Source organism: Benincasa hispida, chromosome 4 (assembly GCF_009727055.1).
Source record: "Benincasa hispida cultivar B227 chromosome 4, ASM972705v1, whole genome shotgun sequence".
Classification (NCBI taxonomy): Eukaryota; Viridiplantae; Streptophyta; class Magnoliopsida; order Cucurbitales; family Cucurbitaceae; genus Benincasa; species Benincasa hispida.
In genome coordinates this window covers 33,880,807-33,952,895 of record NC_052352.1, presented here as the reverse complement: position 1 = coordinate 33,952,895, position 72,089 = coordinate 33,880,807, and the positions used below count along the sequence as shown (strand labels likewise).

The window sequence follows — 72,089 nt, the reverse complement described above, 5'->3', positions numbered from 1 at the left end:
ACTATGGGCTTTAGTGGAATCACCCATTAGTTAACGAATGAGGGTTAGTTCGGTCTAATGAGTTTAGTCGATTAATCTCGGATCGTTGGAGCCCATGATCTATAGGTCCGCAAGGTCCCTCTACTAGCGAGTAAATGGATAAGCTCTAGAGTAGCTGATAAGTTAATTTGAAACGTTCAAATTAGAATTAAATGGAATTGGAGAAATAATATTTAAATATGATTTAAATATTTGAAGATGGAATTATATAGAAAGTAATTTAATATTTGGTATTAAATTAATTAGAATTTTTTAAATTATTGAAATAATTATTTATTAATTTTATTAAGAAAATTAATTTTGTAAAATTAATAATATTTTAAATTTTATTAAAAGAATTGATTTATGAAATCAATATTTGAAAATTTTAAAAAGAATGAAAAATCACAAAAATGGAAAATTGACATTTTCCATTACTTCTTCTAGTAGCTCACTAACAACCCACCATCTTCAAGCTTCATTAACTCCAAGCATGAGCTGTATTTCATGTAGTTAATCTCTTTGCATGAGTGTCTACAATATATTGAAGAGATTGGAGTATTTTGAAGCAATGCAACCGATCAAATTTTTCTGAAAAATTTGAGAGAAGAAGGGTGTTCTTCACGTTGGGTTGCTGTTGTGAGCTTGTCTCTGAATTGCCTTAATTCAGGCTTATTTTGAGTCCCGCAACTCAATCCAGAGCACCAAGAGGATAGTAGGAAAGATCTTAGGGTGGTCTACAATAAGATTCTAAGGAGATTTGCGGTTGAATTCAAGCTTTAAGGAAGTTCTACAATGGTATGTCATGAAACCCATTTATTTTTGCTGAAGCATGCTTTTATTTCTGCCAAAATTAATGATTTAGAGTGCTTATGAATCCTAGTCACTTCCGCTGCACGATGGTATGTTCCAATAGGTAGATAATCAAAATGGATTTTATTAAACTTCTCAGATAATTCCACTATTAACTTCTTATACGAGAGAAGTTTAGTGTCTCTTGTCTCCCATTCTTCTCTTGACTAGTGGATCACCAACATGGAATCTCTTAAAACTTGAAGCTTCTTGACTTTCATATCTAGTGCTGCCTGAATACCCATAGAGCGTGCTTCGTATTAGTCATATTATGAGTATAATCAAGATTTAGCTTGGTTGTAAAAGGGAATAACTTTCCTTCCATTGACATTAAAATGGCACCCATTCCATCTCCTAATTCGTTGGAGGCTCAATCGAATAACATGGTCCATGTTTCTGGATTCGATATTTCTTTCCCTTTTGCTATGGTAGAGACCAATTCATCTAAAAACTCAAATTTCATAGGTTCATAATTGTTTATGGGTTGCTCAGCTAAGCAATCAACTATTAGACTTTCTTTAATTGACTTTCGAGTAACATAGACTATATCATATCCAGATAAAAGAACCTGCCACTTTGCAATTCTGCCTGAAAGCGATAATTTTTCAAAATTTTACTTTATGGGGTCCATCTTTGAAATGAGCCATGTTGTGTAGTACAACATATATGGTCTTAAGTTGTGAGCAGCCCATGCCAATGCACAACACGTTTTTTCAAGTCAAGTGTATCTCATCTCACAACTGGTGAACTTTTTGCTTAAATAATATATGGCATGCTTCTTATGCCCATGCCATGCTTCTTAAATAATATATGGCATGCTTCTTACTGCCTGAAGCATCATGCTGTCCTAATATACATCCCATTGAATTCTATGTCATAGTAAGATATGAAATAAGTGAACGACCTAGAGTCAGGGGAACTAACACAGAGGACTCTGTAAATATTGCTTGCTCTTCTTGAATGCCTTTTAACAATCTTGATTCCAAACCCCGACCTCATTTTTACGAAGTAGCTTGAAGATGGGCTTACATGTTGCTATTAAATGTGATATAAATCTCGCGATGTAGTTTAGCCTCCCCAAGAATCCTCTAACTTCTTTTTGAGTGCATGGTGGCGGCATTTCTAGGATAGTTTTTACTTTATCAGGGTCAACCTTAATCCCCTCCTAGCTTATAACAAAGCCCAACAACTTCCTTGATGTTACTTCGAATGTACACTTATTTGGATTCAGCGTAAGTTTGAACTTTCTCAATCGATCGAATAATTTTTATAGAATAGTTGTATAATCCCCCCTTGTTTAGATTTAGCGATCATATCGTCCACATATACTTTAATTTCCTTATGCATTAAGTCATGGAATAAGGTAAGCATCGCACATTGGTAGGTTGCCCCAACATTTTTCAATCCAAAAGGCATAACTTTATAGTAGAAAGTTCCCCCACAATGTTATAAATGTTGTTTTTTCTCAATCTTCTTCTGCCATTCTGATTTGGTTATAGCCTGAGAATCCATCCATAAAGGAATAGGTGGAAAAACCAGCAGTATTGTCTTCCAACACATCAATATGAGGCAATGGAAAATTATCTTTAGGACTTGCTCGATTCAAATCTCTATAATCAACACACATTGTTACTTGCCCGTTCTTTTTAGGAACAGGAACAACATTCGCCACCCATTTAGGATATTTAGCTACTGCTAGAAATCCTGCATCGATTTCTTTTCTCACTTCTTTTATTTTCACCTACATGTCAGGCTTCATTGTGCACAACTTCTACTACCTCACCGATTTACACTCAGGCTTGAGTGGTAAATGATGCACTACGATATCCGTATCTAGACCTGGTGTCTTGATAAGACCAAGTGAAGACATCAACATACTCATGAAGTAAATCTATCAACTTTTGACGACTTTCAAATGACATATTAGCACCAATTTTAACTTCTTTTTTCTCCGCTTGGGACCCTAAATTAACTGTCTTTGTTGGTTCTTCATAAGGTCCTAAGATTTTTTCAACTTTTTCAATCATTCTCAATAACTCAGAGGAAAGGTCAAGATCTTCTTCATCATTACTTATTCCTTCATTGAATTCAACATTGTGTGAAAAAGAATCCACTTCATATCTAAGATCATTTGCACTTTCAATTTCAATATCATTATTCAAAATGGTGATTATTTGGTGTGATGAACAGGAAAATAAAGAAATAAATATAACTAAAAAGAAGATGAGAAAGAAACAACGACTTTTATTGATAGGAGAAATGAATAATAAAGAACATAAAATATTCAAATAATAACAAAAGAAAATAATTAATTTGATAAATCATTAATAATTGATGGTAGCTCTAATATAGTCCAATTATTTAGTTCAAAGTGTTAGAGTTAGATAACATGCAGCGGAAGTATCAAGGATCCATAAGCATTCAAATTCACTAAATTTGGTAGAAACTAAAGCATGCTCATCTAAATAAGAGGGTTTTAGATCATACCTTTGAAGAGCTCTTCAAGAACTTGATCAATCAGCAGCAGTCTTCACCAAAGATGACCGTGAACCACCTCAAGATCTTCCCCACTATCCTCTTGGAGCTTTAGACCGAGTCGTGGGACTCAAGAACAGCTTGAAACGATGAAGAACAGAGAAATACTCGCAGCAGCTCGCTACGAAGAACCCTTTCTTCCCATTGAAATTCTCTCTCAAACTTTCTGTGTTTTGCATACCTTTAATTCACTCCAATCTTCTTTATTTATTGTAGATGAACATGCAAAGAAGAGATATGCATGGTGTGCAGCTCATGCTTGGAGCTTTAATGAAGAGGAGGACGTGGGCTTTGTGTGAGCATGAAGAAGATGATATTGGAAAATCAAGATTTTCCATTTTGTTCATACAAAACGATTTTTCCAATTTTTCTTTAAAAACCAAAATTTGATTTCAAAATTCAATTTTGATTTTAATAACTGAAAAATCAATTTCTAAAATTAATTTAATATCAAATATTAAATTAATTTTTACACAATAATCATCTTCATATATTTAAATATATATTCTTCTATTCCATTTAATTTGAATGTTTCAAATTAATTTCTCAAGCTACTCTAAATCTTAACCATTTACGAGCTAGTAGGGGGACCTCGCGGACCTACAGATCATGGGCTCCAACAATTCAAGATTAATCGACTAAACTCATTAGTCTGATCTAACCCCCATTCATTAACTAATGGAACACTCCACTATAGCCCATAGTTGAACTCCCCTCATTATAGATATATTATGTCCAGTTTATAACATAATCAGTAAGTCGATCCTTTACAGGTTGTTCGTAATCACAGCTAGGTCAAAATTATTGTTTTACCCCTGTGAATACATCTCGTTCCTTAAGTTCCTACTGACCCTTTAATGACCAATTCTGATTCATAATCTCTATGAATCAAATCCTTTCTCTATCATGAGAAGGTAGGGCCCCGATTTTTCAAGACCTGAAATCAATACTTAAGAGAACAACCTATCTGCTAACCCTAAATAGGGTAGGAGTGAATTCCATCTTGCAAGGCTATGTCCCCAGCTAATCCGATCTTATCCCCAAAATGAGAAGCTTATTGAGCAGTACTGTTGGACTACTTTCACTGTTTACAAATCAAAGGATAATCCCGAACAAACAGGAGTTCATAGCTAGCTCAGGATTAAGATCGAGTTAACCTAGGTTATTTGATTAATAAAATAATCAGTTTTAATAGTAAACGGTCGTTATAAAGGAAAGTGACTATTTTCGTGGTCCAGTCTATATGCAAACTCATTGCATAGGATGCCCCCACTCACATGTCTCAAATGAACAATTTGTGGATCACATCGTTTGTAGCACTTTACAGATTCTTGTAACAACTACAAAGTGGGTCGCATCCAATAGTGTTACCAGGATGAGATACCCAATTTCATCCATATACTTATTAGACCATTTAGGTTATATACTATTAACTTGATCCTGTTTATGTCACTACATAAAGTTACAGTATTCAAACTGTAGCCAAGGATATGTTTATTGGATTTTCATAATAAGATGCAAAATCAACAAGTCATTATTATTGATAAATAGAATGTTTAACACGAACTGCGAGTTCTAGGACATTCCCAACACAAAGTTCTTCAGGCATAAGTAGACTAGAGGATCTTCTTCATTTTTATCTTCTATTACTACCATCACTTCAAAACTTTGACTTTCCAAATGAATTGTGTCAGCAAACTTGAAGGATTCATAATGGTGGGGAATGCTGCTTAGCCTTCAAGCTCGTGATGCTCGAATTTTGCCTTTCAACCCTTTCTCATTTTCGTGCTCTAATCATCTCTTCCTTGCTTGGTTATATCCCAGACCAAACCTTTTCATGTTTTTCGACATCTTCAATCAGTCTGCCATTTCCCTCTAAATGTAACTTTGCAAACCACGACTTTTTTTCCCTGCCCTTCCATATAAAGTGCTGGTATTTGCAACCTCGAAGGATTGAAACAAGGATTCAAAAGCCTTTTCTGCTGCTTTTATGTATAGTATTAAGGATGACCTTGACATAAATATGTCTTCTTGTCCAGATACAATTACCAGCTTGCGATTGATTACAAATTTAAGTCGTTGGTGCAATGATGAAGGGACTACTCCAACTGAATGAATCCATGGACACCCTAATAGAAAGCTGTAACCTGAGTTGATATTCATGACTTGAAAAGTTATGTCAAAGGTATATGGGCCTATTTGAATAGGGATTTCTATGTCCCCAACCACTTCACTACGTGCTCCACCAAAAGCTCTTACTATCATGGTGCTTGGTTTGGGGTGTGACATATTGACAGGTAACTTTTCCAATGTGGACATAGGCATTATGTTCAAAGAAGAGCCATTATCAACCAGAACTTTTGCTATGGCAAATTTCCTACAGTTTACTATGATGTGCAAAGCCTTCGTGTGACCTGTGCCTTCAGGAGGTATCTCATCATCACTGAAAGTTATGGAGCTTGATGTTGTTATACTTCTGACAATGTTGTCTAGATGGCATGTTGTAAAATCTAGTGGAACATAAGTTTGGTTCAAGTTATCCATTAGAGTTTTTAGGGATAATAATAAGGCCAAGATGGAAATTCTAGCAGGCATTTTACCCAACTGCTCAACCACTTAATAATCGCTCTACTTTACAAGTCTTAAAAACTCTTACCACCATGGGTTCCTCTACCTTGTAATCAATAGCATTGTTGATCTTGGTTTTTCCCTTATCCTTGTGCTTCAATAGTGTTTCTGGTGTATAACTTAAGGAACTCTTATCAAAAAGAACCTATGAGCGGAAGCACGATCGACCCAAATTCATTGTGATAGAAATACAAGCATTCATATCCATACAAACTAGTTATGCATCTACTAAAAAATTACAATATGCTTTCATAAATAAATACAAAGGAAATGAGAGACTTACCTTTGAAGAACTTTTCTTCTGAATTTCTCTCGCTCTCGTGGAGTCTGGAACAATAACCTCTCGCTGTCTCTACGATCGTCTACTCAAGCATCTGATCAATCACGAACAATCTTCTCCACGAACAAGTAACCTCTCGAACACCACCACTCAGTAACATTGGTATTCTCAAAATGATAATCCAGGAGGTGTGGGCTCTGTTAGATTTGGTAGAGGTTTGGAGAAAACAACAGTCGCACTCAACGACCAAGTAAGTGGGAGAGTATAGTGTCTATCGTATATACTTTGTGCTTGATCGTATAGTAAAATTTCAGCAGGTACACGATTGTTTAGGTAATCAGGTGTGATCGTTTACACGATCGTTTAGTGAAGCTTGCTTGCCATGCGATCGCTTAGTAAAAAGCTACACAACTGTTTAGAGAATGGCGCGTTTATACGATCGTTTAGACAAACACTTGAAGCTGTTGTGTAGTCTCTCGTGAGCTAAACGATTAGCAATGTACTTAATGAAGTGATTCCTTTACAAAATGAAAACATTTTTCATTTTATTCTTCAATTATGAAAACTGAATATAACCTCCCACTTTCACGCATGGTTAAGGAGAAACTACCAACAATTATCTCATAATTGTTTTATATATAAATAAATATAATAACTAACTTATCATATTATATTTATAACCTATAGTTTTAATAACACATCATATGTAACATTTAAACTATAATCATTTTCTCTTTTACTTGATATAAATCATATTTATATCATATTCTTCCAATTAATGTATCTCATACATCATATTAATTATATCATATATAGCTGAACCAGTTTAATCATATCATATATAATCGAACTCCCTCTTGTCAATTTGAACACATCAAACTGACCCAAAAACTGATTCTCAACTTGATCCATTGAGCTACCAAGGGGACTGTATAGACCTGTAGCTTGAAGCTCCAACGGTACGTGAATAGCTGACTAAACTCTTTAGTCATGAGATCCACCATCTGTTAACTGTCGGGCACTCCACTAAAGGCCGATAGCTTCACTATTCTCACTATAGATATATTTCTGTGTTCATCAGATATAACCAATTAATAGTACGATAACCCTTCATAGATGCTCGTAAGTATAGTTGGGTCAATTTACCATTTTGCCCCTATAGTTACATCTAACTCCTTAAGTACCACCGATCCCCCTAATGAACAATACATCATAGTCCTACTATGAGTGAACACCTCTTGGTCCATGAAAAGGTGTGTGACGCCACATCGTTCAAGCCCCGTAATCAGGCTTAAGGGAGTAATCTAACTATTTACCCTTACTTCAGGGAAGAAGTGAATTCCATCTTATGTAGCTAAGTTCTCAGCTCCCCAATCAAATGAATTCCTAATGTGGTGGGTTTGAGTCGACAATTTGGCCACTCGCACCCATGTAAATCAAAGGACCGCCCTCAAAGGTAGGAGTTCCCAACTCATTTAAGATTAAGATCATGTTACCTATGGTCATCCTAGTGAAGTGAAGTATTTGTCATGAATAGTATTATATAACGAGACTAAACACTTCATGATCTGGTTCTATACAAACTTCTTTGTATAGGACACCCCCGCTCGCATGTCTCCACATGAATGATCAGGATTAGACCATCTGTAGCACGTCATAACACTTGTAACTATCTACAAAGCAGGCTACATCTGTAGTGTCACCAGGATAAGGTTTCCCTCATATATCCATATACTACAGACCACTTTAGTTATCACTTAAGGCATGATCCACTTGTATGTCTCCACATATATGCTTAAGTTACAAAGATATTATTACATCACAAGCATTTGTTCATACAAGTGTTTATAAACAACAGGACCCTTCGACCACATGTTATATCTCCACAACATTGTCAACAGGGATTGGTTCAGATTCATAATTCCATGGTACTCCTCTTGAGATTTTATACTCGAAGGGAGACAAAACCTGTATGGTAATTGGTTTTGGATTGGAATTGGTGGTATTAGGCTTCTCTCAGTAGAAGATTGTTAATGGTTTTCGCTTCAGAGAAATCTTCAAGCATTCACCTACTGAGATCTCTTCTACGACATCTATTTTATACTCACCTTCTTGTTGTTTGACTGTCTTTTGGGATACTGATACGAAACGAGAATCTAATAACTCTTTCACCTTTAGGAAAAAATGAGGGCAGTGACCAACAGAGTGGCCTTTTGCCCCAGCATGTTACAAACATATCAAACTATCATCATATTCATTACCAAGGATCAACGTGCAAATTCTCTTGTTTGATCAATCCATTGCTAAAAAATATTTGTGAATGTAATCATGATCCCGAAATCCTTCGAACCAACCTCCTGCACATCTACAACATTTACTTGCGGATTCTAGTGGTTTAGAAGAGAGTTACTACTTACGTCAGGCTCGTTGTCTTTTTAAAATTCAACCATCTCGCCTTGATCAATGCTTGTACCCTATACTTAAGTGCGGTACAATTCTCAGTTGAATACCCAATTGCTCCTACATGGTAATCACAACGAGCATATGTATCATACCACTTTGGGTAAAGAGGTTGCAACAGATCAATTAGTATAGGTTATAGTTGATAATTCTGAAATAGTTGTGGCACAAGCTTGGTGTAAGTCACTGGGATCGGATCAAACTGTGTTTGCTTCTTACCTCTTTTATTATTCTCCTGTTCTCAAGCATAAGAATTTTGTTGACTTCGAGGTTGGTGTCCCTAATTCACATAAGGACGTGGGTTTTGAGCAGTTGAAGGATAACATTATACTGTCGCATGAATAACATACGTTTGATAGTATGGGTTAGGTGGTGCATAACAGCTATAAGGGTAATAGGGAATTTCGAGATTGAAGGATCTCTTACCGAAGAGTTCCATGAGCGTGTTTGGATCGCTCTGATCTCACAGTGACCGAAATACAACAATATATATTCAAACGCACAGTTATGCAAATAAATCTTAAATAACGGCATGCTATGAACCACAAAATAACAAGGGAATGAGTTCCCATACCAGTTGAAGACAATCTTCAATCATCAAAACTCAATGCACTGGAACCCTCCACTCGATCAACCAACGCCCAGTAGTAGCGTTGACTATAGCAACACAAACAACCATATGAACACGAACATCGCGGGGACACCACAAGAAAAGAACCCTGAGTATTCTCGGAGTGAGAACCCAAAGCGTGGTCTTTGGTGAATTTAGTAGAGGAAGAAGGAAACACAGATCGTGTCAGCGATAAGCAAGTGGGAGGGAAAAAGACGCTATCGCAAGCAAAATGCTTATCGTTTAGAAGAAGCTATACGATCGTGTAGGTTTTACTGAACGATCGTTTAGAAAATGGTATACGATCGTTTAACAAAATCGGCACACTATACGATCGTTTAGGCGTGAGGTGGACAATCGTCTAAGTGAAGAGCGACTATCGTATAGGCTCTCGAAAAAACTTAAGCGATCGTTTATAATTCTACCAGCGCGCGCCTATGATTTCTTTTGAACCATCTGAATGAACGATTCAAAATGAAATAATTTCATTTTTATTTCATCAATTACAATAATTGATGCTGCCCCACTAATCCAGTCTTATACAAACTCATTACATAGGATGCCCCTACTCACATATCTCTATATGAACCACACAGGATCACATTGTTTGTACTAACTACAAAGTAGGTCGCATCCATAGTGTCCCCAGAACAAGGCGCCCAACCTTATCCCTATACTATAGACCATTTTAGGCCATATACTCGAACTTGATCCATATGTCATCAAATTAAGTTCAAGTCTACATTAAATAGGGGACCTTAGTTTATTGGATTCAAGATTACAATTTCAATAACAATTTTATTGAAAAACAAAATAGAATATATTTATCAATTTACAAACTACGAGTTTTAGGACATATGTTTATTGTACTCATATGTTTCTCACTTAAATTCAACATCAAGATCGTAAGAACAAAGTGCTAGCACTGTCTCAGGCATCGTACATTGACAAGATATTGCTCAAGTACTCAATGCAGGACTCCAGGAGAGGCCTACTGTTGTTCAGGCATGGAGTCACTTTGTCTAAGGACATGTGTCCTAAGATGCCTCAAGAGGTTGAGGAGATAAGATGGATCAGTCTAACCCAGGCCATTTTAATATTGCTGACCAGTTTACGAAGGCTCTTATGGCTGCAGTATTTGAAGGTCACCTACGGAGTATGAGTCTACAGGATCGCCTGCGGCTGGACTGGGGCAAGTGGGAGATTTTATTGTACTAGGCTTTTATGCCCTAGTTTATTCTTTTGTACTAATTTTTTGTACACCCCACTTCGCTTTAGGACAAGTGGGAGATTATTAGGGTTGATGCTCTAAAATCTCGTGTCTTGTAGTTTGTAAATAGTTTATACGAACGCTTGTGTTGTTAATATATGATATTTTCTTCACATCTTGTATTTTTGCTCATTTGTTTGTTTTATTTGCTTTACCAGAAACTAATAAACAAGGGCATAAAAGCCCAGTACAATAAAATAACCTGGCTCTGATACCAATTGAAGGATCTCTTACCGAAGAGTTTTATGAGCGCGTTCTGATCGTTCCAATCTCACAATGACCGAAATACAACAATATACATTCAAACCCACAGTTATGCAAAAAATTCTAAATTAACAGCATGCTATGAACCACAAAATAACAAAGGAATGAATTGCCATACTAGTTGAAGACAATCTTCAATCTTTGGAACTCAACGCATCAGAACCCTCCACCCGATCAACCAACACCCAGCAACAGCGTCGACTACAACAGCACGAACAACTGCACGAACATGAACGCCACGAAGACGACACCACCAGAAAAGAGCCCCAAGTATTCTCGGAGTGAGAACCTAAAGCGTGGTCTTTGGTGAATTTGGTAGAGGATGGAGGAAACACGGATCGTGTCGGCGATAAGCAAGTGGGAGGGAAAAAGATGCTATTGCATAGCAAAATGCTTATCGTTTAGGAGAAGTTACACGATCGTGTAGGTTTTACTGAACGATCGTTTAGGAAATGGTATACGATCGTTTAACAAAATCGGCAAACTATATGATCGTTTAGAAAAGCTATGCGATCGTGTAGGAACTAGTGTGCGATCGTTTAGGCGCGAGGTGGATGATCGTCTAAACGAAGAGTGACTATCTTATAGGCTCTGGAAAAAACTTAAGCGATCGTTTATAATTCTACCAGCACGCGCCTATGATTTCTTTTGGACCATCTGAACGTATGATTCAAAATGAAACAATTTCATTTTTATTTCATCGGTTACAATAACCAACACTGCCCACTAACCCACGTCCAAACATGATCTTTTGGCTTAATTATCATATAATTAACCAATTAAAATATTAATAAATATAATCATATTATATTTTTACCCTATAGTTTGATATCACATATCTACCATAGTATTTTCTCCTCTTCTTGATATAAGTCATATTTATATCTAATTTCCTCCAAAATAATGTATCTCATACATTTAGCCAATTATATCATATATAATTAACCAGTCCAATTATATAATATATAATCGAACTTCCTCTTGTTAATTTGAACATTTCAAATTAACCTAAACACTGGTTCTCAACTTTATCTAAGCTACCCAAGGGACCTAATGGACTTGTGGCTCGAAGCTCTAACGGTCCGTCAATAGTTGGCTAAACTCTTTAGCCACGAGATCCACCATTTGTTAATTGTCAGACATTCAACTAAAGACCAACAGTTGAACTCTTCTTATCACAGGTATATTTTTGTGTCCATCGGATATAACCAATCATGAGTACGATGACCCTTCACAGATGCTCGTAAGTACAGCGGGCCAAATTACTATTTTGCCCCTATAGTTACATTTCACTCCTTAAGTACCACTAATTCCTCTAATGAACAATATAACATAGTCTAACTATGTGTGAACATCTCTCAGGCCAAGAAAAGGTGTGTGGCGCCACATTGTTCGAGCCCCGGAATCAGCCCTTAAGCAGCTATCTATCTACTTACCCCTGCCTTGGTGAAGGAGTGAATTCCATCTTGTGTAACTGAGTTCCCAGCTCCCAAATCAGACGAATCCCCAAAATGGTAGGTTTGAATCGGCGACCTCAGTGGCAGGAGTTCCCAACTCACTCAGGACTGACAAATTTTGAAAGCAATGTAGGAAAATATTCAATTAAATGGATAAATAAGATGAATTACAAAATGAAAGAGAAAAAAAAGTCAATTAAAGAAAAAAATCAATAAAATCACCCCCAATATTCTAATTTAGTATGCAACTTTCCCAAGAATTTGAGCATGTTTTTGCCATTTGGTTGTGTGGGTGCAATGATCAATGTCATGACACGTGCTTCTTCTGCCAAGTCATCTGATTTTTTTGTAACTTTCCTGAGATTCCCTCAAGGTTATGTTTTCCTTGTTAATTTCACATAGTTGTCTTTCTCTTATATCAACTGTTTGGTGCAATGTCGTTCTATTCTTCTAAATCTAAAATTTCTTTGTTTCTTAGATCAACTCCTTTCTCCAATTCTTTTACTAATTCATGAAGCAAGGATATATCGGAATGTAATTGTGAAAATTGATTATCTTGATACTTTAGAGTTGTTTGTGTGGCTTCCTCATTCTTTCTTAATTAGTGCATTTTTCTATTCAAATCACGAGCTTCTGTATCCAATGTCGACTGTTCTCTTTATAAATTTCTCTGCTTTTTGACACTATCCTTTGACGTTCTTTTTCAAGTGTAGTGTTACATAACAAGCATTGATTCACTTCAACTTTTTATCATTCGTTTTCCTGAACTAATAATGCATTCATCCTCTTAAATTCCTCCTCGCGAAATTCATATTTTGTCGCTTGATTATGAATCATTACTGCTTCTTGGGGACGTATTTTAATGCTGGTAGATGGAGATGCATCCATAATCTTCACTTTATTCAAATGCCACGTCTTGTAATCTTTTGTGGTGTCATTATGGAATTTACTGCTTTGAATTTTACAAATTTTCTTCCAAGCCTTTACAATCTTCTGAATCTTGTCTTCGCAAAATTCTTTATTGTAAGCAAATTCCAAATTATTGAGCTCATGTGTTGCATGGATGAATTTTCGTATCCACATTTGACGTAACACCATCAAAGGAGTGTAGGATATACATCCCCATGGGCCTAAGAGAGGTAAATTCTAGAACTCGCCACATTTGTACATCATTGGCCTAATGGACATCCACAGAGCCTTCCATACCACATCCTCTATTTTCAACTCAACAAAGAAAGCTTTCTAAACATTTTCTTTCAAAAATGTTCTGCTCAAACCTATATATACAAACTTCAAAATAGGATTTTGGATTTTGTTCCATGATTTTGAAAATCTAACTTGAGGACACTTAAATTCCGATAGACACTTCACATGACTTAGAATCCAAACATACAGCAATAGGGTGCAACTGATAAAATTTTTAGCCTTTTTTGTCCTGTAATGATCCAATGACCAAAATGTCTCAGCCAATATTTGTATGATAGGATCTACTCCTTCCTCTATCTTCAAAAACAACTTGACCACCGTTCTTCGACATATCCTTTTATCTTCGGGAATAAGATTGCGTTGAAGATACCTAAAGCCAACAATGATAATTTTGTAGGTAAAACGGTCCCCGAGGCATTTTGGAGTCATTACAAGAAAATTGTGCCAAAAAGATTAAAAAAATGACCAAGAAAATCAACAAATTAAAGAGAATCGAGTAAACACCCAGCATGTCGTCGAGTAAGGCTGTTGGATCATTAACCATCGAGCATTTAGCAGAATACTATCGTGTATAATCGAATAAGTGTTGAGATTTGCATCCTATTTCTCTTGGTGGTCTCGTAGTTCATAAACATTTTGTGAACATATTGTTATTAATAAAATAAATGTTATTTTATAAGCATTTACTCAAATCCAATAAACTAAGATCCGTGGTTATTTTATGTAACTTAAGCATGTGTGTGAGACATATAAGTAGATCATGTCTTAAGTAATAACCTAAATGGTCTGTAGTATAAGGATAAAGGAGGGATACCTCATCCTGGTGACACTACGGATACAACCCACTTTATAGATATTACAAGTGTGGTAAAGTGCTATAAATAGTCTGATCCTGACCATTCATGTGGATACATACGAGTGGAGGTATCCAATACAAAGAGTTTTTATAAGACCGAACCACGAGATGATTAGTCTCCTTATATAACGCCGTTGATAATTGAGACTTACATCTCACTAAGATGACTATAGGTGACATGACCTTAATCTAAGTGAGTTGGGAACTCCTGCTCATGAGGGCTGTCCTTTGATTTGCATGGGTGAGAGTGGCTAGATTGCCAACTCAACAAGCCTACCATGGGGATTTGTCTGATTGGGAGCTAGGAACTCAGTTACACAAGACGGAATTCACTCCTTCCCCGAAGCAGGGGTAAGTAGATAAATTGCTCCCTTAAGGGTGATTCTGGGTCTTGAACATAGTGGCCACACCCTTTCTTTGGAAGAAAAGACTCAGTCATAATGGGACTATGACTTATTGTTCATTAGAGGAATCAGTGGTAGGAGTTAGATGTAACTACAAGGGAAACGGTAAATTGATCCAAGTGTACTTACGAGCGATTTGTGAAGGGTCATCGCACTATTGATCGGTTATATCTAATGGACACAGAAATATATTAGTAGTACAAAGAGTGCAGTTGTCGGTCTTTAGTGGAGTGACCAACAGTTAACCTATGGTGGATCTCATGATTAAAGAGTTTAGTCAGTTATTCACATACCGTTGAAGCTTCAAACTACAAGTCCATAAGGTCCTCTTGATAGCTCAATGGGTTCAAGTTGAGAATTAGATTTTAGGTTAGTTTGAAATGTTCAAATTAACAAGAGAGAGTTTAATTATATGTGATATAATTTAATTAATTCAATTATATGTGATATAATTGATATGATGTATTAGATACATTAATTGGAGGAATTAATATAAATACGATTTATATTAAATACCATAAAATAGAAAAAGAACTATGGTTTATATGTTTCATATGATGAAATATTAAAACTATAGGTTATAAATATAATATGATAACTTGGTTATTATAGTTATTTATAACATATTAATTATATGATAATTAATTATTCTTTTTCTCTAATAACCAAATTGAATGGGAGGTTATTGGAAGTTTTATGGTAACTGTGAGATAAAAAGGAAAATGGTTTTCTAAAATTAAGTTGATGAGTCACTCGGAATATCTAACAAAAAAAAGGCTATCAAGTAAAAAGGTTTTACTAAGCGATAGCATAGAGAGCATACACGATCGAGCTACGAGTTTATTATACAATAGTTACTTGCTTAATTGTTGCTAAACGGTCAACTAGTAAAGTCTATATGATAGGCTTTCATTTACTAAACGATCGAGTATTTCATCTATAAATAGACAACCTTCATCTCCCACTTACTCGATCGTCTACCTCCTGCTTTCCTCAATCCATGATCATACAGAGCCCACAACTCTTGGATTCTCACATCGAGAATACTAAGGTAACAATTATGGTGGTGTTCTAATTCTGTTTGAGGATCGAGTTGGACTTGATCGGGATCGAGATTCATTTAAACGTTCATTGAGATCGTGTTCTGTTGTTTCGTTCAAGTGCTTCTTTGGATGCATTGGAAATTGATCGAGGGATACTTGAAGAAGAGTTCTTCAAAGGTATGCATACTCTATCCCTTGTTAGTTCTTTAAAGTAGCATGCTTGTAATTTTCTTATTATGCATAGTCGTTTTTTAGGGGACTATAATTGTTGTGTTCTTTCTCAATGGGATTTGGAATGATCTACTTCCGCTACTCAAAGGATGTCTATTTAGATTTCCTTTAATTGGTATCAGAGCCAGGTTATTCTTATATTCCAAATTCCATTGCTATATTGAACTTTTTTTTTTTTAACAGTCGTTGTGGGTTTTAAGTTTGTTCTACAATGCATTTAAGAGTTAAATGTGTTTGTGGATATGTTGATGGATGTTTGCGGGATGATTGCCTCTATTTAAAGTCTTTAAGTTTACAAAATGTTAATTTGTAAGGGCCCCTACATTTTTAGGCATAATTAACAAGCAATCGAGACTGTATTCAAATTTTTTGAAGTTTTTTAGTCGTTCGTGATGAAGTTTCGAAGCATGGAGATTTATTCTCAATGAGAAAGATGACCAATGGTTGGTTGCATCGTATAGCCTAGGCTAAACGATCGTTCTATTTGGCTAAATGATAATGGGTAGAAATACGCGTTATTACAATACTAAGTTATTAAGCAATGTAGGTTTGCGTTGATAAAATATATAAGATTGCGTCCAAAAAGCATTAAGTTCATGACATTGCGGTCGCATGCGTTCGTCGCACGAAAACAGTTAACTTTTGTATTTCTATACAGAATATGCATTGACGCAAAGCGTAAAATGCAATCACAAGAAAGCAACGGACGAGCGCAGCGTTACCACAAGTTTTTGCGATGATTTGTGCTGGCAAACATCTGCTCAAGAAGGATTGCCGCATAGAGCCACCACAACTTGGTGGGCGCATTTGGGTGAAAAGCATAATAAATCACGATAGGATAGAAAGCTGATGACGGTCAAGTCTGAATTAAGTTGACAAGCCGCTAACGAACTACTGCAGCAACTACACTCAACTTTTCGGTAACAAATATTCGACGCATCAGACAGAGAATTAATGTCATCCCATTAGTAAAATCATAAGAGAGAAGACGCCTTTCACCCCGAAGCTCTATAAATACCGAGGGCAACCTTCAATAAAGAAGTTCGGATAGTTAGAGAATTTTTCCCTTAGATAGAATAGCCTTGTTCTTAGTTTTTCCTTTTATTTAAGGCGGAAGCGAGAGAAGCGAGATTGTGCTGAGAGATCGTTTCGGTGAACTTGGAAGAGTGCCGGAAGCATCGAGATCAGAGAGAGGGCCAGCTCCGATGTCGGTTCATCTAGTCAACCATCTCAAGAGTTGAGACTACCTCGATGTAGTGGGAGGGTTCCGAACCCACCAGAATGTTACATGGGTTTGACTGAAGCCCAAAACATCATATTTGATGATGGAGTTGAGGATCCATTGTCTTATAAGCAAGCAATGGAGGATGTTGACAAGGATGAGTGGATTAAAGCCAAGAATCGGGAAATTGAGTCTATATACCTCAATTTCATCTGGGAACTTGTGGATCAGCCTGATGGGGTAAAATCTATAAGTTCTAAGTGGATCTACAAAAGAAAACGAGGTGTATATGGAAAGGTGCAGACCTTTAAGGCTAGACTCGTGGCAAAATGTTATACCTAGGTCGAGGGAGTAGACTATGAGGAAACTTTTTCACCTGTTGTCATATTGAAGTATATAAGGATTCTCCTATCCATAGCCACATTTTATGATTATGAGATATGGAAAATGGATGTCAAGAGTGCCTTTCTGAATGGTAATCTTGAGGAGACCATCAATATGACTCAACCAGAGGGATTCGTTGATCTAGATCAAGAGCAAAAGGTTTGCAACCTTAATAGGTCAATTTATGGGCTGAAAGAAGCATCTAGATCTTGAAACATTAGATTTGATAGTGCGACCAAATGATTTGGCTTTGATCAAAATGTTGATGAGCCTTGTGTTTACAAGAAAATCATCAACTCAGTAACTTTCCTGATGTTGTATGTGGATGATATTCTACTCATTGGGAATGATGTAGATTTTTTTACTGACATTAAGAAGTGGCTAGCGGCCCAATTCCAAATGAATGATTTGAGAAAGGCACAATTTTTTCCTAGGGATCCAAATCATAAGGGATTGTAAGAACAAAAGATTGGCCTTATCTCAGACACCGTACATTGATAAGATGTTGATCAAGTACTTGGTGTAGAATTCCAAAAGGGGTTTATTATCTTTCAAGCATGGAATTGTTTTGTCTAAGGAACAATGTCCTAAGACACCTCAAGAGGTTGAGGAAATGAGACGGATTCCCTATGTATCGGCCGTTGGTAGCCTCATGTATGCAATGTTATGTACTAGACCTGACATTTGCTATGCAGTAGGGATTTTCGATATCAGTCCAATCCAGGATTAGATCACTTGATGACAGTCAAAACGATTCTCAGGTATCTTCGAAGAACGAGAGAATATATGCTTGTGTATGGAGATAAGGATTTGATCCTCACAGGATACACAGACTCTGACTTTCAGACTGATAGAGATTCTCAAAAATTGAAATCAGGGTCAGTGTTCACTCTGAATGAGGAGGCTGTAGTTTGGCGAACCATCAAGCAAGGATGCATCGTGAACTCCACTGTGGAAGCCGAATAAGTAGCCGCTTATGTAACTGCTAAAGAAGTTTTTTCGCTTAGGAAGTTTCTTACCGATTTGGAAGTTGTTCCAAATATGTCTTTGCCGATCACATTCTATTGTGATAACAGCAGGGCTATGGAAAATTCTAAGGAACCTCGGAGTCACTGAAGAGGGAAGTATATCGAAGAAGTATCATTTGATCAGGGAAATTGTGCATCGCGTTGATGTGATAGTCACGAAGATCGCATCGAAGCACAACATTGTTGATTCATTTACAAAGGTTCTCACGGCTAAAGTGTTCGAGGGTCATCTGAAGAGTCTGGGTCTAGGAGACATGTGGCACCTTGTCTAGGGCAACTGGGATGATACTGGGGTATAAAGTATGCTCTAGTTTATTATATATTGCCCTGTTTTTTGTATTGTACATTAGTCTCCCGAGGCATTAGGACAAATGGGAGATGTTGGGATTGGTTTCCTAATTCTTTCGGTGGTCTCGTAGTTTCTAAACATTTTGTGAACATATTGTTATTAATAAAATAAATGTTATTTTATAAGCATTTACTCAAATCCAATAAACTAAGATTCGTGGTTATTTTATGTAACTTAAGCATGTATGTGAGACATACAACTGGATCATGCCTTAAGTAATAACCTAAATGGTCTGTAGTATAAGGATAAAGAAGTGATACCTTATTCTAGTGACACTACGGATACGACCCGTTTTGTAGATGTTACAAGTGTTGTAAAGTGCTACAAGTGGTCTGATCCTGACCATTCATGTGGAGACATGTGAACGGGGGTATCCTATACAAAGAGTTTGTATAAGACCAGACCACGAGATCATTAGTCTCTTTATATAACATCATTGATAATTGAGACTTACATCTCACTAGGATGACCATAGGTGACATGACCTTAATCTCGAGTGAGTTGGGAACTCCCGCTCATGAGGGCGGTCCTTTGATTTGTATGGGTTAGAGTGGCCAGATTGCTAACTCAACAAGCCTACCATTTTGGGAATTCGTCTGATTGGGGAGCTGAAAACTCAGTTACACAAGACGAAATTCACTCCTTCTCTGAAGCAGGGATAAGTAGATAAATTGCTCTCTTAAGGGCTGATTCCGAGGCTTGAACATAGTGGTCACACCCTCTCTTTGGAAGAGAGGACTCAGTTATAGTGGAACTATGACTTATTGTTCATTAGAGGAATTGGTAGTACTTAAGGAGTTAGATGTAACTACAGGAGCAAAACGGTAAATTGGCCTAGTTATACTTACGAGCGATTTGTGAAGGGTCATCGCACTATTGATTGGTTATATCCAATGGACACATAAATATATTTGTAGTGTAAAGAAGTCGGTTGCCAGTTTTTAGTGGAGTGACCAACAGTTAACAGATGATGGATCTCGTGATTAAAGAGTTTAGTTAGTTATTCACGTACCATTGGAGCTTCAAGCTACATGTCTATAAGATCCCCTTGGTAGCTCAATGGGTTCAAGTTGAGAATCAGATTTTGGGTTAGTTGAAAATGTTCAAATTAACAAGAGGAAGTTTAATTATATGTGATATAGTTAAATTAATTCAATTATACGTGATATAATTGATATGATGTATTAAATACATTAATTGGAGGGATTAATATAAATACGATTTAATACCATAAAATAGAAAAAGAACTATGGTTTATATGGTTCATATGATGAAATATTAAAACTATAGGTTATAAATATAATATGATAAGTTGATTATTATATTTATTTATAACATATTAATTATATGATAATTAATTATTTTTTTCTCTAATAACCTAATTTAGTGGAAGGTTATTGAAAGTTTTATGGTAACTGTGAGATAAAAAGGAAAACGGTTTTCCAAAATTAAGTTGATGATTCACTCGGAATATCTCACAAAAAAAGGTTATCAAGTAAAAAGGTTTTACTAAGCGATAGCATAGAGAGCATACACGATCGAGCTATGAGTTTACTATACGATAGTTACTCACTTAATCGTTGCTAAACGATCGAGTAGTAAAGTCTATACGATTGGCTTCCGTTTACTAAACGACCGAGTATTTCATCTATACAATAGACAGCCTTCATCTCCCACTTACTCGATCGTCTACCTCCTACTTTCCTCAATCCAAGATCATATAGAGCCCACAACTCCTGGATTCTCAACCGAGAATGCCAAGGTAACCATCGTTGTGGTGTTCTAATGTTGTTCAAGGATCGATTTGGGCTCGATTGGGATCGAGTTCATTCAGACGTTCGTTGAGATCGTGTTTTGTTTGTTGCTTTCGAGTGCTTCTTTGGATGCATTGGAAATTGATAGAGGGATACTTTAAGAAGAGTTCTTCAAAGGTATGCATATTTTATCCTTGTCAGTTCTTTCTCAATGGAATTTGGAACGATCCACTTCCGCTACTCAATAGGGACTATCAAGTATTCTACCATCGAGCCATCGAGTACCAAAAAATATCGTCGAGTATTCAATCATCGATTCATCGAGTTTCTTCTTATTCATTTTCCATCGAGTATGAGCTATCAAGTAAAGGACATCCAGCATCGAGCATCGAGTATTGCATCATCGTGCATCAAGGATCGAGTATGAAATAGAAAACTCGATGCGTTCATTCTTTTTTTTTCTTGGGGGGGGGGGGGGGATTTTGACGTAATCATCTCCGCGCCTCACAACGCTTTGATGCTGGTATAAATGAGTTCAGTTCGTCAACAAAACATATGAGATATCCTTTTTGAAGAGAAAATCCATCATTCTCCTAGAGAGAAACTTCGAAGAAGATAAACCCATATTTTTAGATATAGACTTCGATTTTCAAGAGCGATTCTTATAATTTTCTGTGAGATTCGATCGATTTGTATTCAAACTTTGTATCAATATGCAACTATCAATGGATTACTTGAAGAATTTCATCATTCATGAGTAGGAAATTATGTAATTTGGCATTTCTTGAGGATATTTCTTAAATTTTCTTTCATGTAATTACTTTCTTTTGAATTTCTTGCTGATATTTAGAATAAAATTTATTACGATTGAATTGACAACTCAAGATTAATCAAATTTGTTTGCAAAAATTACATGGTTCTATAATAAAATTGTAATTATAGTTGCAATAATATATAGTCTTGAATAAAAATGTGGACATCTTTTCCTCTTTTCTTTAAAAAATCTATTAATTCATAACATTCATGCAATCAATCTTGAATTTTCAGTTTTTTGGTTTCAAGATTGGAATAGTTAAGAAAACCCATGAGTTTAATGCAATTTAGGTAATTGTGAAATGTCTTTAGAAAGCAATTAAGACCTAGATTAGGGATAATTGTGAAATTAGCTAATTAGGGCATTAGGAATTTATTCTTAATGAACTATTGAATAATCTAATTGCATGATTTCTTATTAAGTCAATGATAGAATTGCCTAATTTACATAAAATCGCCAAGATTTCATTTCAATTTAATATTATCTCACAATCTCTCTTATCAATAAATTTCCTATATCAATTCTTTGCTTTTTATTTAGATAGTACACCCCCCCTTCCCACAACAACCCCCCCCGCCCCCGCATTTTGGAATTCAAGTAGTCTATTTTTAGGCCAATTAATTGTGATTCTCTTGGGATCGACCTCTTACTCCACTATTACTACGTGTTAGTTTTAGTTGTAGTAAAAGTTTTATAAATTTCATTTGTTTTAGGTAAGATAGAATTAACGACACCTATTTTACACCGAATAATTTCCATGTCGCATAGTTTTCACCGATTAGTTTTTCATTCTTAAGCAAAGAAATTATTGTGGAAGACATGCTGAAACAAATAATGAACAATTGATCGTATTAGTTATTTTTATTTTAACCCATGACAAAAATAAGTATCCAATTAATTTAACAAAAACAAGTAATCAAAGAACCCTAATTAAACTTTTGATTTAGTATTTGCAACGATACCTTAAAGGTTTAGAACAACAACCACCGAATGGTGTCAATTATCCCTCCCCTGAATTGAGACAATCTTAGCTAATTACTAATACCAAAATAACTCTTATTCATATAGCTCTTAGCTATCATTTTTCGGTCCAAGATTCATTACCTAGCTTAATTCATCTCGTAAGTATGACCCTACCCTTTTTGGATCCCAGAGGTTCACTTCAACAAGTCACCGTAAGGAAAGACAATTATTGAAGATTAATCTAAGAAATCCTATCCATTACTAGAGTTTGTGGTATTCCAAACCCTATGATCAGGCCCTCTGAAGGGATAATCGCTCTAGGACAACACGCAGGCAAACCATAGAAATCTCATGATGCAACCTAATAAAGGAGACCGTAGGGTACGTTGATACGCGTCCTTCTCCCACTTTCTATAAACACTTTCTCTATTCACCTTGATATTGACTTATGCAAACACTTTCCAAAGGGAGGCCACGCCCAGGGCGACATGCAGTCGAGCATGGATCTCATGGTGTGAACTCTTAGGGACGTGAGAGCTAAAAATTGATATATCCCATATACCAATTTTCTCCCATTAAAGTATTCTATTATTTTAGGATTTTATTATACTTAGTTAAATTCCAGCTAGTGAATCTATCTAGGTTCTTCTTAATTTGCTCAATCTAACATTTATATTGAATGTTTTAACCATACTTGATTTCATTCATTAAACTCTTTAATAAAATCAATCATCTATTGCATGCTTAAAAAATATTTGCCCAATTCACCTTCCAGGTCGATTCCTAGGTGGAGTTGTTTCGTTTTCGTCAACTTAAATACCCCGCCTAGATAGAACATTCCTTAGACAAAGGTCCCTTATGGACAATTATTTTATAGATTTAATCTTTTAATGGAATTCATTTTAATCCTATTAAAACAAATTAAAAGATTAGCCTATTTTTAATCTCATTAGAAATATTTCCAACTTAAGTCTAAATGAATTAATTTTAAACCATTTAAAAATAATTCGGACCTATATTCGCATGCAACTCTTGATTATATATTTTAATTTATCCCATTAAACATATAACACTTATATTTTAATGTTATATTAAAACCTAGAATTTGCATCTGATGACGTTGATCAAATATAACAATTATATTTACCTAAGTAGTGTCATGCTCAATGCAAGGTTCATTTTCATTGAAAAAACATTAATATTTGTCATCCATGAAAATTAAACATACATATTCATCCCACCATACATTATAACATTTATAACATTGTATGATTCATGAACATGCTTAATTAATCATATATCAAAATAATATAATACTTATATTATGATGTATGAGCATGCTAATAAAATCATGTAATTATAAATAATATAACACTTACATTAAATATGATGCATGGAAATGTTTATCCTCAGATGGGATTTTAAATCTATATGACATACATTACATAATATAAATTCATCCACTGATTTATACATACATCAAATGCATTATAAATTAAACAACAAATTTTGGACCAAATTTTGGCACCCTAAAAAATTAACTAAATCAATATAACTAATTCATATTAATTCAATTAATAAAAATATATAATTATATAAAACAAGAAAATATGATACAAACACCGGAGAAGAGGCTCAAACTCACGATCGTCGGACTCCTCGCACGTGCCTGTGGAGTTCGGAGCGTTGCAATGCTGAGGGCTAGCACTGCAATGCTACGAATATTATCCATCTCACTTGGCCTCCCGGCATTGCAACGCTTCGATAGTAGCATCGTGATGTTGCAGTCTAAAAACCTCCATGTTACTACGATTTGCTTCAAAGTTGGACCAAAAACCTCCGCTTTCACCGATCTCCTCAATAACTATTGCTCATCGATCGACACGAACTTACAGACTCAATAGCAAAACTTAAATGCTTAAAAAACAACGGATACTTATATTTTAATCGGATTAAAATGTAAAGCTAAGTGCCAAAAAATGTAAACATCCAATATTGTAAACCTCACATTCAAAATGTAGATTAAAACCCACCTTTCTATGCTGTTTTTTGTTTCCAAAATGTAGAAAATAGAAATGCAAACATCGGTTCTGATACCAATTGAAGGGATCAAATCCAGCGTAAGCGTGAGAACGCCTTACATTCAATTTTTTCATTTTAAAGAAATAAAATATAGCAAACTAAAACATAATAGAATAGGATTCATCATAGTAAACATGTATTATTAAGGATAAACAAAAGGGATGAATGATTCTTACTTTCGTAGATGCCCAAACTTCTCAAAATTCTTCTTGTTCTTCACATGAACATCTTCTCAACGATCACCGACACCACCACAAGAATAACCTTGTTATTCTATAGGATTTCAAGAGTTGGATGAGTGATCTCCAAGACTTGGAAGAGGAAGAGATAGAGAGATTGTAGAGAGAGTATAGAGAGGAATAATTTTGGAGGCTAGAGTATCTTTTTTGTACAAAATGAATTCTTGCCCTAAATGGGCTAATAGGATGAATTTATATGGAGAAGGGTAAACCCTTCTCTAAGTATTTTCTTTTTCACCCTTGATGCTAATTAATTAAATAACCCCTTATTTAATTAGTTGACACATTAATTAATTAATCACATATTAAATATAATTTAATATATAATTAATTAATTAACTAATATATAAACGTTACATGTTTATATGTTTCCACCTCTTAACATTATAATTAATTAATTCTTCATGAATCTAATTCACGTGAATTAAATATTGGAATCTCATCCAAATATTTCTCTCTATTATAATTTGAATTATATACCACATCTATAATTAATTATATATTAATCACATTAATATACAATTTCCTCAATTGATTTGAATAATTCAAATCATTCCATATTACCTTTAGTGAGCTAATTAGGGGACCTGGTGGACCTACAGATCAAAAGCTCCAACAATATGAGATTAATTAACTAAACTCATTAACCAAATTAATCAATATTCGTTAACTGTGGGTACACTTCACTAAAAACCTACAACTGCACTCTTTTCACTACAGATATATTTCTATATTTATGGATATAGACCAATAACATCAAGTTAGTCCTTCACGAGTGTGTAACACCAACTGGGTTAAATTTCCATTTTACCCTTGGGTTACCTCTGTATCCTTAAGTACCAGTGCTCCTCTAATGAACAACCTGTTTATGGTCCAACCATTAAACAGAAACCCTTTCGAACCAATGAAAGTGTAAGACCCTTTATTAAAGTCCCGGAGACACCACTTAAGGGAACACTTATCTACTTACCTTAAAGTCAGGAATGAGTGAAATCCATCTTATATTATTATGTCCCTAGCTCCTTACTCGATCTTGTCCCCAAAATGGTAGGTTTATTAAGTTGGCAAATTAGTCACTCTCACCCATAGAAATCAAAGAACAATCTCTCGTGAACAATAGTTCATAATACGCTCAGGATTAAGACTAAGTTGCCTAGGTCATCCTATTGAGATAGAAACCTAACTAGTCAACGGTGTTACATCTAATGGTTACTATTTCGCGATTCGATCTTATGAAAAATCATTGCCAAGAATACACTCACTCGCATGTCATCTACATGAACGCATCAGATCATTGCATTTATATCAAATACAAAGTGTGTTGTATCCATAATGTCACCAAGATAAGGTACCCATAGACCCTTTAAGTTGTATCTTAAACATTGATCTTTATATGTCTCCACATATAGTTCAAGACTCATAAGACAACCTAGAATGTTAATTTATTGGATTTAGGGTTATTAAGATAAAATAGAATACAACACAATCAATTATTGATGACGGTCAATTAATTACATTTACCATTTACGAGTTTTAGGGCATAAAACCCAACATCACCGTCAGAGTGTATTTTTCAAAATTGTAATTTGGATGGAACCGCATTGGCTCCCTCTCATCTAGTCGCCGCTTCCTCATCTCCTCCTTTTCTATCCTTCTATCCAGATTATCATGCGGGCATGGCATTCTTCTCCTTAAATCTCCCTAAACTCCTTTTGACTATAGCAATTATTCTACATTCATATACTTCTGATCTCTTTCATAGCTCAACGTAAGATGTCGCTTTCTTCCTTTACCTTAATTTTTTTTTTTTTTTTTTTTTGTCATTTAACCCATTTACTATGGCTATTAAAGCTCCTTCATCCATATAGCCTTCTACATGAAAGGCTTCATTATTGAATCAAGTTATGCACTCCGATAATGTCTCCCTCGACTTTTGCTTTATTGTCGATAGTTGTTTGTTTTCTTTGATCCCTCCCCCCAATAATTTGGATTATGAATGCTCTTGCTAACTCCTTAAATGAGACTATCGACTTTCTCTTTAGTTTTCGAAACCATTCCTTGGCTGCCCTAGTTAAAGTGAAAGAAAAATCTCAGTATCATATTGCATCCCAAATTCTATGAAGCTCCATCCAAGGTTGGTACGTATCAAAGTGCTCCATTGGATATCTCTATCCATCATATGTGTTTATCATAGGTTCTTTGAATTTTGGTGGGAGTTCCACATCCATAATCTCATTGGTGAATGAGGGGTCCATTTGCTCAACCAGTGCTTCCAAATCAAGTCCTTCATCAAGCTTGACTATTTGCATATTCCCTATCTTATCTTGTATCTTCAAGAGATTTGCCTTCCATGGCTCTTCTCGACATTCAATTGTTTGATCCTCTTATTCTTTCCTCCTTCTCTTCTCTTCCAAATAATTTCTCAAGTTTGTCTCTGGAAGGCCCTTCACTCGACTTCCCTCCTTTGCTGAACCTGAGGTCGGCCTTGACTACACCCTTGGCCTCGACTTTGGGCTTCATCCCTCTCTCCTCTTTCTCTGCATACTTCTGACTTCAACACACAGTTTGTTATTGTCCTAGCTATTTCATTCTTCTTTGGGTTCCTGTTCTAAAAGGTTTAGGGACCATCTTCTCCCACCTCTTTATGCCTTTGTTGTTTGTTCCTACCACAGGATTGCTTCTCTCTTAACTTTAAGCTACATGAATGCATTATCCCATGCTCTCGATCAAAAGAGCTTTTTCCTTTGGCTAGATCACGAAAAAGCTCATCTTTCGGTCCTCGACTCTGTTGATCAAAGGCCTCGATCAGTAACATGATGTTTTTGTCTATCCCACTAACCTTCTATTCTAGGGCTTCGAGTTTCTTTTTCACCTATTCGCCTTTTAGCCGAGGCCGATGAGGTGTTTTCTCTCAAAATCATCGTGGGTGTCTATTTTGGTCTGACTCTTCGTCATGCAGAGTCATACCTTGGTACCTCATACTCATCTTTTGCACCAAACCTTTCTACTTACTAATTTCTTTTAGTTAATTCTTCTCTATAGACGGTGCCAACTATTGATGCCAAATTTTGATCAGGGTTAGGATCCCTGATCTCCACATGACAACAATGGTGAGTGTAATTTGGGAAAGAATCTATTATGCAAAATAGAGAAAATATAAACAGTGGTGTGGTGTTAGCCACACAGGCTCTGATGCTTAAGTTAGCAAGGAGTACAACGAAACGAGAAGGAGATTTTAGTATCTAAATGAATTTACTTCATCTCGCGCTCTGACCTTCTATTTATTGAATTTTACCCCTACCCTCGAGCCTTTTTTTTTTTTTTTTTAAGTTTTCGAGTTGTTTTTCAAGCCCTAATCTTCTTTTCTAGACATATCTCCACGTACGACCCACCATTGGGCTGTTCTCATTAGGTCGACTTCAGCTGAGGTCGAGCCTCATAATTTGGGTTTTGGCTCGTTCTCGTGTCTGCTTTCTTGCCCCTTGTGGCCTTATGTTTGTATGCCTCGACCTATTAGCTGATTTGCGCTCTGATCTTTTATAATTTTGCCCTTGGGTCTAAAATTATCTATAACAACAATAAAGAAAGATAAAAACATTTAGAAGTACACTATGTCATGTTATCGACTCAATTCATTTTTTAAAAAACAAAAATTAAAATATGTAACGTGTAATGAATTATAAATTGTATAATATTTCAAAATAGTAAATATATAATTTTTTAGCATAAAACATGTATAAAAATAAACTAATAATAGTTTATTGTCAACTAAAATATTTAGTGGTATAACTAGTTTTATTATTTATAAATACGATATCAAACACATTTTAAAAAATTGTTTAAATTATAATCCAATTTCTTAATATGCTGACAAACACATATCTAAAAACATGAAACACAACTCTGTTTTCATTAATTTTTTTTTCAAATTTATGTTTTCAGATTTACTACTAAACAAGCCCTAAAAAACTAAGGGGTGTTTGGACCCCAACTTGAAGTTGGTGAATTATTATAATCTGCTCCATGTTTAGGGGCTCCAACTATAATAGTTGTGTTTACAATTAGTAAGTACTCTTTCAAAACCCTTTTTGTTATACTCATTTTCTCTCTTTGTATTTGCTACGGTGTTTACTTTTACTACCTAGACCAAAATAGTTTGCACCCTAAAAATATATTATAATTATCTAGAGACTACAACAATCGTTTATTATAATAACCAGCTCAACGCTTCAAATGTCTTGTAAGTGATTGTTTTTTAAAAAATATCAAAAAAAAAAAAAAATAGCTCAACCAATATAAAGTATATACGATTGACTAAAAATTTATAAATTTTAATCATTCCAAATAATTGTTGAACTAAAGGATATCTACAGAAAACCAAGTGAATTTAATTTTGAATTCACAAGATCTTCCAGATCACGTAACATAAGGGTGACTATTTATATTTTTTCATAAGTTTTTAGTTCGAACAAAATATATTATTTAAATCAATGACACATGTAATTTTAAAATGGTACATGATAATGATTTAGAAGTTACTAACACGAGCAATATATATATATATATATAAATTGAAAATTGAAAATCGAGATACACTAATAAAACGAAATATTGTCCAAATTTGTACTATTTGAATTACATTATTTGAAAATATTTTTCAAAAACAAAATTTATATTACCTACCCAACTCATTTTTATGGGGTGTAACCGTGTAAGATTGAATATCTACTTTTAATTATAATTAGTATTTCATATATTGCCTTATATTCAAATGAGAGTGTAAGTCAATCATTGTGGAGCTAAGTTTACTTTAGCTATGTTGGAGTACTTATGCACTTATCTAGAAAAATTTTCTATATTACGAGGGTATGAAAAAAAAGTTCATACACCAACCCCTTATTGTGTGCCACATCCACATGTTTTTTTAGAAGGGGTAGGTGCAAATATTAAAGTATGCACGAGTTGAGTTGAATCTAGTTAAAGAGATTTTTTGGACCAACGCGAAAATTTAAATTAGTCAAATTTCCAACTCTGGTAATTTTGTACAAGGGGTCAACCCAACCCAAAAATTGAGTTGGGTCATCAGTTATGTAGAAAGGCATGGAATGCATGATGGAGAACATTGAACGTTAGAGTTGGACGTAACCTAGGATATGGGAGACATGATCTTGAAATGAGAATGAGACCGTGAGAATTTGGAATCATCAAAGTGGATGTTGGAATTTGTGATGAAGTTGAACTCGTGATGAATCCAACTTTGACAAAGTTGTGACCTAGGTTAAATATTTAGGGAAGATGTGACTATGAGCATCTAAAATGAACTTGTGAATCGTGATGAGGATGAAATTGAAGACCAAAGTGTGAAAATGGAGGACTAAAGGCTAGATTCATCAATGTCAATCGTGAATGAAACGAAGTCGTGGGTGAGAATTGAGATGAGAGATTGTGTGAGGTAAGAGTCCAAGAGATTCTAATAGGTAGCGACTGAAGAAACAAAAACCAAGGTTAAATGGTTTATATATTATATAGAATTTCTGGGTCGGGTCGGGTCAAGTCGGTCAAGAAAAAACTAAACCAAAAAATAGACCTGAAAATCTATTTTTAAAATATTCAAATTCAACCCAACTCAAAAAAATTCTAACTCTACCCAATCTTAGGTAGTTCAAGTTAGTTGGGTTATCAAGCTTTTTGAACACCCCAAGCATATATAGCAATTAGGATCAAAATATTAGCAAATAAAATACAATGCAAAAGAATTTATAGATAATCTAAAATTTAGATTCAGCTCTCAGAGTCTATCAATAATATAATATACCATTGATAAGAGTCTATCAGTAATAGAATCTATCTCAATCTATTTCTATCACGGATAGATTTCACTAAATTTGCAATTATTAAAAATGTTGTTATACATTCAATTATTATTGGTCGCAATAATCTTTTTTAAATATTGGGTGGGATTCACCGACATTTGTGTAATATCAACGAGAGAGTATGGTACATGGGAGTGCTAAAACATTTCCCCACTTATGCTCGTGTTTAAATGGAAAGTAGTTAGTACTTTAATCCCATACTCCATATATAAATAAATACAGCGAAGCATATGTGACACAAAACATGTTGTAACTTAGCAGTTCAGTCTTATATATTGCTATCATGCGCAGAATAAATAGGTCACTCGTGAGATTAGTCTTCGTTGGTTCTTTCTAATTGCTTTGGGGTTGTTTAGATGGTCAAATTTATCCATTATCTTTCAATGTTACAGGTGCTGTTTCTTGTTTATTGTCTTCAATTCCCAAGATATTTTCCTTCTCTGTTCAAGTTTCATGGTCCTTTGTACGTGGTAATTTCATCACAGATACATTACAAAACCGTTTTCTGTAATCTTCAAATTTAGGGTTTCCATCAGCTTGCCAATCCAGTCGGTGTTCATCATAATAGATTTACGACCAGGGAGTTTTGTGTTCTTTCTCAACTTATGGTGGGCACTGATTTCTGTAGTCGGAACTGTGATTTCTTTGTCTAATGGGTAGTGTCGAAATACCCAAATGGCTCAAAGGGTTGCCCTTCGCGCCGGAGTTTCGGCCGACTGATACCGAATTTGCCGACCCAATTGCTTACATATCTAAAATTGAAAAGGAAGCTAGTGCTTTTGGGATTTGTAAGATTATCCCTCCATTCCCCAAGCCTTCCAAGAAATATGTCATTAGTAACTTGAACAAATCTCTTTTGAGGTCCACAGAGTTAAGTCGTGACCTAAATGGTGCAAACGAGGGAGAGGTTCGGGCAGTTTTTACGACTAGACATCAAGAATTGGGTCAGAGCCTTAGGAAAACAAAAGGGGTAGTTCAAAATCCGCAGTTCGGAGTTCACAAACAAGTTTGGGAAAGTGGGGAGATTTATACATTGGAGCAATTTGAGTCTAAGTCGAAGGTTTTTGCTCGTAGTGTGTTAAGTGGGATTAAGGAGGCTTCTCCTCTTGTTGTAGAATCTTTGTTTTGGAAGGCAGCTAGTGATAAACCCATTTATGTGGAGTATGCAAATGATGTTCCGGGATCTGCTTTTGGAGAACCTGAGGGTAAATTTCGTTATTTTCATAGGAGGAGGAGGAAGAGGAACTATTATCACCGAAGTAAAGAACGGTCTTCTGAACCTAAGAGTGAGGAAATGGAGACTTTGACGGATTCCCTCTGTCGGGATAGTGCAGGCATTTCCAACAGGAATGATTTGAATACAAGTTCAGAGATGTTGAAGCCATCTACTTCCACGGTTTCCATGGAGGATATTTCACACAATTCGAGAGGAAAGAGTTCAGATTCTTGTATTAACATGGAAGGAACGGCAGGGTGGAGGCTTTCAAATAGCCCTTGGAACTTGCAAGTAATTGCACGGTCTCCTGGATCACTTACGCGCTATATGCCAGATGACATTCCAGGGGTTACTTCTCCAATGGTTTACATTGGCATGTTGTTCAGTTGGTTTGCTTGGCATGTTGAAGATCATGAGCTGCATAGCATGAATTTTCTTCACGTAGGCTCTCCGAAAACATGGTATTCCATTCCTGGAGATCAGGCATTTGCTTTTGAGGAAGTAGTAAGAACTCAGGCTTATGGTGGCAATGTCGACCACCTAGGTATGAATTCATTTTGGTTAAACAATTGTGTGTTTGCGTTTTTAAGGGGTGGGAGGTTAGGATAGCATTTCTATGTACATTCTTCATAAACAAGATATAGAAAATTCTTGTACATTTTTTTTTCTTTTTGCTTAAAAAAACCACTTTTTTTTTAGCAGCTGGGATTGGAAGTGTGGTAAGGCCTCTACGAATGTAGAGGCTAGCTCAAGAAAGTAGCCAATAAAAGGGGTGATAATTGCTTAAGAGGTCCCCCTCCCTCCCTTCTGGACACTATGCATTTGCTTTTGAGTTAGTAGTAAGAATCTCAGGCTTATGGTGGGTAGTGTTGACCACATAGGGACAAGCAATTATGTATAGAAACTATGAGTCTATGACAGGATTTTTAAATACATTTTGTTAAATCACTTTCACTAAGGCAATTAAAACTATAACATGCCATACCAAAATAGAGTCTTGCTCAAGTAAGCAGCCACTAAAGGTTCCCTCCTCCTACGATGAAAATTGAAACTCAATTGAGGGAATTATTGAAGTTAGATTACTTCAATTAACTCATCTTCTACTGGTTGAATGGTTCTTATCACTCTAGAACTAGGTGAAGATTTCTTTCTTTCATGTCATTGTTATAACTCATGTTCAGTTACTCTTATTCCCAGCTGCTCTTACATTACTGGGTGAGAAGACTACACTTCTATCTCCTGAGATAGTGATTGCATCAGGTATTCCTTGTTGCAGGTAAGTTTCTGGAAATGTCATTTGTTCCACATTTTCTTAATAATTGTTTTGGAGCTTGGACTGATACTTGCTCTATTTTCTTAGATGTCCTTGCTGGTGTTCTCCTCATGTTAACTTTAGTGTTTTCCGTTAGGTTAATCCAGAACCCAGGAGAATTTGTTGTCACATTTCCAAGGGCTTATCACGTTGGGTTCAGTCATGGTAATTTCTCTTAAATTTTCTCCTTATTAAACTGATATACTATGGATGAGCATTATGATGCTTGAAAGTTTTCTTTTGTTGCACTTTTGATGTGGTAGTTTCGTGAACTTGTTTCCATGAAATAGAATTTAGACACTCTGGTTTCTTCATCTGTGCTGAGTTTTGATATTATAAATGTATGTCTGGGAGGAGACTCTGCTGGCAGAATGTATGTCTGGGTCTTCTATAAGCAAGTACCTTTCAGATGGACATGAAATTTTTTTAAATGAGCTGGAGAAAATTTAGAGGCTATTAAGCTCACTCTCCTCTTAGTCTTAAAATGGTTCAAAATTCCCACCTTGAAATTTAGGGTGATAGCTATTAACTTTGCTATTAATTTTTCTATTATTGTTGAACTTGAAGTTTGAACTTATAATTTACTAGTTGAGTGTAAGACCACAAAATATGCTGCTTTCATTTTCTGAGTCGTATTTCTAACTATATTTTGTTTGATCAAGCACCATCCAGTTTAGTCTGATGGAGATCATTTTATGGAGTAGTGCTGATAACTGAATTTCCCTCTCTTGTTTATGATGCAAACAAATTGTTGATAAAGTAGCTGATTATTAATATTTGACTTTTCAACTGTAACTCTGTATGGTGTCTCTTAGAATGGCCATTGTTGGTTTTTACCATGTTTGTGCTCTATCTTCTTCAAATGGTCTACTATCACATTTTCTCTTGTATATTTGATGGAGAGCACATTTCTATATTTTGATTAAATTCTTTGCTATAAATAATCCTTTCTTCAACAGGCTTTAACTGTGGGGAGGCTGCTAATTTTGGAACTCCACAATGGCTCAGTGTGGCCAAGGATGCTGCAGTTCGCAGAGCTGCAATGAATTACCTTCCCATGCTTTCTCATCAGCAACTCCTATACCTTTTGACAATGTCCTTTGTTTCAAGGTTTGTTCATCTTTTGATGGTATGCTTATCTTATATTTGTTTGTCAAGGGATGAACTTAAGTTTTTATGTCACTTGTTGCCAAAGCAGCTTATTTATAGAAGTAGGCAGTAGCTGTGTTTAAATTTTTTTACTTTTGGTTGTCGTAAATGAAAAAATGTGGTGTTATAACTGGTATTGACACATTTTACCAATTTATTTCTATCTATCCAGAGCATATGATTTGGGAAAAGGTGAATATACCGTGCTCCATTATAGTTATGGAGACTTACGTCTAATCTTTGCTAGACTGTTGTCCATGATTGCTATATAAAGCTTGGCTGGCTGTATGATTTAATTTTCTGTTAATAAAAGGAGATGATATGACAAATTTAATCTCAGTATTCATGTAATATGTTACAATAATTGAAATGGCTATTACCATTTACGTGAGTATTCTTTTATGAATGAAGTGTTCTAGGGCAGTGGCTTTATATGGAAGCCATATGCCTAATACAAGTACATCAAGAAGTTTGTTTGACAAAATAACAACTTATAACTAATCTTACGATCAAATAACTCGAGTTAGCTCTAAGCCAACTAAACAGAACATTAGTAATCAAGCACAACAGCTCTAGCTAATGGTTTTCCTTAACAATAGGAAATTCTCAAGTGACTTTGTACCTCTAGGAAGATTAACTGGTCAATCCTCAAGGCGGTTAGGCATCTGGAGGCATCTTTGGATTTTTAGGTTGAGACTTCTTGGTGGTGAGGGAAGTTATCTTTAGTGGTTCTCCTTGTTCTATCAATTTTCTTTTACTGGATGGTGCTAAAGGATGGGCTTATTGAAAAACTTACTGGTCTTTACTTGAAATTTTCAGTATATAGGAGGGGATTGTAGTGTTTTAAGTGGTTCTCAATCACATACAAGTCCAAATCTTCGACTCAAATTATGTATAGGTTACTGAATGCATTGATGGCTTATTCTATGCCAAAATTTTTATGGTCTTCGTCAAGTCAGTTCACTTGGTCTAATATGAGGGAGCCCAGCTTGAACAGACTTCAACAGATGAATTCTCTCTCTGGGGTTTGGATTTCAAACTACACTCTAGAGTTATGAGGAAGACCAAGACCAGAAGCCCTTTGAAACATTTCCCTTCTCTGTTGGATTACATGGGACTTGTGGGGCTCATGCCTTCTAAGTTAAAAGATTGCTGGTTACATTGTAAGGAGTTTGCAGCTCTCCATCTGGTTTCATTCTATCAGTGACAAGCTTTTTTGTCTTGAACAAAATAAGAGTAATGATGGTGATGGCGTTTACCTTCTTGAGTTGACCAGTCATATTTTATGTTTAGATGTACTTTTCACTTTATACCTAATTTATGCATATTTTATGTATCTTCTCGTTGTATTGCATGTACCAACAAATTGAATTAATTCATTTGCTGTGTCTCTACTTCAGCAATCATCTAACCAGTTGCTTCTCCCATGTTTGTTTTTTGTGCATCTTTGGATCTCAGAGTACCTAGATCATTACTTCCAGGTGTCCGGAGTTCACGCCTTAGAGACCGGCAAAAAGAAGAGAGAGAATTGATGGTTAAAAAAGGTTTTGTTGAGGACATTTTAAGAGAAAATTATATGTTATCTGTTCTCCTAGAAAAAGAATCAAGTTGTCGAGCGGTGTTGTGGAATCCAGACATGCTTTCATATTCAAGTAATTCTCAAGTGGCCAATACAAATTATGCAGTTGCAACCTCACCTAGAGAAAATGTTTTGTGCCACCATATTGAAAGTCTTGACAGTAATGTCAAGGATATGCAGAATTTCATTGATGAGATGACCTTGGATTTAGAAACTATGAATGATATTTACTTGGAAAGTGATGATTTGTCATGTGACTTCCAAGTAGATTCTGGGACACTGGCATGTGTGGCTTGTGGTATTCTCGGTTTTCCATTTATGTCTGTGGTACAGCCATCAGAGAAGGCATCAAAGGAACTTTATGTTGATCATCTGTCTACTCATAAAAGGGGAGGAGTTTTTGGACCGAAGGATGCTCATTGCTCTCCTCACTTTGGTGGCACTCATCCTGGTACTGAGCACCTCCATGCATTGTGATTTATTTTATGGAAATTTCTTATGAAATGCTTATAAATAACATACCATATTCCATTCTTAGTTATACCTATCTTATCTCTTAAGATAGTACTTCGTGTTAATGTTTGGTTTGTGGTTCCATTTGAATTTTTCTTGAATTCTTAGAGGATGGTCGTATAGGATTGTATGGATAATAAATTGGAATGTTTGTATCTTTTGAGTCTGTTAGTTTTCTGTAAATTTTAATCTGTTGGTTCACCCGCTAGAGTTGTATGTATCTTCTTTATGTAACGTTAATTAAACTGTTAGTCACTTGTATTTTCCTTTTCATTGATTTCTCCGTTGTGGATTTCATTGCTCTATGGTTGGCTATTATAGCTGATACTGAGTATATATCGTGATTTCCAACTGATTTGATATTCGATTTTGAGTATCTAAATATTGTGGTTTGCATTACTGGTGAATTGGACTAGTAAATTGGGATTATAAGCTTGTGTCATCGTGGCTACCTATTTATATTGCTATTCCACATTGCATTTGACGATTCAGAGATATATTTAGGGGTGGACACAGTTGAACTTAAGCACCCACAACTATTGAAAAGCTAGACACAATCCTTACATAAGTAATTTAGCATCGTTCTGATGGCCTAAAATTTAACCACATGCAAAAAATTTATCTTTAAATATGAGAGTTGAAGGTGGTGTTATAAATTATAATTTTGGTGTCACCATTGGTTCTTTTCCCCTGTTGTACCAGTATTCTTTGTACCAAGGAATTTTATTTAATTGAAAAATCACTGAATTCATTCTGCTGTAGCTGAAATTCTTCTAGTTTTGAGATAACAGGCTAATTTACTTTGCAGAAGATTCCACTTCTGTACCTGAAGTTAATTGTCTCTCAGAGAATCTTTCAGTAGCATCAATTCCCAAGTTTGAGAAGGGGTGGAACACGTTTAGTAAATTTCTGAGACCTCGAAGTTTTTGCTTGCAGCATGCTGTGGACATAGTAGAGTTACTGCAGAAGAAAGGTGGAGCAAATACACTTGTTATTTGCCATTCAGGTATAACCGCCTTAATTGGTTCATCATTCTTCAGCTTTTGTTTCCTTGTTTATGAAACTGATTTTAATTCGGTTAATTGATCCTTTATGTTTGAATATTGGGTAGATTATCATAAAATAAAGGCAAATGCAGTGGCAATAGCAGAGGAAACTGGGAACAGTTTTGTTTACAACGATGTTCGATTGGATATTGCATCTGAAGAGGATCTGAGGTTAATTGATCTTGCAGTTGACGAAGACCGTGATGAATGTCAAGAAGATTGGACCTCTAGATTAGGAATCAACTTGCGGCACTGTATTAAAGTTAGAAAAAGCTCCCCAACAAAGCAAGTTCAGCATGCATTGGCATTGGGTGGTTTGTTCCTCACCCGAGACCATGGCTTTAATCTCTCTGCCCTCAATTGGCTATCTAAAAGGTCACGCTCAAAGAAGATAAATCATATGCAGCATCGCAAACCATTCCGGAGCATGGCATTTAAGGATGAAGTTGCGGGGGAAAAGCCTGATTGCAGAATAGCAAGAAGTGAAGAAAAGTTTTTCCAATACTACAGAAGGAACAAGAAATCGGGCAATTCTACAGGCGTTGGTTCTGTTACACAGCCAGCTAGCAGTGGAGATTCAAGTGACCTTTGTACTGTTAGGAGTGTCAGAAGCAATACATCAGAGTTGATGATTCCTGATCCAAGTGGGACGAGTGATCAGCAGGATGCAATGATTCAAGACATAACTGAGCCAAATAAAAAAGCTGTACTACCAAGTGTTAATGGTCAACTTGTCAATGCCATTGATGTATCTTTTGAAATACATCAAGAGCAAGAACTTATTGAAAGTTGCAATAAAACAAGTCAGGAACCCGATCTTACTTCTGAGGATCAATCACATGCCGGGGCTGATGTGTGCTTGGATGAAGTTAATCTTGCTGAGTCTTCAGGTTTACACGGTTCCATCCATCTTGAGAGTTCAAAGGTGATGGACAATCAGGATGTAAGGAATTTGAGTGGTGAAGCTTGTGATGGAATGACTAGGGATGGCGATGTGGGAGAAGAAATTGAGATTGCTAACAGAATAAAAGATATGGAGGAAAATTCTTGTAGTTCTATCCCAATAAAGCTGCAGCATTGTTCAGCTATTCAAGTTCATAGCCAATTTGGTCATTTAGATGATAGAACAGAACAAGAAATGAAGCCTACATCCAGAAGCAACGAGTGCGAACCCAATTTAACTAATCCTGAAACACCAGACGTTGCTACTTCTAACTTGAGGGACAGAACTCCTGAAGTTGCAAAGGTGGGTTGTGAAGCCACAAATTTATGCAATGCTGTGACATCAAATAATTTAGTACATAATCTTCAGACATTTGAAGTGGATGATGAAATTCAATCTGTTTCTGGTGTTAACGTTCAGTTGAAAGTTCAAAAGTCGCCTTGTTTAGCAGATGAAAAATCTATCGAAAATCTTGGAAGCCAGGAAGATGGAGACGACCTTTCTGATACTCTGATGTCAAGTACCAGGTTCGTGATTGCACCTACTGAACCTAGAACTCCAATGGACAAACCTGGTTCTAACTCTTGCATACTAGGGGAAAATTGGCCCATGGATGTTGAAGCTAGTGGAGATGCCTGTGATAGAGAAAACTTGACTGGTGAAATGACTAGAGATGATGACATTGAATGTGCAGATATGAGTAGAAATATGCATATTGAGAATCCTCTACTTTCTGATCCATCAGAGACCCGTGATGCTACTGAAATTTGTTCATCAAAGCACAAGTCTAGATCAGATGTGGAAAAGCGAAGAAAACGAAAGAGAGATGAGGAGTGTATAATTGAAAATGAGTTCAGTTCCTTTGATTTTATACGAAGTCCATGTGAAGGGTTGAGGCCAAGAGTTGGGAAGAATTTAACTAATAGAAGTTGCACTGATGTCAATATATCAGGAGTACAGGAAAAACCAGAGAGAAATAGAGTGAAAAAACGGTCTGACAGTGTTACTCCAAAGCCTAAGAAAGAAACTAAAAAAGGGTCTTATAAATGTGACCTTGAAGGCTGCCGCATGAGTTTTAAGACCAAGGCAGAACTAACTTTGCACAAACGCAATCAATGCCCACATGAAGGATGTGGAAAAAGGTTCAGCTCCCACAAGTATGCAATGCTTCACCAGCGCGTGCACGATGATGACAGACCTCTGAAGTGCCCATGGAAAGGTTGTTCCATGTCATTCAAGTGGGCATGGGCTAGGACCGAGCATATTCGGGTGCACACAGGAGAGCGGCCATACAAATGCAAGGTAGAAGGCTGTGGCCTGTCTTTCAGGTTTGTGTCAGATTATAGTCGACATAGACGAAAAACTGGGCACTATGTTGATCAACCCGCCTGAATATGTTCGGGTCAGTTTGTTTCCTTATAAGCAAGTGGGATATCTGTAGTCAAGAAAGGACTGAAGAAGCTCAATGTAGTGTTGTACCTCTAAACTTAGGTTCACTGATAGTCATGTAGTGGTCATAAACCTATTTATTCAGAGATTTGTATAGTTTGCTCAAGTTAACTGATGATACCTCTGGCTGAAATGGAAGCAAAACCAAAAGGTTGTTGTTATTGGAGGCTGGTATACCAAGCAAAAGGTTGTATCATCCTTTAGAAAAGGATTAACTCTCCTTTTTGTTGCAAATGTGGAGAGAATTTGTGTCTTGTAAAGAGAGCCCCGATTGACGGATGTTGGAAGACTTCCATCTTGAAAAGCATACTTGGATATGTTTCAAGTCATGTTACTTGCAAAATTTTCAAAACCAACCTCCCCTCATGCTTTCCTTATATAAATTTTGCTCATACAAATACACATGAAGGGGCTTTTCAAATGATGTGGTTTGACAAGTTTTTTCCTCTGTTGAGAAATCCCCAGGTGGAGAGGTTTTTCATTGGTGAAGATTTCTCAACTAGTTCTAGTTACAGTTGAGGTGGAGGCAAGTAAACGGTTAATTTTATGATTTTTTTAATGGAAAAGTCGATGAAAAAATATTTTGAAAAAAATATGAAAATAAATTATAAGAAAAAAATTGAATAAACAATAAATAGTTTGCACTTTATACTTTTTAAACAAGTTAAAATGTAAACCATTAATGATATTTTGTTTATTTTTTATATTGTTTTGAATTTTTATTGATTAATCCAATATGTTAATATCGAACTTATGGATATTCTTTTTCTTTGTGATTGCAGTATTAATAAATCATATGAAAACTGGAAAAAGGGTCCAATGGTATTTCTTTTTTAGGAAACAAAACACAACCAGTTACAGAATTATATTAGAAGACAATAACGAAACTCAAATTGATAATATTTGATGGTTGAATATTTCTAACGTGTTACATTATTTGTGTTCAATGGTAAGTAACTACTACTATAGATAAAATATACAAAGAAAGAAACATGGTTTGGCTTATCTAAAAAACTTTCACCGTAAGAATACAATGAATCAGCCTGAAGAGGCAACATAGCCAAACGAAAGAATATGAATCAGTATATGAAATATATACAACAGGAATTGGATCTTCTTGTTAAAGGTAAATCCAACACTTTTGAGGTGCCTGAAAATGGTGTATTGTTGCTCTAGATTGCTAGCTACTTGAAGAAAATGGCAGAGGGGACTAATCGCGCAGTTAAGGCATCACTTTCTTCGAAAGATCAACATACAAATATACGAAAATATCCGAAAAATCACACCTGTGATCATTAGAAGGAGTAGGCACAGGCCCCAGTCATGAAGGTCAAACCCACTTCCATTCAAAGCTCCACAGCGAGTTATCAGCCACACTCCATCATACCTGTAGAATAGAGCCTGTTATCTTAGAAAGTTTGCTCTATCAATCATTTTTGTCCACAAATAACAATTTAGTTAAAAGCTCAATCATTTTTCAGTTCGCCCTTTAGAGAAGCAAAGTTTTTTGGCGATCTAGGTTTCTTACAATTTTGTGGCAGTTCTGGATTAAGAGGAATAGTGGAGTTTTTCGACAGGTTAAGAGATCGGGGAAAAAGTTTGAGATGTGGCTAGGTTTAACCCCTCCTTATGGACGTTGGTCACTAGACTTTTTCTGTAAATATAAGCTTGGTTTTGTTCTTTTGGATTGGAGTCGTTTTCTCTCGACTCCTTTTCCGTTGGAGCGTGTTTTTTTATGTGTCATTGTATGTTTTACTTCTCTGACAAAAAAAAAGGCAGTTTCTTACCAAGAACAAAGTTCCAAGACCATTGCTTCAATTTTTAGAATTTTAACATGGCTAATAAGTCAGTTGACAGACAGCAAAACTACTAAATGGGTGATTCTAAGCATACTACAAATTTCTGTACTATCTTAAGATGGAAACCAGGATCAAGAGGAAACATGAATATGAATACTCTAAAGGGAAACTTCGGTCATACCTTTCAGCATTTGAAATCACCAATGCTTCCACAGCCCATTTGGGGTAGCAAAGATCAGACAGAGTCTTCAATGCTGAACTAGTTTGAGTCCTTGTTATAAAGAGGGTTAAAACAACAGGAAGAATGGCTGACCACTGCATAAAACAGTAGATTTTTTGTCAGTAAAAACACCAGAAATATGGAAACTCAAATCAGCAAGCTAAGAAATTGTTTATGCACTGCTTTCACTCACCAGTTGGGCTGCACCTGGCTGAAAGAGGATGGCCAAAGCGTAAGCAATGCCAGTGACACAGTACAGAAGGCAGAGTAAAACAACATAATGATCTGTAAAGGACGATCTTGGGTTTGTGAAGGAATAGAACATAGAGAGATACATCAACGGCTTAATCGCTGTATTGAAATGGTCGACCGTGTCCTTTGCGAGAAAATAAGCCAAACTGCTCATCCCGGAAGAACTCTCTCTCCAATACTCTAACTTATCCAAAGAAAATGTTCTCAAAGCTGCAATTTTTCCTAAAAGGGCTGAAATCAATGACAGAATCACAGTCAGTCATTACATATTTAGGCTCTTTATGCATGAAAAACAACGAGCAGAGGTAATAAGTATAACAGCCTTCTCATTAAGCAAATATGTTAGCATTCATTGGAAAGAAATAAATTAGGGAGGACAGGAGATGAAGCACAAAGAATTGGTGACTTACAAACTGCAATGACGGTGAAAGCATAGCCACTAACACCAAATGACTGGTCGCTCACATTTGAAATAGATCCAAGGCAAGCACCAGCAAGAAGTAAGATCAAATAATCTATTACTTGTATTTTTGAGTCCCGTAATCGCTGCTTACCAATTCTGAAAATTCATGGTTATGAAGAGACCATACGTCAGCAATTAATGATAAGAGATCATGAAAATATACAAAGGTGTAAAGCTCTGAGAACTGGATCATGAAGACTAGCTTGACTAACATATCTCAAGATCATTTTTGTTGAAGATTTCTAATTGATATTTGTTTTTCAAAATTGGAAACAAAATGAAATATAATGTACCTCCCAAGAAAATATCTGTACTGTTTAAGTATGCCAGGAGTTTTTCGATGGGACAGATCTTTGGTCTTCAAATGCATTCTTAATTTGTCATGATGCTCCTCAACATTACTTCTCATGCCCTGCCACAACTCCCCAGCTAAAGAAGGTTGTCGCTCGACAGGAACACGGTTTCTTGTTCCATTAATTTGCTCCACATCTGTTGAGCTCGTAGTGTGTCTGACTGATTTCTGCTGCAAATCTGCTGGTACTGGGTAACCATTATGAAGCAACCATCTAACAGGAAGCTCTTCATAGCTAATATCTGCATTAGGTGTCACTATACCCTCCAGAATATCAATGAAGTGATCAGGAGGGTTAACGCGCTCTGGGACATTGATTCCAAGGCCAGCAAAGTATTCTTCAACCCTCCTTGCTGGTCCATGGTAAACGGTAAAACCGCCTTTTGCAAGAAGAACCAAATCATCGAACATTTTGAATAAGGTGTAGCTGAAGAGAAAATTCGAACATTAGTAAATAAGGGACATAATCAAACAGGCAATCTAGCTAAACAGACAGTTGGAAGAATAGATTTTTGCATATGTATGGTTGGAAAAGTTACCTTGGTTGATGAACCACCATGCAGATGGTAACACCTTCAAGAGCTTCTCTCCTGAGTGCTCTAAGAAGCAGTTGGGAAGAAGAACTATCCAAACCAGACGTTGGCTCATCTAAAAGCAAAACTGAAGGCTCAATCACCATTTCTAAGCCGACATTCACCCTCTTCCTTTGACCTCCAGAGATTCCCCGCTTTTCCACTGTCCCGACCAAGGAGTTTCGCACAGTCTGGAGCCCCAAGAACTCAATAACCCTTTCAACAATGAGAACTTTATCCGCTTTGGATAAGTCCACAGAAAGCCTAATGACAATAAGTAGTCCATTATCAAAATGGTTGCAGACAGTAATGAATCTTAGCAGAAGCAAACCAAAATAATATATTGAAAAGCCACATTTTCAAACCCAGACAAGTGAATATACAAATCTCTAGAAAATAAGTTTATCAATAGTTCTTGGATGAAATAGATATCAGTCTCGAACATCAAACAATATAAGTAAATTTCAACTTTGGGACTCCATAACTTTTTCTTCACCTAAGAGTAAGCAATTAAATAAGATAAATTTGAAGTAGATGAAGAAGTAAGCAAAGAGGAAAAGTTAAATACCTGCAGTTTGCACTGAACCATAGATTCTCTTCCACTGTCAAGTTCCCGTGTACGATATCATCTTGAGGCACAAAACCCATAATTCTTTTATAGGACAGAATTGATTCATTCTTTCCATTTATTAGAATAGAACCTGTAGTCTTGCATCCAATTGCTTTTCCAGCCAAAGCAGAAAGAAATGTTGTTTTTCCAGCCCCAGATGGGCCCATGACAGCAGTAATCCGGCCAGGCTTGATATTTCCAGTGACACACCTCAACAGATGCTTGTTTTTTGCTTTCAAAGTAAGGTTTAGGTCTTTAAAAGAAACTTCAATAGGAGGACGCCTTTTATTCTCAGGATTAGTTGCCATTTTAATTACACCGGAGAAAGTAAGATTCCGGTCCTCTTGTTGCTGAGCCTTTTCTTTCTCAAGTTGCACGTAAGCATACTTAAAAATCTGGCTGTGAGTGCTTGAATGCTTTCCCTTTGGCATATGTTTCTCAATACCATCTCCCCCAGATTCAAAATGAAAGCCTTCATGGCCATCAGGCTCTTTTTCAATTTCATGTATTATCCTCATGAGATCAGTCTGCTTATCTTTTCTTCCTTCTATGTGCTCAGACGAAGCCAATGACGTGGTTGGGATATGTGAAGGCGAACTTGATAAATCATCTTCTGTTTCAGATTCGGTTTGATTCAAAATCTTAAATTTTTCTGCATCCGAGTTCTTCACACGTGAAAACTTTCGTGATAGTTGAACTTGCAAACCACTAGCATGCTTTTTTGCAGCATCTTTTGCAGCTTTCCACCTTTGTTGTGCTTTTGCTGTTGCCCGAGCACTTTTTGCTGCTGCCTCCCTTGACTTAGCAAGTCTCCTCTCTCTAGCAGCGAGAACTTGGTCGGAGAAATTGTAAATTATGAGTAGCAAAGTGCTCAAAGCCACCTGCATAAGCAAATAAAGGAGCCGGCTCTTATCCCTCATGTTACCTTACTCTTACCAGAGTTGATAGTAAACTTCTCTAGTCACAGAATTACGGATGGAAAGGCAATAAAAGAAGACTTGGAAATTGAAATGAAAAGGAAAAATCGAGGAAAATATAACACAACATTTGATTTGCAATCCAGAGACTCAGATTTTCACTTGGGTAGATGGCTTACCAAAAGCATTACTCCATAAGCATGAATATTCTGATTTGTGGAGTTTGCATCACATGAAGTAAGCTTGAAGCATCCTGCAAGATGTCCAGAGTAGAATAACTAAATATCAATAATATGTCAAACGAAGATCTATGTTGTTTAGACATCTGTTGGGAAAAAATGGTTTAAGTTCAAACTTGCAAGTGTATGGACTTCAGTATAGCACTTACTATTCTGAGAAGTTGAACCCATTCTGCAGTAATATCTGCAATGGCAGCAAAATAGATAGATATGATTAGAAAGCTAGATATTCTTTGCCCTCTTAAGCACCCTAAGAAGAGTGATTAAAGAACAATGTTTGAACCAAGAAACATTGGTTTACAACAAATCAGTGCTTAGATATAGGTCAATACCCAGTATCACAAGGGAGTTTTTGGGTGCTTGTTGGACAAAATGATCCATCTGAACAGAACATCTCACTGCTACGACCAACATCAGCCCACATATTTGCTCCTCCACAGGTATGGTTCAGCCGCCCGGGCGGTAGCTGGTAAAGATATCTGCAAAAACAAGACAGTGGATAACTTCATTGTCACATTATGCTGAAGACGATACAGTAGTGGCATACAGAGTTATGTTTTGTACTTACGGTTCGCATACTCCAGTTGTCACATTCAACTTGGCAAGGGGACAATAGGATCCTAAAGGGCATGCTGTCAGATACAAAACAATACAAGATGGAAACATTGTTAGAAAGTGAGAGACTTATGCACAACCTAGGGGAGGAACAGAAGATCACAAATCAGCAACTTATAAGGGTATAAAACAAACTTTGTAAAGGATCAAAATTTACAGGGGGCAATAAAAATGATGAACTTTCTATTTTTGAAAAAAAAGATATTCAATATTATTAAATCACTGATTGACCCAAAATTTTAAGTTGATGGGTGAAAGTAAATTTAATATTATATCATCTAACACTCCCCCTCACGTGTAGGCTTGAAATATGTAGAATATCCAACAAGTGGAAATCAATATTAATCGGGGAGGAAATAACATTGCGGAGGTTTGGATACTAGACCTCATGGACCACCTGGGATTTGAACACAAGACCTCCTAAACCATCTTAAATCACCGATTGACCCAAAAGTTTAAGTTGATGGGTGAAGGTAAATTTACTATTGTATCATTTAACAAGTATGCATTAGACAAGACACTTCAGAGCAACATATAAATTATACTGTCAATGGTGAATAGCAAGCAATTATTGATCTAAATACTTACGTATCATGCATGTAAGACCCTGAGGACAAAAGAAACCCTCACAACAAGGTTGGCAATCTTGCATTCTTGAAGGGATTTGCTGGGAATTACTAAGTTCGATGTGCTGATCAGGACCGACACCGCATGCCCATCCTGGCTCACAACCAGAAGCCCATGATGTCAAATTACAATTCTTGTTAAGTTTCAAGAAGGAACCACTTGCAGGATTTTGAAGAATGATACTGTCAAAGTAAAAGTTGATTTCTGCTGCAGTACACAGACGCTTTGTGAAATCTCCTGTTGCAAAACCAACACAAGATAGAAATCAGTACCATGTAACTGAAGCTAATTATTACAAAATGAAATATTTCCCTTTTTCTTTTTTCTTTTCTTTCCACTTAAGGATTACTCATACCATTGGTCTTCTGTAGGCAAGAAGACAAGAACTCCAGGTTAGAGGAAAAGTTAAACGCTTTGTTCCAATCAGCATTCCTAAAAAAACATAAAACCATCCAAGTTTCAGACTGAATGAAAATCGAAGGAAAATGAAAGGGGTATTACAACACTTAAATTTGGTTGTTCAGAACTAAACTAAGAATCATTAAGGCCACGCTTGGTAACCATTTTCGTTTCTTGTTTTTGGTTTTTTGAAAATTAAGACTATTTTCTCCCAATTTCTTACCATGATTTGAATCTTTCTTAAATATAAGAATTGAACAATTAACCAAATTTCAAAAACAAAAACAGCTTTTTTAAACCACCTACCAAAAACCAAAACCAAATAGTTATCAACCGTGGTCCGAGCTAAAGAGGAAAAAAAAACTCCTAGCTCAAGATTTCATAATGGAACTTCATAAGACTCCTAAAAATACAAAAATGAGTAAAGTGCAAACCAAGATTCCACTTCTTCCCTCAAATTCTCAATAACCAAACGGAGAAAAGAATTGAAAGGACAGGGATTGAAACGAAAAACTCACGTATCCCTGGAGCAAAAACGGAAGCGGCTACTGAGTTCTGTGTTGATGATTGAACTCAAATTGGAGAGCTGACCATTGGCCATGGACAAGATAAATGGAAGTGCTGCGGGGCTAGCAAGCTGATTGGCATCCACGTTCTGGCTGTAAACAAACTGATCCCAGCTCAATCCCACAAGAACTAAAACAAAGAAACCAAAAGAAATTCTGGGGTTCTTCAAGTTCATAGCTTTAGAAGTAATATGAAGAAATGAAGCAAAAAAATTGAAGTAAGAAGAGAAATATAAAGATCTAAGGAAAAAGGAGAAATGGGTTTTGTAGAATGGAGTTTGAAAAGCTCAACGACCATATTTTTCATGGCCGTCAGAGGTCAAAGGAGGAAAGTTTGGTGAGAAAGACAATGACAAAGAAGATGGGCAACGTGGGGTCACGAAGGAGGCTGTTGTAAGTTTTTTCAGGTAAACAATTTGCCATTAGGGGGAATTTTAGACGCCAATTTGACGGACTTGGTCTTCACCTTTGGATTGTGAATATAACTAAAGCCGCCATTTGATTGATATCAATGCTAATAAGCAGCTTCCTGTTTTCAATTAGGTGAATTTTTGCAAAGAGTAATGGATTTGAAAAGGAAAATGGGATGATTTAGGCATTTGAATCTTCAACTTTATAGCAATAAATAGAGATATTAACCATTGAGTCACGCTTGTATGATTGAAAATAGATGAGTTTTTTTGTCTACACGATACAGAAACATAAAATCTTCATTTCTTTTACTAAGAAAAAGTTAGTTCTTTGTTCTGAAAAGTTGTTTTTTCAGATTTTGTTCTCCCCCTCATTCGTGCTGACGAGATTTGGGAGTAGTGGGTTTTCGTCATTTGTTATTGTTCGTTGTTGGCCTAAGAAAAACAAAAAATACCAACTTGAATATCTTGTTCTTAATATTCTCGTTTCATTTATTAACCTAAGCATAACTTAACTGACTTAGTAAGCATAGAACTTCAACAGAGGTCAAATGTTCAAATTTCTCTATTTTTTAATTAAAAAGTATTTTGTTTTCTTTTTTCAGTTTCTTTACAATTTTTTTCTCCCTCTCAATTTTGAACCATTTCTATTTCTAATGATGTCTAAACCTCCATCACAAAAAGAAGATAAATGAGAAGAAGAGAGCTGGGAGAAGAACAAGACAGTAAACTTTTGTTAAGATTTTCAGCATTGGCATAAAAATACAGAGAAAATAAACACAAGAAATTGAGCACATTGTTAAAAGAAAAGTGACATTGCAATAGTCTATTAATTCAAGAGCAAATAATGAAGTTGTAGGCTTCGTAATCTCTTTGTAGATACTTTATTTTATAAGTAACAAAAAGATAGGAAACAAAGTCAAAGCCAGCATAGATCAACTAACATCTATAGATGTGTAAGTGAATAGTCTTGTGGTTCAAATCTCTTACTTCTAATGTACTTTGAAAAAAAAAAAAAAAAAAAAGACCTTCTTCGTAGTCCTCACGTAAGTGCATAGTTAGAGTCGAATAGTTTGCATTAATTTTCATCCATAAGTTTTTCAATTTGGATCTATTAGAAATTTTCTAACACAAACTTAAGAGATAAATTGGAAGTTCCATCTTTCATGTCACTTTCTATTCTCTCTCCCACCATTTGAAAAGTATTTGTATTTGAAAATTATACTGAGGTCATGTTTATCCAATGAAGACGTAATGAATCAATAGTAATGTAAAAAGTTAGTCCTATTTGATTACTTTTGGTGTTGTTTACTTGTGTTCTGCACCCGTATTGACAGTTGGGGCCCACTTCTAAATCTATAATAAAAAATGCAAAGTGATTGATGAGTAGAGATTGTTCAATTTAATTGCGTCTGAAAATTATGTCATATCGTTATTGAAAATAAGAAAGGAGTTGACTACTACGAGATAACTATGCTGCCTATAATATTACAACGTTCCACACAGTTATTACAAGAAATAATCAAGAGATAAATGAACACAAGAGATTGGTGACCCAATTCAGTGTAAACACCTATGTTTAGGGAGCAATGTGCTCAGGAAATATAACTTCACTAATATCAATGATAAGCAATTACAACGTAATACTTATATGCAATGATTACTGTGACTCCCAAACAGCTTTATCACCCAACCACATACATTGACTTCCCCTAGATTTGAGACTCCCCCTCACAGAAACTTAGGCTCCTCCTAAGTAATAGTATTAGTGAAGAATGACTTGAGCTCACTATGTGAATCCCTTCTCAAATGGATTACGATACACAGAAAGTAAATAGATCAGAGTATGTCTCCAAAGGATGCAACTCTCTCCTTCTTACATGATCGATACACTTTCAATATTTCTCTCGTAAAGACACAACAACCAACTTGAACCAAATGACTAATTTTCCTATAAATATGCATAGTGAAAACACATACGAGTAATCCTAACTTCCACAGCAGTTGCACACTGAAAAGGGAAAATAATCTACAAATAATGATGCAAAAGGAAAAATCCATTCTACAGAATCTGCGTTTCCATAGAACATCCCTTCACTAGAAAACCACAAATGCAGAGACAACTCAAATAACATATGTGATACTTAAATAAATATTATAAGCCACATAATATTTAATAGTTACTATTACCATTATTGTTATTATTCCAGAGAAAAAATTATGAATTTTAACATTTTTATTATTATCATTACCATTACCGTTTGACTATCAGAGATAACGATAATAGTAATAGTAAATGTGACAAGATTTATAGAAAAAAAAATACATTTTAGATCCTTGAATTTTCAAAAATGTGTACAATTGGTTCTTAATGTTTTAAATTGATCATTTTAGTTCCTCGATTTTTAAGAATAGTTTTAAAGGGTCTCTCAAGCTAATAAAATTTAAACATAATATTGACTAACGTGGTAAGATGAGTTGGAAAAAAAAAAAAAAAAAAAATCTAATGGTTCCTTCATTTCTCTCTCCTCCCTCACCATCTTCTCCTTAGTTTCTGTCATTTTTCAACCCAAATATAATTTATAGGACTTCCCTCCATATTATTATTATAATTATTTTATTTTAGAGAAACTACATTTTCATCATATTAGGAAAAATAAAATACCTGCCCCATGGATGATACAACATTAACCAACCAATTGAACTATAACTCATCCCAGAATATTATGTTGATGAATATAAAAGAGTCTGTTCAGCTCAAAGGTATTTTTTCTAACTCATTTTGCCACATCATCCATGTAGTCAACATTATGTTTAAATTTGGTCTTTTAAACCTATTCTTGAAAATCAAAGGACTAAAATGACCCATTTGAAATATTAAGGACTAAATGTACACATTCTTGAAAACTCATGTACCAAAAAGATATTTTTCTTAAATTTATAATTCTAAATAAACGTAATCAAAAGTAATTTAATTATATTTACGTGATAAACGTGATCTTTCAAAAGGCTTCTTCTAAAATTTGGTGTTTGTCCGAGAAAGTTTGTTGGAGAACATCTTATGATTTGAAATTGAGAGGAATGATTTAAATATTTTCTCTTTTCGTTGGAACAAGAAATATTTAAAATGAATATACTTAAATTTTTCTATTTGAATGGTAATCCAAAAAAGGAAGTATTCACACATATAGGCTTTTAGTTATGAATTATTAATTAAAAAAATGAAAATACGATAAAGTTAAATAAATTATTAGCTTCTAAACCCTATAAATCTGACAAAATATATTAAGCAAAAATTTTAAATAAAAAATACTTGGAGTCATTTAAAATTTAAAATTAACAGAATTCATTAAAATCTATTATGTTTTTCAAATTTATCTAAATGCAAAGCACCCTAAGCATAACGGTATTTTTTTATAATGATTTTGAAGGTTAAAAACACTATATTTTCATATTCAAAATCACTCTAAAACATGATTGTAATGGTTCAAAATAAATTTTGATAGTTTAAAAATTTGCATCTAAAAATATAAAATCAAACATTAAATTAGTTTTGAAAGATTAATTAAAGACATATTTTAGTGAATTTGAACATAACCAAAATGATTTAATCACTATCAAATAAGCTCAACTTAAATGAAGTAAGCGCTTCAAATATTTATACCTCTTCATCACATCTTGTCTACAACATTAATATATTTTCAGTTCATCATTTTGTATCCTTTTGCTAGTTATAACTTACAACAAATATTCGATCTATTTTTAATTTTAAATCAGATTGTTTAAATATTGCATGATTGAACATTTAGATGATTAAATTTATAATTCCCTACAATTTGATGAAAAAAAAATCTTAAATTCAACTTAGCATCTTGAAACATTTCTATCTAATTTGATGAACCTCAATAATATATTATATAACTTGATAGAGATCATCAAGTTGAGGGGTCATGGAGAGAAATAGCATCAAGAATTCAATAAATGATTGAAAATAAATACACATATAATTTCTTCTGAATTAAAAAAAATACATATATAATATATAATATTTTACCACTTTCTTCAAACCTCTTTAAATGCAATCTCTAATCATTTGGCCAATTGGTTGGATATATGTCTATTCTTGTTTTCATACAGCCTGTTTCATGCCATGCCTCTCTTCCTTTTCCTATTTGAATTGAACCTTTATTTACGGAATCTTAAGACTTTTATTAAATGTTCTTCCAAAACATTCTTTCTAAATTAGTAAATTTCTTGGAGTTCTTGATATGTTCCACATTCTCTTCATCATTTTTTTACCATCTCAAATTAGATTCCATATTGAAATTACGATCTGTTTGATAATCATTTGGGTCTTATTTGATAACCATTTCGTTTTTGTTTTTGAAAATTAAGTTTATTTTCTCCACATTTCTTTCAATGATTTGCATCGTTCTTTAGTATAATGGTTGTGTTCTTAGCCAAATTAAAAAAAAAAAAAAAAAACAAATTTTAAAAGCTTTTTTTTTTCTTTTTTTAGTTTTCAAAATTTAGCTTGATTTTTTAAATTATGGTAAAAAGTAGACAATAAAAGAAACAATTTGGAGGTGAAAGTATATATAGGTTTAATGTTTAAAAATAAAAAAACAAAAAATCAAATGGTGACCAAACGGGACTTTGAGTTTTGATTTTTTGTATTTTATTTTTGAAAATTTATTTTTGGTTTTTGATTTCAAAAAACAAAATCCATACACCTTTCGTAACTGTTTTTGGGTTTCTGTTTTTAAAAATAAAGAACTAACAACATATTTAGTAGTTGTTTTTAGTTTTCTGTTCTTTTAATTGAATAACTAAAATCAATTTGGATGACATTTTTAGTTTTATGAAAACAAAACCAATTTTGTTTTGCCATATTTTTCATCTAACATATATAACTATACGGTAATATTTTTTTAAAAAAAATCCATGTTGATAAAACAATATCGATATTTTTAAATGTACTGATTGATTACAAATAAAATGAAGAATAAATATATCGACAAAATACACGAAAATGATTTTATTTTTATAGAAGAATAAAGAAATGATGAAAACAATTAAAATATAATTAAAAAAAAAAAGCAGAAAATTTTTGCAAATCCTAGGATTCGAACTTGGGCTTGAAAAGTGGCCAAAAGCCTTATTTTAGAAATTTAATCTTTTTAAAATTTAAAAAACAAACCCGTATTTCAAAAATTAAAAACTAAAACTCAAAATGCAATTAGTTATCAAATTACTTAAATTGTAAGATTCTAGGTGAAATTACAAGTTTAATTTACATATTTTTAAGCATTGTGTTTATTTATTCCTTAAACTTTAAAAAAGTACTTAGGAGTTCTTGAGCTTTCCATTATACATCCAACAAGATTTAAATAAATCCATGAATTTTCTATTTTATGATTAATAAATCCCTAATCCATTTAACATTTTCTTAAAATTTATGAATGTGCCAAACAAAAAATTGAAACCTTAAAGTTTAATTAGACATAAATTCAACTTTATATTTAATTATACATTATTTTTTTATAAAATAAATATACTAAAGAGACCTTTTTAAATATAAAAAAAATTAAATATCTATGCTTTATATAAAAAGTTCTAAAAATACAAAACACTTTTAGACTTTTTACTATAAAGTCTAAATATTTTTTTAGATTTTTCTATTTATAAGAATTTTCTTATACCCCTAAAGCTTATTAAACACAATTTTATAAAAATGGAAATGAAAGTTTTTTAGATTATTAAACATATAATTTAAAATTCAAGAGACTTATTCACCATCCTTTTAAAGTTCGAAAATTAAATAAGGTATATGATTAATTTTGCATCAAGAAAAAAGTGGACAGGTATAAGAATATCCATTTTTAATTTTTCTAAAAGAAGATATATAGTTAGAAGAAAAGATTAAAATGTCAAAAATCTCAATTTATAGAATAGAAATACAATGTCGCACATCAATGTATATTTTTGGAAAAAATTATAAAAAATCATCAAGTTAGTAAACAAATATTCTATGCTTTTAAAACAAATTAAAATATTATTATTTATATTACATTTACATTAATAACATTTTATTGTTTTTTTTTTTCATGTTTCATAATTTTTATGTTGAATTCATAAAAATATAAAATTATAAAATATTGTCAAATGTAAATTAGTATTAGAAGGCTAAAAGAAGAAGTATAATTAGGTGCATATCATAGTGCACCATCATTATATTATTCACACAAATGCCAATCACAAGTTGCCACTGGTCAAGTTTGTATTTTTTTTAAAAAAAAAATAATTTTGTTTATATATTTTTCCTTTGTGATTAAAGGCATACTTGTTCCACACCAACGGTTGCTCCTAAGGACCTGTTTGTTTCATAGGTTATGCAATATCTTTAATATCCTTATTTGTTTGGTACGATTTAACTTTTCGAAATTTAGGATATTATTATTGAGGAAGTCTTTAGGGGTGTGTTTGGTATGTGATAAAAGTAGAGAGTTGAGTTGAGTTGAGTTGGAGGATCTTATGCAGTTTTTTTTGTGAATGAGATTAGTTCTATTTTTTTTGTTTGTTTTTTTTATTTCATTCTTTTATTTTTTTAGTTTTATGTTTTGCTATTATTGATTAATTTTCAAATATACACATATTTTCTCAAATCATTTTTGACATAAATTGGACAATCTCAATTTTTTTTCTCAATTTGTAGAACATAATATATTATTTTCATATATTCTTTTCAAAAACTGTAATAATTCTAATTCTCTTCAATCGATAAAACATACCAACAAGATATATTTCATATTGCTGCTCAATTAATTGGTATATTGTATATTGTATGTATATATATTGAAGGTAATTATTCCAATTACTAATTGGTATATTGTATGTATATATTGAATCTTGCTAACTTAACTTTATTATTTCACATATCATACCGTTTATTTTTATATAATATGGATAATATATTTAGGGATGCAAAGATTTTGGAAGTGAGAAAGAAAAGAAAATAGAATCCAAAGGTTTGACGATAAAAAAAAAAAATAGATCTGAATCCAAACGGCAAAGATGGGAAGAGAGAAAGAAATGAAAATATATTGATTTTTACGGTTAGTTTTGAGGGATAAAAAAGGGGAGTTTTGAGTGTGTAAAAAATGGGTTTTAATAATCCATAGGTTTGACGATTAAAAAAAAAAAAAAAAAAAAACTAGATCCAAACGGCAAAGATAAGGGAAGAGAGAAAGAAATGAAAATATATTAATTTTTAGGGTTAGTTTTGAGGTGATAAAAAAGAGTTTTGAGTGGGTAAAAAAGGGTTTTAATAAGCCATAGGTTTTCTTTATGGGCTTAACAAACATGGGTAATAAATACCCACCCAACCCAATAACTCATACCCATTTATCAAACGCATCCTAAAATATTTTTAAATGAGTTTTTTTTATACTGAACTTTGAGATTTTTGTATACACGAGAGATGAGTAGAAAAAATATAGTCAAAATAATTAATAAATTAATATCAGTCAATCATTCATATTCATTTTAACTAATTATTAAATATAAATATATTATTTAGCCTTATATACTTCAACTAATACATTTAACCCATTATATTTTATGTGACATTATCTATTTAATATAAAATTTTAATTATAATTATTATTATTATAATTAATTTCTATCTCTATAATTATTTTTAGTTATAAATTTAAATAATAAATTATATTTTTTAATATAAAATTCCTACATTTTCATTTTAAGTGATTAAATAATTAATTAATACAACAGTATATTAAATAAGACTAATTTTAAATTTAGGGAATTTCTTATAGATAGAAAATTCAAAAAATATTTACACTTTATAGTAAAAAGTCCGATTTTTTTTTAAATAATATTTTTTTAATAAATAATGACAAAAATAGGGTTGGAGGGAAAAAATTTCTAAGATTAGGTTGTTTTGGGAAAATATTGACAAAATTAGGGTAGTGGAATCGTGTACCGGGTACACGATTTCCATATGGCATACTCGTGTACCCCGGTACACGAGTATCGTTTAATCCAGTACCACATCGGTGACTGGTTGACTGGTCAAGCAAACTCGTGTACTTGGTACATGATTTGCTTATATATTTTTTTAAAGTTTGTTGACTATTTTTTTAATTGTTAAACTTAATTATTAAACTTAATTCCTTCATTATTAAACTTAATTATTAAACTTAATTCCTTCATTATTAAACTTAATTATATATTTAATCTACAATGAAAACATCTTATACTCATATTAAAAAAAAATTAACAATTAGTTCTTTAATTTACAATTTGAAAATGATACAATGTGGGATTTAAAAACGACCCTCCGACCCTTACCCTCATGGGGTTGTCTTCGTGTCCCTCTAAATTAGGTTCACCCTGTTGTCGCTGTCGTCTACGACGATATACGTCTTCGATCGGATGTCAGCAACATTGAGTCGTCTTGTTTGTTGATAATACCTTCTACGTTGACCAATGTTTGCTCACACATTGAACCCAATTCTGGTAAGTTGTTCTGCACTGAAATATTGTTGAACATCGCCGATAAAATTATTCTGTACAAATAAAAAAATAAAATTTAAACAATATTCAATTCATATATATGGAAAATATCTGATTTTAAATATCTTACCATGCAGTAATAGTAAGCGTCGTCAGGTGTGAATAAATCACCTCGTGATCGAATTGTACTAGGGAAAGTAGTTGTCTGATACAGTTGAACGCCCCATTTGTTAATTCTCCCTGTGCACAACGATCATATCGTCCATGCCAGTAGGATAAATATTCCGCATGGATTCGACACCAGTCTTGGTCATGCTTACCTCTTAAATCGATCTGGTATAGTGCTGGGAGTGTATAGGACAATGAAGATATCGTTTGTCGCAGACCGAACTATCTCAGCACACGATCTGGATGATGTCACTCTACTATATGGAAGCATATAAGAGGGCTAATGGTAGACAATAATCAGGTAAAGATAACCAAATCTGTGTGTATGGCGTCCAAATAACCTGACAAAAAATAATAATAAGTATACATATAAAATGTTTTAAATATTCATTTATATACATATTTACTACCTGATTGTGCATCAGCATGTCGAATATTTTTCTGTATACGAGCAACATATTTACTGACTGTTCAGAGGCAGTTAATACACCACTCCATCTAAAATTATAAAAAATACAATTAATTTATATTTTTACATAAAATGGTAACGAAATAAATACATAAATGAAATAATATCTGACACTAAGTGGACGATGATCTAGGGCCTATAGTTGGACTTGTGGTACTATAATTGGAAATCGATCATAAGCCTACACTTGTAATAGTATCAGTGGCCCCGCTATTTCCAACGCTTGTGCATTGGAAGCCCGATAAAGTTCTCTATACAACCATGCAAGACATGCACATCCCACGAGTACGTACCAGCGTGCTCGAAATCAAACAATAATGGGAGGAACATGAGATGCACCAAAGTATTTGACTTATCAGCAAATAAAAATCCTCCAATAAGCCACAGGATATATGCTCGTGCGAACCTACGTATGCTGATGTCGTCGACATCGGGAGGTAATTTTGGAAACTGGGATGCCAACCAAGGGTTACTCAATCTTGATCCCTTCAGATCCTCTGGTAGAACGCCCAAGAGCTCTTCACAAACGTTCTTCCAGTCATACTGTAGTGAACCTGTCAATGGTTGCCCGTCCACTCGTAACCCAAATTGTATGGCAATATCCTGCAGCGTAATCGTACATTCCCCACAAGGCAGGTGAAATGTGTGGGTTTCTGGTCTCCAGTGCTCAACTAGAGCAATAATAAGGTATCAATCAAGCTGAATGAAACCAATTTGTGCAACCCCAAGAAAACCTGCCTGCTGAACATATGGAATAATGTAGTGATCAAATGGGATAGTATGTTGTGCAGTAGCCTCCCTTCTCCGACAACTCAACACTATAGTGGAAGAACTATTCCATACTGTCCGTGAACGATGCATATTTTGTTGGTACAATTATACAGGATTAGAAGGATTAGACTCTATTACCTAAAAAGTTTAAATTACATTACATAATAAAATCCATGACAAAAAAGATATATAAAAAGTACATAAAAAAAATACAATTACATAAAGTAAATTTATTATATAAATTCATTATAAATACATAAAGAATAAGTACATAAAATATAAAATTACATGAAAATTATAAGTACATAAAGAATACAAGTACATAAAATATACAATTACATGAAAAATATAAATATATAAAGAATAAAAATACATGAAATATACAATTAGATGAAAAATATAAATACATAAAGAATACAAGTATATAAAATATACAAGTAAAAAAAAATTACACCTAATGACCCGAAGACGACGAAGCACCCAGTGTACAGTGTGGACAAGTGCGTCTGTTATAACCTTCTCTTTTGCAAATTGTACATCGCACTTTTTGGCTTGCTTCTCTCCAATCCATTTCATTATGAATGTGCGTACTTTTTGGCCGACCTTGTTCTCTTAGTAAGTGCGCATTTGGACGAACTTCTGTAAATGATAATTCTGGCCAATAATCTGGGTGTTGAATTGAATGGAAGTGGCCTTCATAACAACACTTGAAATTGGACAATTTGTAGCATTCATCAATAAGTGGTAGATATGTTATACGCATGTAATTACACACTGCAATTACATGAAAACATGGAATCTTGAATGATTACCACTTATTGCAAGAACATGTCCCTTCTTTTAAGGTTAAAACTTGGGTGTGTTGTCCTTTATGGGGAGAAATCATATTTATGCCAGTTTGTACTTCAAAAGTTTGACTTTCCCTGTCAATGGATGTCACCATATGTGCCGATGCTCGTTTTTCCCACATCTTCAGATTTTTTAGGGCATATTTTGTATATATGTCCCCACGATCGAGTGTTTCACTAATTTCTTGTCTCCGACGTTCAAAATACAGTATTGTGCGATAGAATGTTAGCCTAACCAAAGAAGTAATTGGTAACATTCTAGTACCTTTGAAAACACCGTTCATGCATTCAGATGCATTGCTTGTCATCCACCCATAGCGGTACCCACCGTCATGTGACTGTGTCCATTTTTCCAAGTCAATGTCTAAAAAAAATTAAAGACATTCAGGGTGTAATTGTTTCAATTCTTTCATGCACCGAATGAACTTACGTCTTTGGTGTTGATTTCCAACCTTAAACACCAAATTTTTTAGTTGCTTTGATTTGTATTTTGTATTGAAATTACTAGCAACATGGTGAAGACAATATTGGTGGTATGCTCTGGGATCACTCCAACCAATTTCTTCATTATTAATTGCAGCAAGAATGATCGTATGTCTATCAGAAATCAAGCAAATACCCTCTCTTTGGGTAACATATTCACGCAATGCCCACAAAACCATGACCAACTGGACGAATTCTCACATTCTACGATAGCAAAAGCAAGGGAAAATATATGTCGGTTTGCATCAATAGATAAGACTATCAATAATTTCTGATTATACTTTCCGTAGAGATGAGTTCCATCAATCTGGATTAATGGCCTACAATGGTTGAATCCTTCTCTTGCAGGACCAAAATACCAAAAAACTCGTCCAAATATAGTCGTACCTGGCACATCAGAGGGAAGAAAAAACCAATCTGTTCGTATTCCTAGATTGTAATGAACAAGAGCACTTAGCCAATACGAAAGCTTCGAATAATGATTTCTCCCAATCGCCAAACACAACAATCAACGCTTTTCTCTTGTCTTGCCACACCTATCTATAATTGATATTATAGCCATATTGTTTTTTAATGGCTTTGGAATAGGGCCACAGGTACTCTAAGATCAGCTCTAACCAAATTTTGAATTTCGATACTCATGAATTTAAATCAAACTGTGAATGATCCTGTGTCATTTTTGAAAACAAACATGAGTGTTCTTTTTGAAGTTTTGTGATTTCGAACATCCCATGAGTTTTGTACCGACATGCCCATAGCCTCCAAGCACAACCGTCACTCCATGATTTACATTTAACATATGATTTGATTCCACTACGATAATTTCGTAGTGTTCTGTCACACAATATTTTTTTATAGTAAGCTGTAAATCTTCAACATTCCTTTTTGTATTAAACTACAGTTATCTACTCCTACATTCCTTTCTTCCAAAGTAGACCCTAGTTCACACGTTGAATTTGTCATTTCCCAATCTATTTGAGTGAACATTTCTGATGGTACCAACTCAAGATCATGTTCACCACTATTGTCGTTTCCAAATAATTCATCAACTTCAACGTCAATATCACTATCTGACGCATCGACATATTTATTATGATTTTTTCAACGGTTATAATTGACAAAAAATATGTTAATATGTCAACCCAACAAAATCTAATTTCTAAGTTTAACATATAAGATCTGAATATTATACATTTAAATCAGACCAAATCTAAGATTTATAAACTATATATTTAAATCAACCCAAACAAATAAAAAAAATATAAGATCTAAGATTTAAGATCTACAAACATATATCAACCCAACAAATACATATAAGATCAGTCCAACAAATTCATATATTTTTAAGTTTAACATAAGATCAGCCCAAAAACATACATAAACTAGATCAGCCCAAAAACATAATGAGTCCAAGAACATACCTAAACTAGAGAAAGAATTCCAAGATTTACCACATAAATATAAGATCAACCCAAACATACATATATTTTTAACTTTAAAATATATTGAAAAACATACATATACATGCAGATCAGCCCAAAAACATACATAAACTAGAGAAATAATTTCAAGATTTACCATATAAATATAAGATAAGCCCAAACATACATATATTTCTAAGTTTAAAATATATTGAAAAACATACATACAAAGCCTAAAAACATACATAAACTAGAGAAAGAATTCTAAGATTTACCACATAAATATAAGATCAGCCCAAACATATATATATTTCTAAGTTTAAAATATATTGAAAAACAACTAGAGAAAGAATTTTACCACAGAAGCGAGCAAAAATCGGCAGCCAAAGAGGTAGATTTCGGTGAGGAGCAAATGGAGGACTCGGTGAGGAAAATCGAGCAAAATCGAAATTTTGGAAGATTTCGGTGAGGAAAATTGAGGACTCGGTGAAATGGAGGCCTCGCTGAGGAAAATCAACAAGATTTTGGAAGGTAGAAAGCAAAATGGAGGAAAACGATTGAAGTTATGGCGAGCAATCGACAGAAATCGATGGAAGTCAAAACGTCTCAGTGAGGAAGAAGAAGGGGCGGGCGACGAGTTTAATGGCGAGAAAGTTGTGTACCGGGTACACGATCTCCTTAGTCAAACCTGCATGACTGCCACAACAGACTGTGCGTGCCAGGTGGCCAGCTTATCGTGTACCCAATACACGATTAAGGTGTAATCGTGTACCCAGTACACGATTTAAAAACTTTTTTTGGGAATACTTTCCCTCCAACCCTATTTTTGTCATTATTTATTAAAAAAAATATTATTTAAAAAAATCCAAAAAGTCCCTTGCACTTTTGAAACTTTTTGCTATAAAATGTAAATATTTTTAAATATTTTTTATATTTAAAAAGACCCCTTTAATTTATTACTATATTACATTTAATTAAATAACATTAAATTTAATTCATAACTACATTAATCATTCTTTTACATTTAATTAAATAATGTTAAATTTAATTTATAACTACATTAATCAATTTTTGATTTATATATATTAATAAATTAAACATGTATACTTAACTTCTACATATAATTATTCTGCATATTCAAATATGAATTTAATTATCATTAACTTTTAAATCTCAAATATTTATACTCTATTTGGAATTTTTTGTTTATGTTTTTTTAAAATAAAGTCTATAAACATTACATTCATCTCCAAATTTCTTCTTTTGTTATTTACTTTTTATCAATGGTTTAAAAAACCAAACAAACTATCAGAAACTAAAAAAAAAATATAGCTTTTAAATTATTATTTTTTTTTGTTTTTGAAATTTGGTTAAGAATTCAACCATTATACTTCAAAAAAATATTAGATTTTTTTTAAAAATAATGTTATTTTAATATATATTAACAAAAATAGGGTAGGGTTGAAAAGATTGACAAAAATAGGTTTTTTAATCGTGTACCCAGTATATGATTACGCCTTAATCGTGTATCTGGTACACGATTAGCTCTAAATCATGTACCCAGTACACGAGTGCCTGTTGATCTGGTACGCATAGACTGTCAATGTGGCAGTCATGTAGCATTGACTGAGGTAATCGTGTACCCAAGTCCTGTAACGGGTATACGACTTCCTTCTCCATTAAACCACCGCGTAGCCCCTCTTCTTCCTCATCTAAAAGCTTCTTCATCGATCTTCCACCGTTTTCCTCTGTCTTCCTTCGTCCAAACATCGCCGAAAACTTCGATCTTCCTCCGTCTTCCTCCTTCTCCATTAAACCGTCCGTCTTCCTTCGATTTTCTTTGACCGAGGTAAACTTTTTTCCCTGTGTTGTTTTCCAATATATAATCTTCATATATATATCATTTTGTTTGCATTTGGGTTGAACTTAATGTGTAGTTTATGGATCCATGATTTATTTCTGGATATATGTTGAACTTAGAAATTAGTGTTTGGCTATTTTTATGGATGATTATGTTTGCCTATTTGTTGGGCTATTTTTTTTTATGATTAATTTGTTAGATGATTATGTATTTGTTGGGTTGAACCTAGAATATATGTATATGTTTATAAAAATGAAGATTGGTTCATATATATATATATATATATATATTATTTTGTTTGCATTTGGACTGAATTAAATATATGATTCATGGATATATTATTTTGTTTTTATTTGGTGATTTAAATGTATAGTTTATGGATCTTAGATTTGGGCTGATTTAAACGTATAGTTTATAGATTTTAGATTTGGGCTGATTTAAATGTATAGTTTATGAATCTTAGATTTGGGCTGATTTAAATGTATTGTTTATGGATCTTAGATTTAGGTTGATTTAAATGTATAATATTTAGATCTTATATATTGAACTTAGAAATTGGATTTTGTTGGGTTGACAAATTAACATTTTTTTTTGTCAACTATAACAATTGAAAAAATTATAATAAATATGTCGATGAATTTAGTTATTCTTTAACTTGGAAATGATGGAGACAGTGATACTGATGTTGAAGTTGATGAATTATTTAGAAACGATAGTAGTGGGGAACATGATATTGAGTTCGTACCGTCAGATATGTTCACCTAAATAGATTAGGAAATTACAAATTCAACATGTGAACTAGGGTCTACTTTGGAGGAAAGGAGTATAGGTATAGATAATGGTAGTTTAATATAGAAAGGAATGTTGTTTAATACTAAAGAAGATTTACAGCTTGCTGTAAAAAAAATATTGTGTGACAGAACACTACGAGATTATTGTAGTGGAATTAAATCAAGATCTTTGGTATGTCAGATGTAAAACATGGAGTGATGGTTGTGATTAGAGGTTACAGACATGTCGGCGTAAAACTCATGGGATGTTCGAAATCACCAAACTTCAAGGGGAAGACTCACGTTTGTTTTCAGAATGGACACAGGATCATTCACAGCTTGATTCAAATTTTATGAATATCGAAATCCAAAATTTGGTTAGAGCTGATCCTGGAGTACCTGTGGCCCTACTCCAATAAGCAATTAAAAAACAATATGGCTATAATGTTAATTATAGATGGGGGTGGCAAACCAAGAGAAAAGCATTATTGATGTGTTTGGTGATTGGGAAAAATCATATTCAGAGCTTCCTTATTGGTTGAGTGCTCTTGTTCATTACAATCCAGGAACACGAACAAATTGGTATTTCCTTCCGTCTGATATGCCAGGTACGACTATTTTTGGTCGAGTTTTTTGGTCCTTCGGTCCTGCAAGAGAAGGGTTCAAACATTGTAGGCCATTAATCCAGATCGATGGAACTCATCTGTACGGAAAGTATAAGGGCCTTATTTATTAATGCAAACGGGCATATATTTTCCCTTGCTTTTGCTATTGTTGAAGGTAAAAATTTGTCCAGTTGGTCATGGTTTTTGTGGGCATTGCGTGAATATGTTACCCAAAGAGATGATATTTGCTTGATTTTTGATAGACATAAGGGCATTCTTGCTGCAATTAATAATGAGGAAATTGGTTGGAGTGAACCTAGAGTGTACCATCGATATTGTCTTCGTCATGTTGCCAGTAATTTCAATACGAAATATAAATCAAAGAAACTAAAAGATTTGGTGTTTAAGGTAGGAAATCAACACCAAAGGCGCAAGTTCATTCAGTGCATGAAAGAATTGAAACAATTGAACCCTAAATGCCTTGAATATTTTTCAGATATTGACTTGGAAAAATAGACCCAATCACATGATGGTGGGTACCGCTATGGGTGGATGACAAACAATGCAGCTGAATGCATAAATGGTGTTTTAAAAGGTGTGAATGTTACCAATTACTTATTTGGTTAGGCTAACATTTTATCGCACAATACTATATTTTGAACGTCGAAGACAAGAAATCAGTAAAGCACTCGATCGTGGGGACATGTATAAAGAATATGCCCTGAGAAAACTTAAGAGGTGGGAAAAACGAGCATCTGCGCATATGGTGATATCTATTGCCTATAAAGGCCAACACACACAAGTTTTGAGCTTGAAAGAAGGAACATGTTCTTGTAATAAGTGGTAGTCATTCAAGATTCCATGCTCTCATGTAATTGCAGTTTGTAACTATATGTGTTTGACATATATACCACTTATTGATGAATGCTACAAATTGTCTAATTTCAAACGATGTTATGAAAGTCGCTTCCATCCAATAGAACACCCAGATTATTGGCCAGAATTATCATTTACAGAAGTTCGTCCAAATGCGGACTTACTAAGAGAACAGGGTCGGCTAAAAAGTACGTGCATTCATAATGAAATGGATTGGAGAGAGGCAAACCAAAAAGTTCGATGTACAATTTGCAAGAGAGAAGAACATAACAGACGTACTTGTCCATAACGTACATTAGTTGTTTCGTGTTCGGGTCATTAGGTGTATCTTTTATGTACTTATATTTTTTATGTATGTATATTTTATGTACTTGTATTTTTCATGTAATTATATCTTTTATGTACTTAGATTTTTTATGTAATTGTTTCATTTTATGTAATTATACTTTTTATGTAATGAATTTATTTTTCATGTAATTGTATCTTTTTATGTACTTTTTATGTATCTTTTATGTGATGGATTTTATTATGTAATGTAATTTGAACTTCTTAGGTAATGGAGCCTGGTCCTTTTAATCCTGTACAATTATATCAACAAAATATGCATCGTTCACAATCGGTATAGAATAGTTCTTCTACAATAGTTTTGAGTTGTCGGAAAAGGGAGGCATCTGCACAACATACTATCCCATTTGATCACCGCATTATTCCCTACATTGAACAGGCAGGTTTTCTTGGGGTTGCACAAATCGAATTTATCCAGCTTGATTGGCACTTTATTACTGCTCTAGTTGAGCGTTGGAGACCAGAAACCCACACATTTCACTAGCCTTATGAGGAATGTACAATCACGCTGCAGGATGTTGCCATACAGTTTGGTTTACGAGTGGACGGGCAACCATTGACAGGTTCACTACAATATGATTGGAAGAATGTTTGTGAAGAGCTCTAAGGCGTTCTACCAGATGATCTGCATGAAGGAAATTAAACACGAGGATTTCCATGAAAAGTGGAATAAATCATTCCAAATTATAATCATGTATGAACATTACAAATTACAGTCGTACATAAAAACAAATGGTTATGCATTCATTATAGAAATTACAGCATGAAAAGTACAAATGAACAAGAAGAAATGCTACGAACATTTGTCGACTTGTCTCCACGCTCCTTGCTCATGAACGCTCAAACACAGCAACCTCGAGCGCTCGAACAACACGACCGCTACACAGCCCGAACACCTCGCACTCGAACTTAGCGATCGCCTCGATCACAAACACCCCAACAATAAGAACGGCCTCCACAAAACCTTAACGGTGTCGAGTTGAGTATGACACCACCAAGAAGGCTACCTTGGTAATCTCGGTGTGAGAATCTAGAGGGCGGGCTCTATTTGGACTTGGTTTGAGGCAGAAGATGGAGGAAACAACAATCATGTACACGATTGGGCAAGTGGGAGATGGCTGAAACCTATCGTATAGGTCGATGCCNGGAGTACATAATGATCTCATAGGTGTGAACCAATGACAAAGACCATAGGATGTGTTAACACGCACCCTTCATCCACTTACTATAAACACTTTCTCTGCCCACCTTGATATTGACTCATGCAAACACCATCTGAAGGGGGATGCTCCTAGGACACCACGAGGCCAAGCATGAATCTCACGGTGTGAATATACAGGGAGAAACGTGAGTGGAATCATAGACATATCAAATACATCTCTTCCTCCCACTGAGTATTTTATAACCTAGGGTTTAGCTTACTTAGAAAAAAACACAGCTAAGGATTTTAACTAAGTGACTTTTAGGTTTGCCCAAGAGTAACTTTTACCTTGGATAGTTAAACAACTTTTGATCATCATCCACTAAACTCTTTAACGGAGTCTTTGACCAAATTGTCGCATGCTTGTTGAAAATCTATTTGATTCACCTTTCCAGGTAGGGGTGTTACGTTTCTGTTAACTTAAGAACCCTAGCCTAGCCAGAACTTGCCTTAGACAAAAGGTCCCTTATAGATAGATTTACAACAAATTTAATCTTTTATGCCAACCAATTTAATCCTATTAAACCAATTTTAAAAGATTAATCTAGGTTGCTAAACTCTTTAGAACCACTTGAATTTAGGTATATCACAATCCAATTTTAAAACCTTTTTAAAAACCTTGAGTTCACCCTAAGTCCGCATGCAACTCTTTTTTGAAACAAAATTGAACTTGACTCTGATACCAATTGAAGGAAATCGAACATGAGGATTTCCATGAGCAGCGGAATAGATCATTCCAAATTACAATCATGTATGAACATTACAAATTACAGTTGTACACAGAAACAAATGGTTATGCATTCATTATAGAAATTACAGCATGAAAAGTACAAATGAATAAGGAGAAATGCTAAGAACATTTATTGACTCGTCTCCACGCTCCTTGCTCACGAACGCTCAAACACAGCAACCTCAACACGATCGCTACATAGCACGAACACCTCGCACTCGAAATCAGAGATCGCCTCAGTCACGAATACCCTAATAGCACGAACAGCCTCCACAGAACCTTGATGGTGTCAAATTGAGTATGACACCACCAAAAAGGCTACCTTGGTATTCTTGGTGTGAAAATCCAAAGGGTAGGCTCTGTTTGGACTTGGTTTGAGGCAGAAGACAAAGGAAACAATAATCGTGTACACGATTGGGCAAGTGGGAGATGGCTGAAACCTATCGTATAGGTCGATGCCCAATCGTTTAGCAAAAACTAAACGATTGTCTAGCAAAAGCTAAGCGATCGTTTAGCTCATCGCTTAGTTCCGTGTCTGTTGCTTACAAAACATGAAGGTTTCGTGATGTCGAATTAGGATTGAAATTGAGTTTTGACTCAACGCAGACGTTGACGCATCACTTTGACATAAGTTACATATGCGTGTGAAGGTGTCGGCCAATTTCTTTTCAAAAAAACTAGAAATGGGTATTAAACAAAGGACACACTACACGATCGTCTAGCTCACTCAAGTTGTCATAAATCGTATTTACTTGACAACTTCCGTGAGATTTTTTTCGGATAGAGAAATCTCAAAACAATTTTTTGAAACAAACTTACTAAAATTAGGAAAACAATTTTCCTTTTATTTCATGGTTACCATGAACCACTGATAACCTTTCACTCAATTGGTTATTAGAGAAAAAGATTTTAATTATCCAATAATTAATATTATTATAAATATAAATGATAACCAACTTATCATACTATATTTATAACCTATAGTTTTAATATTTCATCTCATGAAACACATAAACCATAGTTCTTTTTCTATTCCATGGTACTTAATGTAAATCTCATTTACATCAATCTTCTATTAGATTATCTCATACATCATACCGATTATATCATATATAATCAAATTACTTCTTGTCAATTTGAACACTTCAAATCAACACCAAGAATTTATCCTCAACTGAATCCATTGAGCTACCAAGGGGACCTTATAGACTTGTAGCTCGAAGCTCCAACTGTACGTGAATAACTGATTAAACTCTTTAGTCACGGGATCTACCATTTTTTAACTTCCAGGTACTCCACTAAAGATCGACAGTTGAACTCTCCTTACTATAGATATATTATGTATCCATCTTAACCAATCAGCAGTGCGATAACCCTTCGCAGATCGCTCATAAGTACAACTGAGCCAATAACCGTTATGCCTCTATAGTTACATCTAACTCCTTAAGTACCACTAATCCCTCTAATGAACATAAGTCATAGTCCTACTAATTACTATGACTGAGTCCTCTCTTCCAAAAAAAAATTGTGGCCACTATGTTCAAACCCCAAAATCAGCCCTTAAAGAAACAATCTCTCTACTTATCACTACTTTGGGAAAGAAGTGAATTCCATCTTGTGGATTGAGTTCCCAGCTCCCAGATCAGACAAGTCCCCAAAAAGGTAGGTATGTTGAGTTGGCAATCTGGCCACTCTCACCCATACTAATCAAAGAACTGCCCTTAAAGGTAGGAGTTCCTAAAACACTCAGGATTGAGGTTGGTTTACCTATGGTCGTTTAGGTAAGATGTAAGTCTCTAGTATCAACGATGTTATATACAGAGTCTAGTCATCTCGTGGTCCGGGTCTTATACAAATGCTTTATATAGGACACTCTCGCTCACACGTCTCCACATGAATGGTCAGGATCTATCATCTGTAGTAGTTTACAACACTTGCAAACCTCCACAAAGCGGGTCGTATCCGTAGTGTCACTAGGATCAGGTATCCCACTTTAATCCTTATACTACAGACCTATTTAGGTTATCACTTAAGGCATGATCCACTTATATATCACATATACATGCTTAAGTTCACATAATATAACCATGGAGCTTTGTTTATTGGATATGAGTAAATAACAAAATTAAATAACAATTATCTTATTCATCAAATAATATGTATCTTTACAAAACAACGAGACTCCGGGAGAATTAGGACACCAATCCTAACAAACACCCACTTGTCCTAATGACTCGGGAGACTAATGTATAATACAATATAAAAATATACAATATACAATAAACTAGGGCATACCCCAGTATCATCATCCACTTGCCCTAGACAAGATGTCGCATGTCCCGTAGACCCAGACTCTCCAGGTGACCCTCGAACACTTTAGCTGTGAGGGCCTTTGTAAAGAGATCAACAACGTTGTGCTCCTATGCGATCTTCGTGACTATCACATCACTGCGATGCACAATCTCCCTGATCAGGTGATATTTCCGTTCGATGTGCTTACCCCAACGATGACTCTAAGGCTCCTTGGAATTTATCACAGCCCCGCTGTTATCACAATAAAGTGTGATAGGCAAATCCATATTTTGAACAACTTCCAAATCTGAAAGGAACTTCCTCAGCCAAACAGTCCCCTTAGCTACTTCACAAGCCGCTATGTATTCGGCTTCCATAGTGGAGTCCATGATGCATCCTTGCTTGATGCTTTTCCATACTACCGCCCCTCCATTCAGAGTAAACATTGACCCAGATGTCGATTTACGAGAATTTCTATTGGTTTAAAGTTAGAGTTTGTGTATCCTATAAGGATAAGATCCTTATCTCCATACACAAGCATGTAGTCCCTCGTTCTCCGAAGATACTTGAAGATCGTCTTGACTGCCGTCCAGTGATCAAAACCTAGATTCGACTGATATTGACTGACAATCCCTACTACATAGCAAATGTCGGGTCTGGTACACAACATTGCATACATCAAGCTTCCTACAGCAGAAGCATAGGGAATCTGTCTCATCTCTTCAACCTTTTGAGGTGTCTTAGGACATTAATCCTTAGACAAAATGATTCCATGCCTGAAGAGTAACAAACCCCTCTTGGAATCTTGTATCCTGTACCTGATCAACATTTGATCAATATACAATGCCTGAGATAGGGCTAACCGTTTGTTCTTACGATCAGAATGATCTGGATCCCTAAAACATACTATGCCTCACCCAAATCTTTCATTTGGAACTGGGCAGCTAGCCAATTCTTAATATCAGTCAGATATCCTACATCATTCTCGATGAGTAGGATATCATCCACATACAATACCAAGAAAGCTACTGAGTTGTTGATAATCTTCTTGTAAACACAAGGCTAATCAACATTCTAATCAAAGCCAAACAACTTGACAACAGTGTCAAATCTGATGTTCCAAGATCTAGATGCTTGTTTCAGCCGATAAATGGACCTATTAAGCTTGCAAACTCTTTACTCTTGATCTGGAACTACAAACCCCTCTGGTTGAGTCATATAGATGGTCTCCTCAAGATTAACATTAAGAAAGGCAGCCTTGAAGTCCATTTTTCATATTTCATAATCATAAAATATGGCTATGGACAGGAGAATCCTAATAGACTTGAGCATGACAATAGGTGATAAAGTTTCCTCATAGTCAACTTCTTTAACCTGGGTATAACCCTTTGTCACAAGTCTAGCCTTAAAGGTTTGCATCTTTCCATCTACACCTCTCTTTTGCTTATAGATCCACTTACACCCAATAGGTCTTACTCCATCAGGTGGATCAACAAGCTCCTAGACATTATTGAAGTATATAGACTCCATTTCCTGGTTCATGGCTTTAACCCATTCATCTTTGTCAACGTCCTCCATTGCTTTCTTAAAAGACAATGGATCATCGACCCCATCATTCATAATGATGTTTTGGGCTTCAGTCAAACCCATGTAGCGATCCGGTGGGTTCATAACCCTCCCACTATGTCGAGGCAGTCTCAACTTTCGAGCTGGTTGACTAGACGTTCCAACGTCAACAAGAAGATAGCATTTGTAGAAACAAACATTTTGTTCTCACTTGGATCATAGAAGTATCCACCTCTCATTTCCTTGGGGTAGCCCACAAAGAGGCAAACCATCGAACGTGGTTCCAACTTCTTTCGGTTAGTCACTAGCACACGTGTCAGACAACATCAAATTCTGAAGTGGCGTAAACTATCTTTACGGCCTCTCCATAACTCAAAAAGTGTTTTAGAAACACTTTCGAGGGAACGTTGTTCAGGATATAACATGCAGTCTGCACTACATAACCCCAAAACGAGTCTGGAAGATGAACATAACTCATCATAGACCGAACCATGTCCAACAAGGTTCTGTTTCTCTTTTCAGATGCACCATTTTGCTGAGATGTACCAGGGGCCGAGAGTTGGGACGCAATCCCATGTTCTATCATATAGTTCTGGAATTGGAGATCCATATACTCTCCATCACGATCAGATCGTAGTGTTTTTATCTTCTTACCTAACAAGTTTTCAACTTCAGCCTTATACTCCTTGAATTTGTCAAGAGCTTCTGACTTACATTGCATTAGGTAGAGATATCTGAATCTTGAATAATCATCTATGAAAGAGATGAAATATCCATACCCACCTCAAGCTCTAAGCTCTAACATTCATTGAACCACAGAGGTCTGAATGTACAAGCTCCAAGGCTTCCTTGGCTCTGTAACCTTTTCCAGTAAAAGTTCATTTGATCATCTTGCCTTCGAGGCATGATTCACATACCGACAAGGAGTTTTCTTCTAAACTCTTTAGAAGTCTACTTTTCACCAATTTCTCAATCCTATTGAGGTTGATGTGACATAACCTTAGATGCCAAAGATGGGCGTTTTTCTTAGGAGAAACCTTTAGTCTTTTAACTGTTGTTGTCGTACTGAACATTTCAG

The 72,089-nt window shown here is 34.8% G+C and overlaps 2 protein-coding genes across 2 annotated transcripts; one reads left to right on the top strand and one right to left on the bottom strand.

The window, feature by feature from the left end:
- Window positions 1-31,143: 31,143 nt before the first annotated feature.
- Window positions 31,144-40,358, top strand: LOC120076911 (probable lysine-specific demethylase ELF6). Its single transcript, XM_039030872.1, has 7 exons — window positions 31,144-32,582; window positions 33,236-33,314; window positions 33,448-33,515; window positions 34,310-34,460; window positions 35,958-36,529; window positions 37,400-37,597; window positions 37,703-40,358. The coding sequence occupies exons 1-7, from the start codon at window positions 31,475-31,477 to the stop codon at window positions 39,970-39,972; spliced, it is 4,446 nt and encodes a 1,481-aa protein (XP_038886800.1). The 5' UTR covers window positions 31,144-31,474; the 3' UTR covers window positions 39,973-40,358.
- Window positions 40,359-40,913: 555 nt separating this feature from the next.
- Window positions 40,914-48,020, bottom strand: LOC120076549 (putative white-brown complex homolog protein 30). The gene is made up of 14 exons (XM_039030409.1): window positions 47,613-48,020; window positions 47,051-47,127; window positions 46,657-46,932; window positions 46,022-46,085; window positions 45,786-45,932; window positions 45,603-45,637; window positions 45,394-45,467; window positions 44,256-45,178; window positions 43,655-43,951; window positions 43,057-43,542; window positions 42,711-42,859; window positions 42,242-42,531; window positions 42,010-42,143; window positions 40,914-41,416 (listed from the first exon to the last, which is right to left on the bottom strand). The coding sequence occupies exons 1-14, from the start codon at window positions 47,834-47,836 to the stop codon at window positions 41,260-41,262; spliced, it is 3,333 nt and encodes a 1,110-aa protein (XP_038886337.1). The 5' UTR covers window positions 47,837-48,020; the 3' UTR covers window positions 40,914-41,259.
- Between the last annotated feature and the right edge of the window lie 24,069 nt (window positions 48,021-72,089).

Bases quoted from the DNA above. Each gene is read 5' to 3' on its own strand.
- LOC120076911 (XM_039030872.1), top strand. From the start codon at position 31,475: ATGGGTAGTGTCGAAATACCCAAATGGCTCAAAGGGTTGCCCTTCGCG. The intron at 32,583-33,235 runs GTATGAATTCAT...TCTTATTCCCAG, and splicing joins TGGCAATGTCGACCACCTAG to CTGCTCTTACATTACTGGGT. The intron at 36,530-37,399 runs GTACTGAGCACC...TTTACTTTGCAG, and splicing joins CTTTGGTGGCACTCATCCTG to AAGATTCCACTTCTGTACCT.
- LOC120076549 (XM_039030409.1), bottom strand. From the start codon at position 47,836: ATGAACTTGAAGAACCCCAGAATTTCTTTTGGTTTCTTTGTTTTAGTT. The intron at 46,933-47,050 runs GTATGAGTAATC...GTTTTGCAACAG, and splicing joins TTGCCTACAGAAGACCAATG to GAGATTTCACAAAGCGTCTG. The intron at 41,417-42,009 runs GTATGACCGAAG...TCTATTCTACAG, and splicing joins GTGATTTCAAATGCTGAAAG to GTATGATGGAGTGTGGCTGA.